Source organism: Aplidium turbinatum, chromosome 9, assembly GCF_918807975.1.
Source record: "Aplidium turbinatum chromosome 9, kaAplTurb1.1, whole genome shotgun sequence".
NCBI lineage: Eukaryota > Metazoa > Chordata > Ascidiacea > Aplousobranchia > Polyclinidae > Aplidium > Aplidium turbinatum.
Genome location: NC_137480.1, coordinates 4,075,167 through 4,147,255, shown reverse-complemented (window position 1 = coordinate 4,147,255; position 72,089 = coordinate 4,075,167). Strand labels below are relative to the sequence as shown.

Here is a 72,089-nt window from a genome sequence, read left to right as displayed (position 1 = left end):
AACTTGCTACAAGTCGAAGACATATTTTTAATAGAAGTATGTAAGTTTGTTTATAAATGCAATAAAGGACATCTACCAGCAATTTTTTTTGAGTACTTTCGTCCTAGTAATGAAACTCATAACTATAACACCAGAGGTGCTAAGAAAGATTTACTTTTTAAACCAAGAATGCATACAAAGCTTGGCCAACGTTCAATTAAATTTCTTGGAACAAACACTTGGAACAAGTTACCGGAACAGCTAAGAAAAGCTCAAACAATTAGTATGTTTTCTAAAAAATTAAAACTGCACTTAATGTCTGGGAATAAGTAACTAATATAATACCATCAAACTGTTTCTGCGTATTGTCACCGTATTTCGCTAATTATTGTAGCCTATATTCGCTTTTGTCTTACCAGTATGCTGTGTTGTGTGTTGTATGTATATTGTATATGCCACTTTGTATTTCTACATCATTTCTGTACTCCTATTTTCATATTGTACTGTTAAATTTCGCATGTATATTGTTTTTTTTGTTTTTTTTATGTTGTAGCCTATACTTTAACTCCGACACCGTTCAATGTCAAATAAGCTAAAACACCACACGGGTGTGGCAGACTTGATGACCAGTCGGTCCTTCTGCCACTCCCATCATCATCAGCAAAATGCTTAGCACACATTATAATCCTGTATTTTTTTGTTTTTTTTTGTTTTTTTTTGCACATGTGCTGATGATGCAAAATAAAAGAACTTCTTCTTCTTCTTGCATAATGGAAAGCGGGAGTCAAAGTGGAAGATTGCATTTTCGACTCAAGTGCAAAGATATGCCTTTATCATTATTAAGTACACATATTGCGCGATTTGAAAAGAGACAAACGAGATGCTGCAATCTCTTACAACTCCATTATGGAGTTAAGCTTCCCAAAGCACGCCAATCAATTACATTAAATACCCATGGCAAGAAGTTTGATAAAAACCCACAATGCAATTACACCCAGATTGAAATTATGCATCACTTGCCAAAGACAAGCAAAAAAAGAGCTTGAGATTTTAGCCAAGGGCAACCGTCTGACACGGATGAGTGTGATGATGCATGCTAATCTTCAAGTACATCTGAAACTGACAGATCAGAATTTGCAATTACAGAATACAGATAACGAAGGTGCACTTGATGCATTTAATGAAAGTCTTTTAAATCAAAATCTGTCACCAATCAAATTGAACATTCACTATGACATCATGATGCATATGCTGTGTGATCATATATTTTTTATTAAAAAATCAATAATCAGCAGTGCCCTATTTATGGCATATGCATTTCGCTCTACTACTGTAGAGCATCATTAGTGCCTTCATTGTATGACCCTTTAAGTCTATTGATTGAAAACATTATGAATATACTGTAGCAATGAAAAATTCATGTCAATTGCAGAAGCTTGCAACAAAACGTATTTATCATACTTTTCTACATGAAGCAGGTAGCTTTTCGTGACAGTTTAGCATGCATTAGTTGGGGGAAAAAATCTTTTTGCAGATTTGAGATATGGGGCATTGAAATGGAGTACCCCAAAACTTTGTACAATAAAAAAAGTGTTTTCCTTGCTCTTTTCACAAATGTAATAACATATTTGAATTCCTTGCCCCAAAAACTATAAGAATACATATTTTTATTATTTCTGTATCATAAAAAATAAGAGTTCTAAGCTTTTTTTTTCGTAATGTGAAAAAGCGCCTCTAGTGGCAAAAATATAATCGTTGATATCTTGAAAACCGCTTGATGGATTTTGACAGTACAAATGCCAATCTTCATCTTTTCTTAATAGCTCTAACATATTAAAAAATGAAGAAATTCTGAGAGGATGGGTTACAAAATTTCGACTGTATTATAAAAGAATGACCCATACATACATATATTGTCTTTCATTGTGCTTTTGTGTTGTGCTTGTATTTGCATTACTGACGTTAAATCAGCGTTAATAATAGCAGATTATGCTTGACAAAAAATATTGTTTTTTTGTGTGCATTTGTACCGTTTCATTTAACACCTTTTATACCACTATGTGCTTTATTTAAATGTGTCATTCATTGTAAATCAAACATAGAATGCATAAGTTATAACTTATCAATTTAATTAAAAAAAAATTGATTATTATTTACTGATATGGTATCAATCGAGCAGGATTTAACAAAATGGGCAAACAAGCCTTGAAAAGTGTGTTTAGCAAGTTATGGACATGAGTTTTTGTTCGCCTCCAGCTGGACTCCAGCTCGCACGATTGCAAGGCCTGTATTAAGTAAGCCATGGGTAGGCTACATATATGCAGCCTCAGTTTATTTGTAGCTTGTTAAAAACAAAGGAAACGTCGTTCTCTAGTTTACAGAACGATAGTTTTTGTAATAATTACACATGAAATTAGAGGTTTGCTTCAGCTAGGCCTATCATATTTTCATCGCCTAAAAATAAGACACGTTTCACTAGCAAGTACGGTAGGCTAAAGTGTAGCCTAAGTAGAATTTTACGTTCGAAGAATCTTTTTGGATAGGCTTAAATATTGGCCTATGCAGGAAAAGTTACAGCAAAAAACATACAGAAGAAAACAGGCAAGTGTATTTGTCAGATTTCGCCCATAAATATTTTACAGTTTCTTTAATCATCGCTACTCAGAAATGCGACCTGATTTGTTACATTCTACAACGTTTTTTCAGATTTTTCCAACTTTTTGTAACTAAATGAAATTTTCAAAAATGATATAACATATTTTTTATTCCATTTCCCAAGTAGCACATTAAGTTTCAACAATAAAATGATTAGAAAAACGAAGACAAAGTGAACCAGAAAATTTCAGTCACACTGTTAGCCATTTGCTAATGGTCTGACTGAATATTTTTTAACTTACTTTTCTCAGTTTTTAGTCCTTCCCTAAGGCAACGAAAGCTTTTATGGTAGCTATTATTAGGAGTCAGAAAAAAGTGAAACAAATCTAATTTTTAGAAACTTTCAGTCAGACAGCAACTATCCCATAATTTTCTAAATCTGCCAAATCAAGCAACCGCTGTAGGTAGCCATGCCTTAACTTTTTTCAGTAAGAGATGGTCAACTTATATGAAATTATAAAATTACTTACAAGAAATAGGATTAAAATAATATAAAACCGTTAAGACGCTTAAAACGAACTTAACTGAACGAATATTTATTTCAATGTACAATGAGTAGCTGCATCATGGATAAAATGCGTTTTTTGCATCTACATAAACTGTAACTAAGCTATCCAATCCATGCAACGATTTATTTTGCAGTAGGTTTGGAGTTATGCACTTTGGACATTCTTTTTCGATTCGTTTCACATAGGCTACGGTAACCTACCCAACCAGCCAAACTGTTAAGTTGATAATCAACAACGTCTACAAGCGTTGAATCAATATGAAACATATTTGAGGATAAGAGTAACTTTTTTGTGTAGCCTAAGTGTGAGGACTTGAAAATATGAATAGGCTACGATAAACTCTTTACATTTTGGTGTATTTAGGTCGTATTTTCCAATGTCTTATTTCCTCGTGATTTGCTTATTGTTTGATTTCTCAGTTTTGCGAATTTCATCACAATTTTCCTTTTTTATAAATTTGTTGTTCAGATTATCTCTAATGAGTAAATTTCCTCACAAGTTGGAGCTCTGGTCGCACTCGATCACCACTGCCCGCCATTACTTTTGTAACAACTGCAAAACAATGGCGTTCAAATGAACGTACAGTACAACAACAGTTCCACACGCAAATTTTTTGCAGAATCCATGAATGTGCATGTTACATTAGTTCAGAAAGTTTTTAGCAATCAAATAGCCTACAAGCCGTCGCCAACAAGCCATCAAACAATAAAATCCTGATGAGAATACAAGCAAGAAAACTCAAAATGGCAAAAAAGAAGACATTTGAGCAGTGTTGTACGTCGACCGCGTCAACTTTTTGTTGACGCTGAGGCTAGCGCCGTTACTTTATCTTTGATGGAAGTTTATTTATTAGTTGACGGAAGTGATAGCGCCTTCAACTATTTTGCCGATTTTATGCGTCACGCGTTATGCGTCATTTTTCGTTTTCATTGAAAATCTCGTTTCACAATGAGAGTAAATTTTGTTTGACGTTTTGATTTTCAGAGTGATAGCAATGAACAATCTTTTTCTGTGGCAGCTGTTCGTCTATCCAATTATGCAGTTTCAAGTTTGTTTATCGTATCCTGTGTTAATCTGAATCGAGAAAAGACGAAATCGTCTTTCGCAGCTCGAAACAGTCTCAAAAACCAATCTCGTTAGAAGTCGAGTACACAAGAATGGCGCACTAACGATAAAGAACATTTGTCTATGCCAGCAGTTGATGGTCTATCCCAGAGGTCGGGAACGTATGACTCGCGAGCCATGCATGGCTCTTTTGATGATGACATCTGGCTCGTGATAATGGTTTTCTCTTGGAAAGCACATTATGCGTCCCAAACGCAGCAGAATGTCAAATAAACATTCTAACAGAAGATAAAAATGGAAAAGATACCTTCGTTATGGTTAAACGCTTGAATTTGCGAATAAAACAACTGCGAAATCAAGCGGCGCTGGTTCGATTCTCAGGGTGCGCGCTTAAACAACGCATTAAAGACGGCTCTCCATTAAGGGAACCTGGTAGATGGAATAATTCACAGACAACAACAGTTCAACAATAGAAAACTTCACTCTGTCAAACCGAAACTGTAAAGATTGAGCTCTCAAAGAAGCTTTCTCACTGTGAGAATAAAGATTCAATCCATCAAATAACCTTGGAAAACATTTGCTATCGGCAGAATGATTTTGATGAAACCGATTTTTTCGACAAAGATTTAACCCGTCTTTCAAAGAAGGCGAGTGCAGTTTGAATTGAAGGAGACATTGGACATTCGACATATCTGTATTTTTGAATTTTTGCAAGTAGACGAAACATTAAGTCAGCGTGGTCCAACTACAGGCCCGCGGGCCGCATGCGGCCCGCGGATAGAATTTTTGCGCTCGTGAGCTTTCACAGTATTGATTTAATTTGTATTTATGTTACAGAAAGTAATTTCAATTAGAACAAGTAGCCTATAGCATTTGGATAAAAGGTGTCAAAAATTTAATTCAAAGTTGTAGACAGCAGGGCCTATACTGTTTTAACCTATCAGGTCTAGTCAGTGCAACTGGGCTTCTTAAAAGCTGATTATGTACCTAGTGTTCCCGACGTTTTTCTTTCCTTTAAATATTCATTTCTTTGGTCTTCGGAAGGAAATACTATCATTTCTTCAAACAGAACAATTGGGTGAAACACAAAATGTACCAAACTCAGTTATGCGACAAAAACTTCCTGGGCAATCTTGCTTTCCTTACAGACATGACAACATAGTAAAAAGATGCTAAAGTCATAGAAAGGATCAGGCACTAAGGCACTTCCTCTATGAGCGATCACAAATCTAAACTTCAACGAATCAATAAATGACATAAACTCTAAAGTTTTTGCTCGAAGTCAATCTTTATACCATCGACGACTAGCTATCTCCCACACAGCATTACGATTTCATATTACAATTTACAATTTATTTGTTGCAGATATATAAACAAATAAATTGTAATATGAAATCGTAATGCTGTGTAGGAGATAGCTAGTCGTCGATGGTATAAAGATTGACTTCGAGCAAAAACTTTAGAGTTTATGTCAGACATGACAATGCACTTAAATGTGTTAAATCTAAATTTGCAAGGGCAAAAGTAAACTATTTCAATAATTTCACATTTAGTTGGACACATTGAAGCTTTCCAGAGGAAACTGCGCCTTTTTGCTATAGGCCTAGGTCTATGCTTGAAAAATAACGATCTTTCACACTTTGATTCTTTGCATGCTTTTGTGGTAGATGATTATGAAGTGGAATGCTCCCGTTTTGTGACAGATGGATTTATCTTGTGAATTTGAGAATATATTTAAAGTTTTTGACAGATTAACCTGTTAGGCTAAGTGCGTATGACGACAATTGTCGTCCGAGACAGTCGCTCTTGCTGTGCGTAAGACGACAATTGTCGTTTTCGTGATCGCAGCTATTCATGGCACTTTTAATTTCGCTTTAATCTATTCGCTTTGTCTAGAAGGCGCAATTATGACGTGTGAAGAAACATAGATGCATTGTTTGCTCTACAATAACGATTGCAGCCTGACAGAAATCATTAATCCCTAAATCACTCTATTACAATATTAGGTAGCTTCTGCACTCACCTACAATATAAACACAATTGCAAGAATAAAAACATTTCATCTTAAATGGTTTCTTTTTCTGAAATGGCTTCCTTCCGGTGTAGGCTATAAAATTCGAACCACATCATGCGCGTTTAGTCAGTGTGAAGTCATTTTGATGTAGCCTAATGTTGCAAGCAGTTTCAGAAATTTTTTGTTGTGTTCGAAAACATATTTTGTAACATATAGCCTAGTCCAGTGGCGGCTCGTCCATAGAAACTGCAAAACTGCAGCACCCCCTGCACATTTCAGTATTTTATTTTTTTTATTAATTTAACGTTTTTTTTCGTGTTCTCTATAGATCCTACCGACTGGAAGTTTCATAATTTCTGGGTTTTAAAAAATATGATAATTTTTTAAGTTTTGTATTTGGCAGCTCTGAACTGCAAGCCCTGCAGTTGCGATCTTATAAAAGAAGAACAAAGAGAAATTGTGACGTCATATTTTGGCTGAGGTTGCTTCAAATCCCACAATTTCGAACTGCAAATTTTGCAGTTGCTGGTCACGTGGTCAGGCTAGCTACTGTTGCAAATACTGTTGTTTTCAAGCACGATATTAGGTGGCTGCGACTGATGCTGTTACATGGTTAGACTAATGTGCTTTGCTTTCTACACAAAAAGATAAAGCTTAGACAAGGTTTTCATTAGTGTTGTTAAATTAAATTTAAGAAAAGCTCTACCAATAAATTTTTGTAGTTACCAAACCTGGTGGATTTTTTATAAACTAAATGTAACCTAGGTTCATTGTTAACTTACGATAATAAGTTAAGGCCAAAGGTCACATGCTAAAACAGCCTATTTAAACTTGATGAACATCAGGAAATTAAGTGCTCAAATAGCCTCAGAATTCATAAAATACCACTAAAATAAGGTAAAATTTTATGGGGGTCATGTCCCTAGACCCCTTGGCATCGCGCCTTTGGCGCTCGCTCTTTCACGTATAGGCTACTTCCGGTTGCAGCACCCCTTGCTATAAATACCACGAGCCGCCACTGCTAGTCAACAAAACAATAGGGTTTTGTGTTGCTGCTAATGTTAGAACAAGCGTCAGAAAATGATACAGTTTAAATATTTCCCAACTAAACTTACGTGCACTTTGTTTAGTGTCCCATAAATGCTTAGAAATTATTCTGTTTTGTGGACTGATTTATTTTTTTCTTCATAATAAACAACTAGTTGAATAATTTCACAATGGTGAAAGGTATAATCACTTGAGAGTAGGCTAATGCTATTACACCAGAAACAATAGTCCAGCCGGAGACTTCTCCGCAATAGACGATGAAAAGGTAAAGCAATAGACGTAAAAGGAAATTGAACAAAAGCGTAATTTGCTGCGTCATGGGGGTTCCCCAATATCCTAGCAAGCAATCAGGCGCGGATTTATGGGGGGGGGGGGCCAGGGGGCTCTGCCCCCCTCGAAATTTTGTGAGGAATTGTTGAAATTGTATGTTTCCGCATCAAATGGTTTGATATGCTTCTATACAGCTGATGTTAGTCCCACGGCGGACTTAACTTATCCCGGGGAGGGAATAGTTTTTTGTTGTTATGGTTGAAATTATCCATCGATCAGACTCCGTTATTTTCTTTCATACAACTTCAAATACATTTTAATAGCAAAATTTGTTGGAGCTGAAACCAACGCTGAACCAAATGGCGTCAGTTGAAACAGTCTGAAAGATTGAATGGCTCAGTGGCGTTGCCAGGGGGGTTTGGGGCTTACAACCCCCCCCTTTGGCACGCGTGTGACGTCACCATTTTGAGAATGATGCTTTCAGTCTCTTTATGTCTCTAAAACAAAGTTTACTTAACTTTAAACAAAACTGCATTAAAAAAGCGAGTTTTTCCAATACCAAACATTCAAATATCTCAGCCAGGAATTAGCAACAAGAAAACATAGAGACTTAGCTTTATTTCCGAAAAATGCCAAAGAAAACAAGATCTCATCTTTTTGCTATGCCACCGGACAGCACCATTTTATAGGAATATTTATACCCACATTTTTGTTGAAAATGCTCTCAGAACGCACCAAATTCAAAGTAAATTTTCAAAATTTTCTGGGGGAGGCCCCCAGACCCCCCGCCGCTAAGTGTCGTCTTAGGCGAACACGCCGGTGGGCTTCGCCAGCCGGACGTCAAAAAAAAACCCTTTCAAAATTTCTGGCTACGCCACTGGAATGGCTGTTTTATAGTTTTTAGTCTTCGTTATAATTTCAATCAATTACCGAATTTACCGTATATGCCTGCAAACATAAAATAACTTATATCCAATTGGTCATGGATAGGCATGCAGGGTTTTAAACCAGATTTCAAGTTTACTTTGCATGCTTAGCAATTTTTATTGAAGCAAAATTTATTTTTTAAACATTCACAATTGGTGAAAATGGCTGTTTTAATGTCTATTTTATATCATATCTAGGCTATATGTCGTAGTATCATTGTTCATATGTGTTTTATCTTTTTTTTTCTTTTTAATTGATTTTCAAATTTTCTGACCCCCCCCCCCCGAAAAAAACTCCTAGATCCGCGCCTGCAAGCAATAATGCGACGAAAAATACTGCGAGTGATCAAATTAAATACGCACAGTAAGGAGAGTTTCGAAAATTTAATTACGCAGTTAACGGGTTAAAACCTAATCTCCATTTATATAACAGTATAGCTTTGGTAGAGAGATACTTTTTGAATACCATAGACAGATAACACAGGCAAAACAAAAAAATTTTTTTTTAAAAGGCACGATATGTTAGAGTCATTTTAAGGTATTTCGAGGCCCCTGATTCCGAAAATGCACTTGTTTTTTTCGTATTGGCTCTAGTTTTTGAGATACAGCAAAAACATTTTTTTCGCAATTTTGAGCCCCTATAGATTTAACGTCGTGTCGTTTATTACATAAACAAAACTGAAAGTAATCTCAGGTACATTTTTCAGTTGTATAAACGCTATTTGGAACCAATCACGTTGATTACAACCCAAACAAACAGCTATTTAACGTTTACTGGTCCAGTAACAATCAAAATACGACGTGCAGCAAGCCTGAAGATAGGCTACAAGATGTAGAATATAATTTATAACTTGTGTTTTGCGTTAATATATTTGTTGACTTCAGCAGTATCAGACATACTAACTAAGCTACTATTAAGTACAAACAAAATGTATATTGATTTCCATTAAGGATAGGCTAGGGGATCTCCTGACTAAGAAGCAGCAGGCCAGCGATTCTCCATCAAGTATCAATCAATCATTTTTTATTACAAAAATACATAGAAAATCAGCAGAACCCTATTGGCATATGCATTTTGCTCTAACTATAGAGCATCATTAGTGCCTAAAAAGCAAACATAAGAAAGCATTACCTAAAAACTGTCACTAAATAAATAAATGAATCTGCAGTAGCCTAAGATACTGGCCAAGACTAACTGGTAGAACTAGAATACTGCGTAAATAATTACAGGCTGCGTAAAACATTTATAGGCAAATTTAAACTAAATAACTAAACTACACGAACCTAACTACTATGACAAAATAATGATGACAATGCGCAAAAGCAAACCAAGGTTGATGAGAGTCGAATGGCTGAAGCAATACGTACAAAATGAAACTGTGTGAAGATAGCATGTCAAAATAAAACTAAGTGACAGAACATGGCAAAAACAATGGGTCCATGACCTAAGTGTTACGGGCAAATCAATAAGATAGCGCAGCGATAAATTTACAATGAAATGAAGCTGAAAAAGCAGGACCAGCGAACCGAAACCTCTACTTAACAAGAGGCAAAATAATTCTCTTGATGTTAATCGAAGATTTGATGAGTGAAGCCCATTTATCTTCGCACATGTCCAAATCTGCAACAGGTGGCTTTTCAACAAATGTTACTGTGAAACAGTCTGCAATAGATGGTTTTTGTGTTTATGTACAAAGAGTGGCGAGAGGCGTAATGTTTGAGTAATGCCGCCTTATCACCTCCAGGACTGGTGTCAAAAGTGTTCCATGCAGACCTATGGCCGGACCACCTGGTAGAAAACCGATTGGAGGTTTGGCCAACATATTGTTCCGAGCAAAGTTTGCAGGAGGCAACATATCGACGGTCGAAAACAAAAAAGTCGTAAGTGACATTTTTGAGAAATTCGCTTTTTTGCATTTTCAAAACCTATGCATTTAGGGCTATCTACTGCTATTTTCAGCTTGTTTCTATCGTGTTTGTATAACGAGATATCCCAAGCCATTCATGAAAAATTTGAAAACAAAAAAGACGTATGTAACACATTAACATAACGTAACACAAGTGATTAAATTGCTCTTAATGCCTTTTATTTAAAAATTTCATCGAAAAAGAAATGTGGCAATCAGTAAAGTATAGAAACGTGCTTCATTTAATAGTTACAGATATTAATGCTCAAAATAACAAAATTTAAAAAAGAAAATTTTTTTTTGTTTTTTTGCCTTTTACTCCAAAGTATAAAACTGCACTTACGACTTTTTTGTTTTCGACCGTCGATATATCCCGTAGTCGCTACAATTAAGGTCTTGCCGTAGTTTGATTACACTATCCCTAGATTGTATTACCCGGGTCCAAGGAACCATATTTTTATTGTGGTTCCGGAAATTACCGCACAAAGCACAATGTCCACATGGTTTAGAATAACCGAGTGTGTTTTCAAAATTGTCCGAAAGTGCAATGGAACGGTAGTTGGTCAGAGTGTTGCCAAGAGTGAGAGGTCTTTTATAAACAATGCATGCTGTCGGTTGTAGGGCCTTTTCTTTGGCAGTAAGTTTCATCGTAGTGGAAAATGAAGAAGTCCAAATTGTGCGTTTATTGGTGGTTTTGTGATTCTTGGGGCCAAACCGTTTCTTTCAATTTTTTGCTAATGTAGTGATGCGTTCTACCATGTCCTGTTTAAAACCAGAAAAATTACATTTATTCTGTAGTCTTAGTAAAGAGTTGAAAAAATCTTCATCCAGCTCGTTGAGACGTCTTAAACGTACACATTCACTAAAAACAATAGACTGAAAAATATGTGGGGGTGAAAAGATGAGCCGTGGAGGAAGGGTCTGTGTTTGGCTGTGGGTTTTCGAAAGTCTCTCGTGGTAAGTCCTATTGGGTCAGATTGATCAGTAATATGAAGTACATCCAGGAATTCAACCTCTTGATCCTTTAAAGCTGTATTAATGCAGCGAAATTTGAGCGAGAGGCCATATTGTGTAAAAGCTTCTGTGAGCGTCTGTTGGATATTGCGTGTATATTCGGCTCCTTCCGAAATCCACATTATGTCGTCGATAAATCTAACAAACAATACAGTATTTTTCAGTTGTTGGGCTAAGGACTTGATTATGTAGTGGACTGCAATGTTGGCAATAGAAACCGAATGGTTGTCACCTGTGACAATACCGTTTTGCTGTTTGAAAAACGTCTCGCGATACTGAGTGATAACGTTGTCCAAACAAAACATAACTAACTCAATCAACTTCGTTGAACTTTTATCGTTGAAACCGGAGTGCAATTTTATAGCTTCTCGCAATGACTGTTCGATTAGATGTCTAGGGATGCTTGGGTAAAGAGCAGCAACGTCAGCGGCAACCAAAAAGAAAATAGGTTTCTCACCAGGTGGTGAGGAGCAATTACCGTTCAACCAACCTTCCTTCCAATTAACCAATTTCATGACATAGTCCCGGCTGTCTTTGCAGTATTCATTAACCATGTTTTTGCAGTAATCAATACTAACGGGGTTGAGAATGGATTCCAACAGAGCTGTCACTCTGGAAGTGGTAATATTTCCAGCAGATTGTAAAGTTCGAACAGGAATATCAAAAACTGAAATGGTGTTTAATACTTCAGGAGGTAGTTTGTGGGTTTTAAACAGTGGATAAGTATAGGCTGGTGAACGGTTGGAGAAATATTTGGCTGAAGATCCAGTAACCGCTGATATGCATTATGTTTAAATGTAAGTCCAGCAGTGTGATAGAGTTGTACTTCATTTATTACCCCTGTATCATGGAGAGTTTTGAGGTAAGAATCACATTGAGATCTAACATTTTTAAGGTATTTTTCGACACTTTTTTTATTATTACTCAAGTCGGTTTGCTGGAAGTTAGATGAAAGTTCTCTGCGCATAATGGAATCGTAATCCACAAAATCAAGAACAACGATCTTACCATCTTTGTCCGACTTGCAAATTACAATAGCGTGATTATTGACCAAGGACTTCAGCTGCGTTAGACTTTTTTTGGGATCAAGGCTAAGGTTATTCTTGTGTGAGAATAGGTATCTTGCATCTTCTTCCAGGTTCCTCATTTTTGATTTGATTGATTCTGTGTAAGCAATCATTTTCTTGTCAAGTAGCGCTACATCTGGTCTAGAATATTTTGGGATTTTAAGTTTCTTAGGTAGGCTACTTGCGGTAGTGGGGGTTGTGTGGAATCCTTGAAAATACATTCCCACTCGACCCTTCTGATGTGTTCTTGTGTGTTATGCCATTCATTAGTTTCCACTTGTTTGGACCACCGAGGTGTAGGGACAAAATTGAGGCCTTTCATGAGCAGAAGTTTGTCTGAATCAGTAAGTTGTGTTTTTGATTTATTCAATATCATGCTTTCCGCTATTATAAGTTGGTTTTTTATCTTTTTAAAAGATACCCGACTTCTGTACCTAATTCTATCCTTTTTGTTTTTTGAAATAAAAGTGGTAGGTTGCTCATTGGAAAGGCAGTTAGGTTTACGTGATTTATGTTTGTTCTTTAACCAAAGCAGTTTGTCATGGTAGGAAGAATTGATTCGTTTCTGGAACTGAATACTGCCCTCATCAACAGTATAGTTAGTAGGCAATTTGTCTTCCAAACATTTAATCTGGCGTGACAAATCTTCGAGTTGAGGCCTAATTTCTCTTGTTTGTTGGACAAGCAAAAGGTCAGTGTCAATAACCTTCCTGTAAAAACTCCTAAGAAGAACTTTCCTCCTGAGGCATAGCTTTAAGAATAATAGTTTTGCTTTCAAAGTAGTTTGCTTTTTCCAGATCTTAATCACTGCATTCATTCTTGACAGGGATCTCTCCTTTCAAATCGACAATACATATATTGATTTCCATTAAGGATAGGCTAGGGGATCTCCTGACTAAGAAGCAGCAGGCCAGCGATCCTCCATCAAGTATCAATTAATCATTTTTTATTACAAAAATTTCTCCACGGCTCATCTTTTCACCCCCACATATTTTTCAGTAGGTTTAGTGAATGTGTACGTTTAAGACGTCTCAACGAGCTGGATGAAGATTTTTTCAACTCTTTACTAAGACTACAGAATAAATGTAATTTTTCTGGTTTTAAACGGGACATGGTAGAACGCATCACTACATTAGCAAAAAATTGGAAGAAACGGTTTGGCCCCAAGAATCACAAAACTACCAATAAACGCACAATTTGGGGTTCTTCATTTTCCACTACGATGAACTTACTGCCAAAGAAAAGGCTCTACAACCGACAGCATGCATTGTTTATAAAAGACCTCTCACTCTTGGCAACACCCTGACCAACTACCGTTCCATTGCACTTTCGGACAATCTTGAAAACACACTCGGCTATTCTAAACCATGTGGACATTGTGCTTTGTGCGGTAATTTCCGGAACCACAATAAAAATATGGTTCCTTGGACCCGGGTAATACAATCTAGGGATAGTGTAATCAAACTACGGCAAGACCTTAATTGTAGCGACTACGGGATATATGTTGCCTCCTGCAAACTTTGCTCGGAACAATATGTTGGCCAAACCTCCAATCGGTTTTCTACCAGGTGGTCCGGCCATAGGTCTGCATGGAACACTTTTGACACCAGTCCTGGAGGTGATAAGGCGGCATTACTCAAACATTACGCCTCCCGCCACTCTTTGTACATAAACACAAAAACCATCTATTGCAGACTGTTTCACAGTAACATTTGTTGAAAAGCCACCTGTTGCAGATTTGAACATGTGCGAAGATAAATGGGCTTCACTCATCAAATCTTCGATTAACATCAAGAAAATGATTTTGCCTCTTGTTAAGTAGAGGTTTCGGTTCGCTGGTCCTGCTTTTTCAGCTTCATTTCATTGTAAATTTATCGCTGCGCTATCTTATTGATTTGCCCTTAACACTTAGGTCATGGACCCATTGTTTTTGCCATGTTCTGTCACTTAGTTTTATTTTGACATGCTATTTTCACACAGTTTCATTTTGTACGTATTGCTTCAGCCATTCGACTCTCATCAACCTTGGTTTGCTTTTGCGCATTGTCATCATTATTTTGTCATAGTAGTTAGGTTCGTGTAGTTTAGTTTAAATTTAGTTTAAATTTGCCTATAAATATTTTACGTAGCCTGTAATTATTTACGCAGTATTCTAGTTCTACCAGTTAGTCTTGGCAGTTAGTCTTGGCCAGTATCTTAGGCTACTGCAGATTCATTTATTTATTTAGTGACAGTTTTTAGGTAATGTTTTCTTATGTTTGCTTTTTAGGCACTAATGATGCTCTATAGCAGTGGTTCCCAACCTGGGGGTAAATTACCCCCGGGCGGTAATTTGCCTGTTTTCGGGGGGTAACGAGACCCGATTTAAAAACAGCGAAGCAAGTGAAGGTTGTGATCTTTATAAAAGCGAAGGAATTGAACAACCGTCTTTTCAAGAAACTGTGCAAGAAGATAGGAGAAAGATACGAAGCATTACTGTACCACACAGAAGTACGATGGCTGTCTTGTGGCAAAGTGATAACCCGCCTGGTCGAACTTCATGAGGCTGTCCATGTTTTTCTGATAGAAAAGAAGTCCGACTTGGCTGAGTACTTCTCTAACCAACAGTGGATTTCCCAGCTGTGCTATCTGGCTGATATCTTTGGTGAATTGAACAAAGGCAATCTTTTAATTCAAGGCAAGAATATAAGTATGATCGACACCAAAGTAGTTGTAGCAGCATTTATCGTAAAGGTTAAATTGTAGAACAAGCGAGTTGGAAGAGGCACAGTGGCGCAGTTTCAGACGCTTGACATGTACCTCGAAGTCAATGGACTTGAGTTGGCAGCGGCGTTGAAGGAGGACATAGCTGACCACTTATAGGCCAGCTAGCCAAGAAGATGGACAACTACTTTCCGAATTTGAAACGGCTAGTCTCCAATGGAGCACTAAGCCCTTCACATGTGATGACAGCCAGGTGGAGGATGACGACTTTCCGATCAAAGAAGAATATATCACTCTCCGAATCAACAAAGTGTTGAAAATTGATTTCAAGGGGAAAAGTAGGAACCCTTCTGGTTTAGCAGACACCAGGACGCACCAACATTAATTAGCAACACGTGCATTAAATATCCTGACATCTTTTTCAACCACGCATTGCTGTGAACAAGGATTTTCAACTGTCTTAGAAATAAAGACAAAGAAGCGCAATCGCCTGGATGTTAAAAGCGACGCAAGAATCGCCTCAGTACCACAAAGCCCAGGATCACAAAGCTGGCGGCTGAAGTCCAGGCCCAACCTTCGCATTGAATGTTTACCACGCATTTTTATCTTGTATTCAATATTGTATTACATTTTAATTGTCATAGTTAGCGCTTTGAAATACATAGCAATAAACGCTTTTGTTTTTGAAAATTGATCGTGGGGGCAATTCGCTCACTTCAGGGTGGAGATTAGGGTAACAGCCAAAAAAAGGTTGGGAACCACTGCTCTAATTAGAGCGAAATGCATATGCCAATAGGGCTCTGCTGATTTTCCATGTATTTTTGTAATAAAAAATGATTAATTACAAACAAACTGCATACATTGTTTTGCTTAACAAACTAGAAAAATAAGCAAAACAAAGCTATCGATGAACAAACGCAACTCTTTATTATGGTAGGCCTAAGCCTACTGAACAACACCCATCAAGATATGAAGGCCATTTTATGTAATTACCAGAGATGTACGTATACGCCGCAAATTCTACGCTGCAGACTTGCGGCGTAGACTTTTTGTTTACGCTAACGCTTGCGGCCACATTTTTTTGGATAGTTTGCTCTTGAGGCTACGCCGTAAAGTTTTCGCGGTTTTTTAGCGCATAGCGTCAACGCATACTTTTTAATGTTTTTTTTTCGCTACAGCACGCCAATACCTTCCAGCGCTGCAGTTGAAAGAATGTTTTCAATGGGCAAAGACATATTGGAATCAAAACACAGCAAAATGTCAGATGAACACTTTCAGATGCTTGTGTTTCTTCGTGGAAATTCAAAATAAAACTTGTTTGTTTCGAGTGGTTTATACCGTGTGAATGTTTGGCACCTAGCAAGCAAAATTAGTTTACGCTAGTGTATGCGCTGACGCCGCCAACTTTTTTTACAAGTTGCGTTGACGCATACGGTGTATGGTTTTTCAAACGTTTGCGTTAACGCTGACGGCGTCAATATTTTTTGTATGCGCGTACATCACTGGTAATTACAGAATACAAAGTTATGTTCTTCAGTAAAGTAGCTGCTTAGAACTTTGTCCTTATAACGGAAGAACGTGATCTTGGCCTCGGAGTCAAGAATGCCACATTGATCAAGATGAGGAGCCAAGATTCCAGCTGCCACTTTTGATAATTAAATCTCTAACTACAATAGGTGATAGAAATGGTTTTGTGAAAAAACCTTGACCTTGCTCCAAAACATTGCTGAAGGTATTGAAATTACTCTCGGTCATTCCCGTTTTACTATTGTTTCAAGCAAATCACCACTTCAAACAAGAGAGGCAAAGAAAAAACATAAATGGCAACGTCCATGCAATGGCTGCCTTGCACACTCCATGATCTTGCACACTCCATAAACATGATTTTCCAACTTCCTTTGTGACGACTTCATTCGAACATATTCACCGTACAGAAGTATCAATAAGGTGATTCCACGGCTTTCTTTGCGCCATGGCACTCTGAACTTCTTCTTAGCCTTGAGCCCAGAAACGGGTTTGAGTGCAATGTTTGCATACTTCAGGAGGAACCCAGAACTTATCTTGATCAACCAGTTTCATGTCAAAGTAATAATAATAATGCTTGTTTTTATATAGCGCTGTATCCATCGCAGAATGCGTTGCTCCTCAGCGCTTTACCAAGCAGACAGTGTCAATGCAGCCGTATGGAGGACAGCATCCTACTCGCCAAAGGCATACTTTATTAGTCTATGCCATTTATTAGCCTATAGATCAAAAAAAACTTCCTGCAGCAAAGTCTTGGCCTTAGCAAAGGCATGGCCACCTGGAGATGCGGCCTGATTTGTCACATTTTACAGATTTTGATTACAGCTTGACTGTGCTTGACTGACATTTTTTTAGATGTTTTTACTTTTTGCGGTTTCCTAATGACATAAAACTTTTTTGTTGCCTTGTGGAAGCAGTAGCAAATGAGAAAAAGTAAGTTGAAAAACGCAAAATCAGACTGTTATTGAAAATTAACAGTCTGACTAAAATCTTCGAAATCAAATTTTCTTTGTTTTTCAACATGTGAGAATGTTAAAACCTATTGTGTCATCTGGGGAAAAGAATAAAGAAAGCGTAAAAATCTAATTTTTAGAAAAAATTATTTAAACGTTCGCCCAAAGTTAGAAAAACCTGGAAATTTCTGCAAAATGTGACAAATCAGGCCGTATCTTTAGGTGGCCATGGCAGAGGTTTAGAATAAAATTTCATTTGTACAAGTATCCATTTCAGTAGGCCTACCTTTTCAATATAAAGCTGCATTGATAAACACATGACTCTCGGGCTATTTTTTTTGTGAGGTACTGATTCACAACTGTTTTCATTGAATATTCATGTCTCCCTTACATTAATCACAGTTCATTTCAACCCTTGCTTGCGGTTTGAAGTTTCGTACAATATCAATCAATTGAACTAGACAAGTGCAATTATGACATCACAATGGTAAGCAGGGCTAAAAATAAGTATTGAAAGCGTTGAGTAACGATTTCAAAAATATTTTCATTGTCGAATATCTCAAAAACTAGTGCCAATTCGAAAAAACTAAGTGCATTTTTGGAATCAGGGGCCATGAAATACTCTAAAACGACTCTCACCTTAGCTACATAAAATACATAAAAATAGCTACATAACTTCAAACGTTTTCGGCAAAACTTTATGCCCTCGTCAGGAAAATACCTTAATTCATCTAAACAAAAACAAATATTCGTGAAATGTTAATAATACATGACTGAAAATAAATAAAACTGCACTGACCTGCCTACAAGCAACAACTGACGAACAAACACAAAAGGTGGTAACAATCTGTCATAAACTATGCGGGAGTGTAGTCATGAGACAAGATAGTGAGCGGAACAACATAAAGGCAATCAAGGAAAAATCACTAAGCAACATAAAACAAACGTAATCTAATACAAATTCAACAGAAAAGATGCCCCTCCAGCGAATAATTGTTTGTTGAGCCTGGGGTTGTGCTGCTTTATTTGGAGTGCCTCATGAACTGTAGTTTCAAACTCTGATTGACAGTTGCGAATTATTTTGAATGAATCTAATGTAAATTTGATGTTGGAACAAATACTGCAGTCATAGATGTGGTCTTTAATTGCAGAGGTGGGCAGTACCGAGTACAATTGCACAGCGGTAATTTTTGTGTACCGGTATCGGTACCGCGGTACTTTTTGAAATTTGTACCGGTTGCTTAAATACCCAGTACTTTTTTGGTCAAAACACCCGGTACTTTTATCGGTACTTTTTTTTCAACAATGTTAACTCATATTGTTAACAATATCGTTGGTGATAATATCAACAATGTTAACAATATCGTTGGTAAAAGTAATTTGCGTTCTTCTGGTGACTATTTACTAGGTTACCTCCTGATGTTAAAGATGATAACTAGCTTTTGTATTTCCGACGTTTCGTCAGTCAGCACGACTGACTTTATCAAGGTGGCTAAAACAGGTTAACACAACCTGTTCAGCAACGATGGCACAACGTCGGCACACTGACGAAACGTCGGAAATACAAAAGCTAGTTATCATCTTTAACATCAGGAGGTAACCTAGTAAATAGTCACCAGAAGAACGCAAATTACTTTTATTATAAAATGCCTGGTGAACAGTCTCTCTCTGTTTTTAATATCGTTGGTGTTTGCTTGCTGTTAGTGACAGTTTTGATGGAAGCCATCCAAACGAGATTTCATCACGCAGCTACTCCACAGCACTGATCATCAACTCGCCATGGCGTTGCATCCACATTTTCAGCTCTCGTTGATCCCACAATCGAACATGGATAAACGATATTCATTTCTTTCGGAAAGCAGCGAAAAGCATCAAGACTCAGTTGATCAGCAAGCTTGAATCTTTGCTTGAACAAGAAGGTCAGAATGAAGCTGAAAGCAGCGGCGACGACTTAGGAGAAGTTGCTCAGCAAGAGGAGTTTTTCGTTTTTTTGTTTGAGCAACCGAGAAGCCGACGACAAAGTGCATCTAAACTGGTTGATGAATTTCTCAAAATGAGTCCTCAGAGATGCATCACAGATGCATGCTTTAAGCATCCGACGATCGAAAGATTGTTTATTGAAACAAACACTGCAATCCCTTCAAGTGCTGCTATTGAAAGAGTTTTTTCCACCGCTAGAGACATTTTGAGGCCGAAACGAGTTGGATTAAGTGACACTCATTTTGAGATGCTAATACTGTTTTTGAAAGCGAATGCCTAGAACAGGCTTGCCCCAAATTTTTACTAAACACCCAATTAGTTATAAAGTAATAGGCCTATAACTTTAGAGTCTTATCAAATTTTTTTGTAAAGTGTTGGGGACTGTACTGCAATTCCTAAAATTTTTTAGTACTTTCTTTGCTTTGAATTGTGTGTGTTAAATTAGGAGTCCAATGAGGATTCGTTGTTTTGCGGTTTGCTCCGTATGTGGCATAATTACTTCTTTTCAAATGTTATGGGCCCCTGTTTAATCTTTAGAGATAAATGTTGAACAGAGGTGTAAAAAGTAGTCCATTTGAATAGTCAAGTAAAAGTACAGTTACTGAAGGTCAATTCTAATTCGTTACAATTACAAGTAGAAAGTACCAGAGCACATTATCACTCAAGTAGAAGTAAAAAAGTACTAATCTTTAAAATTACTCAAGTAGAATTAGTAAATTTTGCAGTCAAAAAACAAACATTTTTGACAAATTTCATCAAGTTTTGAAAAAATATTTTAAAATCCCAATATTTTTAGTCATAAAATATCTCACTTAATAGTTTAATGTTTAATGGATCATTTAGGTCTTAGGAATATAAACTTTTCGTTTTAACAATTCTTTTTAAGAAAACTTTTCATTTTTAACAATTTCTCTTTAAAATATTTTTTTATCTTAGAAATGAAACCTTTTTAACAGATTTTTATCAAAGTTACAACTTTGTACTTGACAAAATATAAAATTACTCGAGTAACGTTACTTTGGCATAAAACTAAACAAGTGAAAGTAGAAAGTAATGAAAAATAAAACTACTCAAAAACTACTAGTTACTGAACATTGCTACTTAACATAAAAGTAAAAAGGAATTATAGTGTCACTGTCTTTTATTTTTTGCAAGTTGCTTTTATGTTTATGCTAATTTTTATGCTAATTGCAAGCCAGTCCATTTTAGATGGATACCAGTTATTTTTGTTTTATTGCTACTTAAGTAACACTACTTTCATTACTTTACACCTCTGATGTTGAATGGCCTTTACTTCCAATAGCTTTCTATACGAGTATACGGCATGTTGGGTTGGCCTTTAACTATAAGTCTATAAGCTAACAAGTATTAATATGCCTACCTTAAATTTATGCGTTTATACTGAGCAAAATGAAGAGACTTGTGACTTTATTTTCCGATCTGTTCCATTCAGCTTTGCGTGCCTACCAAAGGGCTGGTTGAGCACTTGAGCAGTCTTTGTGTAGAATATGAACATTGTCATGGCGCGTTGCTGTTACTTGTTAATATAATCGGGATGGAGATGAATCGCATTTGTGGTTTTAAATGTAAGATTATTTCAATCACAATCACAAAAAAAATTCATCATTCTAAGTCTTGCAACTTGTATTTAAAAAAGTACCGTACCGAGTACCGTACCGGTACCGCGGTACTTTTTGAAAATAGTACCGGTACCGGTACCGCGGGGCTATTTTTGACCAGTACCGAGTACCGGTACCGCGATACTTTTAAATTGTACCGTGCCCACCTCTGTAATTAATTGCACTGTGTTTGTTGATGTCTGTTAAATTTAGGTGTTCTGTTGCTCTAGTAACCAAGTGTCTTGTGGACATACCTATGTATGTCATGTTCGTGTCGCACGAACAAGTGAATTTGTAGACAATGTTGGAACGAAGAGACTGCGAAACGGGAGATTTCAGCGAAAAATATCCACTTATTTTAAAATTTTTGTACAGAGAAACAATGTCGATATCAAATTTACACTTAAAGAGTTTAGACAGTTTTTTAGCGTATACGAGTGATTCCTTTCCTAGGAAAGGCATGGCTATAGAGTTCTAGAAATACATTGATTAACGAAAGTACTTTTGACACATGGGTTTGGCGAAAACCTAGTAACACTGGATTACTATTAAATTTCAATGCAGTGTGTCCTATGAAATGGAAATTTGGGTTGGTTTTAGGTTTGCTTAATCGTGCTCGTTCTATCTGCTCAGACAATTACCACTACATGAATGAAATCGCCAAAATTAAATCTATGTTATGTGCTAATGGATATTCCGGGCAGTTTTTTGATAAGGCTTTCAATTCAGTATCTTCACCGAATACTGACGTCATAAATTTCCAGAACTCTATAGCCATACCCTTCCTAGGAAAGGAATCTCTCGTATACGCTAAAAAACTATCTAAACTCTTTAACTCTTTGAAGGTTGGGGGGGGGCTGTCAATTCAACTTTTTTGCATCAACAGTTGTATCTCTAAAACCACTGAGGCTGCGAATACGAGATTTCTTGACTTTTCCTAACTTTCATTCACCTCTATTGAGCTGAAATTTTGAGCCAATAAAGGTTATAAATTGAGAGATATAAGGCATTTCTCAGCACATCCTCTGAAATATTTCATATTCTATTGTTCAAAATTTTCCCACCAGCTGGATGAAAGTAATTAATTTGGCCCATGTCTCGTTAATCCTAACTGCTTCACAGCGTGAAGGAAATTGGCAGTATGCGTGGACCTTTTGTTCTCACCACGGCTTATAAGCGACGTCGATACAAGAAAAGCTTCAACTTTGATACTATGAGTTACCGTCGCTTGCGGTTGAAATTGCGTAAAATTAAACATAAGACTTGGTGCCAATGCATCTAGATTTAATATTCTTATTTAATAAATTCTTATTTAATAATTCTTATTTAATAAATAACACTAAGAGGTTAGATTGTTGTGCAAATGCCAGCATTTGATGAATGCAAAATAGCAGTACCATCTAGAGCGGTGGTTCTTAAGCTTTTTGAGACACGCCTCCCTTTTACAATTCTAACAAAATTCACGCCCCACTTTGTTTCTAAATCAAAAAACATTAAGCAGAACAGCAATTCATTTCGAGGAAAGTTGCATTAATGCGAAGGATGTAACTTTTTCGTGGATACCTAATGTTTAATTTGAGGATTAGTAGCAGATAATGCACATCTCAGATCGGCTTCACATCCAAGTTTGTTTCTAGATTTTGTATTTATGTTCACGAGAGTAGAAAAACCATTTTCGCACAAGTAAGTTGTTGAAAATGGAAGAAGTGTGCGTACAGCCACAGACCCACACTCTTGTTAATGTGCACATATTTCTCCCAGAACTCTGTTAGTGGCATTGCATCAAGGTTGTCCCTTGCAGTAGGCCTAGAAGTTCATTTTAGCTTCAAGAATTCCTCTTGTAAATTGTCGGGAACGGGAAGAATTTTCTCATTCTGGAAGTTCGGTATCACCCAAGTCTGGAAAATAACGTTCAAATTCTTGTTTCCAAAGCTGAAGGTGGCATTCCACTACGAACTTAAGCTCGCCTTTCAGTTCAATTTGTTTTTTCTCAAGGACAATATCGAGGTTGGAAAATGAAGCTGCATTTCCTTTTTGAACTTGACGATGCCACAGCCCCAATTTTGCTATGAAAGCCTGGATGGCATCATAGTCTTTGATGCGATTAGTATTCTTGTCTTGCAGGAGCAGATTTAATTTATTAAAGGCTTCGAAAATGTCCACGAGGTAGGCCAACTCGACGATGCCAAATTCCGAAAGACGCTTCTACAACTTCCGCCGACGACGATTGGCGAAAGCACTCGCTACTTGCAATCTTCATTTTTTTAAGAGTCTTTTTTGCTTTGGAAAAACGCTAAAAGTTTACTTTGGTGGGCAAGGTGTTTTTTTTTTAGTTGGTCTCAAACCGTCGTTGTTCAGATTTTAAAGACATATGAGTATGACGCATTGTGGTACAACTTGGTCATTTACAGTTATGTGACATCTATAAAGCCAAACTTCAGATAATTTTTGTCATACTTTCTGTCTTTCCCCGCTCATTTTATGTCAATAGAACTGATTAATTAAAAATAAACCTAATTAAATCAATGCTAAACTTTAAAAAATAGTTTACACATGGTACTATTGTAGAATTGGGGATACTGTTGTACTTCTAGCCTCTGTCACTTGTTGGTCAGTCGTTGCCATTATTATTACAACTAAAGCTCGAGGTTGTTGTGTCAGACAACCGTTGTGTTACGGAAGTTAAGGTGTCGCGCAAACATTTAGCAACGTCTAAAACATCACAAAGAATGCGAAATGTGACAACAACACGATCTACAAACACTGTGCCACTGTAACACAAAGTTTCATCTTCAACAATCGACTGTCCAGCGTAGTTGTGAAGATATGTTAAGTCATAATTCATGCAGAGCTTTTCAATTTCTTGCGCCCCCCTTGTGAGCCTCACACGCCCCCCAAGGGGGGCGCGCCCCCCAGTTTAAGAACCACTGATCTAGAGCGAGAATTGTTTTTCGCAGACAGTGATGTCCTTTCAATCAAACAAAGCATAGGCTACAACGTTATTGCAATGACTCAGCGTCATTTGGAGTAGATTTGATGTAAAATGTGAGATAAGTATTGAAAGTGATCGACTTGTTTTGTTTCACTCTCATTTCTCGTGACATATTCAACGTTGTGGACTGTTTTTAGATTGTTCTGTTTGGGCCACAACGCTGTTTTGAATAATTAGAAAGTTACCTACTTGGTTTCAAATCTTTCCTTTTGTCCGACACACTATCAAAAGCAGAAAAGGCGTCGATGTTCCCAAAGCTTCTCACATATACTTGTAAACATTTATTTCCAAGTCGACATGTAAAGATTTGAAATGCAATACGCTTCTCATTTGTGTAGGATAAACCAGAACATCACGCTTTTGTGAAAAGGACAATAGTTCCACCACGTTTATACGTGATGCGGCTTAGTTGAATCAATATATTTGAGACTTCTTGTACCAGGTTCACTGTCACTGATAAACTAAACCGCAATGCAGTACCTCGCAAAGCAATTGCAGCGTAACATGTGCTATAACTCGTCATAAATTGTGAAAACTTGTGTATTTATTTGTCAAGTTGTCTCATGTGAAATATAAGTTTACATAGCAATGTCACAATGAAATCTTATCTCCGTTTACCAAACTAAAGATATGAACTTATGCGACGTCTTGCAACGTTGAATCGACGGAAAGGCGGGTAACTGCCAACCTGAACTGAGAGTGCATGAAAGAAATCGTTTATTGTCGAATGGACGTGACGTCAGAAAACGATGAATCGACATAGGCTAGCGGCGAGAGATATTTTAGTTAGATAATGACACGCGGCAGCGCGTTTACATTGACTAAAAATACCTTTATTTTATCCATTTCTATTTCCATTCTTCCTAGTTTCGTCTCACAATAACAAACAGATGAAGTTACGCATATTTACTAAATTATTCAATAAACAATAATGCATCATCCAGCATTATGTCAGCGCTGATTGACTAGACATATTCACGAGTTGTGTGAGAATTGTATTCGATTAATCGCATTATTTATTGTAGGTAATACCTGCAAAAATTCAAGTAATTGCAGACTCTGCCTTCATAAGTGTAGTTTAGAAGTAGCCATCTCATATTGAGCCAATCGAATCAATGTAAAATAGAACGCTTTTACTTGATAGCGCGTGTGATATATAGGTTTTATCTAACAACTACTTTCAGTTAAATTGAAAGTGAATGAGTAAGCATTATGCAGTTTGTGACAAGGACTGGAAATGTATAATCAGAAAATATAATATCATAAAGTATATTGCGTTATGTACATCTAGTAATTTTTATGAACATGGTATCATTTTGCAGGCAGGCGTTTTTATAGGGAAACAAACTTATTCCATAGTTTGATTTATGGCACTTATCCAATTGTTTCATAATGCGAATAGCTGCTGTAGTTGAATTTAGAAAAAAATATAACTTATAACCGCAGACAGATGCAACTTTTTTCATGCTTTAGGCAATCGGCAGTACAATGAACTATAGTGGTACATAACATAACCCATATGCGGAGTAATCGCAAGGGTCAACCCAAGTAATGGAAAGGTTCTTTTTGAATTATGGTGATGGATTTCTTGTAACGCTATTGAACTTCATCTTGTTATGAAAAACTTATATTGTTTGCATTTGCAAGAAATATCAAACTTTTGGATTTTAGTCAGGAAAGTATTTGTTGATGTGACATATGAAGATATTCTAAGAGACCGAGTTATTTTGTAAATAATATTTGATTTTTGGACACCATCAAAATTTTCACACAATACACAAATGCGCATCGAGATATAGTGCTCATAGTTGGGAAAAGTTAGATTGTGATAATTACAACTTGCCTGAGTAGGCCTACAGCAAGGGACAATCAAAATAGATGAAACCGCATTCATGGTAATATAGACGTTTTGCAAACTGCTCTTTTTATTTTCAATATAATAACAAGAATAACAGCTTATTTTCACTAAACATATAAACAAATATCAAAAATTATGGATGAACAGCGCATCTATATTTTTCGGTTTACTGTAGGTTCAACAATGCATTCTAGCCGTCAAAATGATGGAATATTTGGTAATTTTGTTGAGACATACCATTGCCCAATCGTTGAATTTACATCAGAGATAATTTTATTAGATAAATTATCAGTTTCATGCACATGGTTTCATTCAGCGTTATAATGTTGTTTTTCAAGCCACGTGGCGTTCATGGTCATAACGCAACACTGCAGAAACAGCCAATATTGGTACCAGGTAGGCCTACTAATTATTATGCCGCTTTCGTCGAATCTACGTCGCTAAACGACAAAATTGTGCAAACGCCTGTTGGATTTCCCTTCTACGTGTAGTTTATCATAAACGTGAAGCATTGCTCAAGAAGCTAATTTGAATCACCATAGATAACCATAACATTCATATAGTTTCATCATCAGTAAATATGTAAAGTGCACTTCACAATTTTTGACAACGGTCTGACAATTTATTATATTGCAAAGTTTTGGTTTATTCTTGACTTTTATAATTCTGTGTAACAGTTTTTTTCTAGCTAGTTTTTATGTGACTAACAATTTGTTTCATTATACATTTTCTTTAGTATTTCAACGCCATTATTAAAAAAATTACGTCCTTTTCACTTTTAAATAAAACATGGCAAGGCAAGGATTCAGTGCTGAAGAAATATTGCAACATGTTTTACTGGATTCTGACGACGAAAGCCAGGCGGATGATTTGGAGGATTTATGGCACTCCGATTCAGATGAAGAAGCGGATTCTTCTCCGTTAACTTCCGCAACAGCGATTCTGATCGAGATTGACGACCAGTTACCTTCCATGGGCGATGTTCAACCGGAGTTTGCGCCACCACGACGGATTATAACATCGAAAAGACTGGTGAACAGCATAGATTCCTCTCTCGACATGAACAACTACGACGCTGTTGAGTTTCCCGACACACTGAAGTCTTATACAACTTTTGTAGAAAAGCCAAAGAACAGACAAGAGGGCGGCGTCAGCATTACTTGGTCTAATGCGAGACCGGTGCACAATGGGAGAAGGGGCCGGGCTAACATTATATCTGGCCGGACTGGTGTTAGAGGAGAAGCCAAAGAAGCCAAGACTCCTCGGCAAGCATGGGAACTATTTTTTTCTTTAAACATTTTGAACATTATTGTTCAAGAAACAAATAGAAAAATTGCCACACTCATTTCTCAATTGCCAGAGAGAATTTTAGATGACATCAGGTACTGCTATTTTGGCCCAACAAACAACGAGGAGATGCTGGCCTTTGTTGGATTGGGGTATCTTTGGGGGCTTTTAGGACAGGCTGGTCATTCCACGGATGTATTGTTCAATCAACTGTAAGGGCATCCCGTGTTTAGTGCAACAATGAGCAAGAACCGCTTTAAATTTTTATTTTCGAACATTTCGTTCGACGACCAAAATACTAGGCCGCAACGTTGGAAGAATGACCGGTTTGCCGCATTTCGAGTCGTTTTCGAAATGTTTAACGAAAACTGCGGCAAACATGTCATTCCAGGTGACTACTTGTCGTTGGACGAAACGCTATACCCCATGAGGACAAAAATTACCTTCAAGCAATATAATCCATACAAGCTTGCGAAATATGGCCTTCTGTTCAAGTCGGTAAACGCCGGCAGATTCCCATACACATTTACGGCATCGATCTATTCAGGTAAACCTAAGGAAGAGCCATTTCATTTTTACGTTCGTGGAACAGAAGAAGTGGTAAAAGGAATGGTGATGAGCCTGGAACAACACGGTGACCTTCAAGGTCGGAATATTTCGTATGACCGCTTGTACACCTCCATATCACTCGCGCAGTGGTTGCTTGACAGGGGTATAACGTCAGTGGGAACCCTCAACGCTATACGTAGAGGAATACCCCTGGAAGTGAAGCAAGTGAGTGGTAGGGAGGAATTTTCGTACGAAATTTATTGGCAGACGAGTGAGGCTGATCTCAGCCTACATTCTTATGTAGTAAAAATGAAGAGTTCTGGCATGCGGAATGTGTTGATGTTGACGACCATGCAACCTCTATTGGGGATTACCAAGGATGACGGCAAAAAGAAGCCAGGCTTGTATAAGCTTTACGACTTCACAAAGGGTGGCACCGATATCATCGACCAAAGGATGGGTTCATTCACGTGCAAAGCGAAGTCCCCACGGTGGACAACTACTGCGTTTGCTTATTTTTTGGATACTTGCCGCGTCAACGCATCTACAGTTTTAGCACTAAATGAAGGGACTGATCCACGCAAGCGAAAATCCTTCGACTTCGGTTGGGAACTGGCCATGGAACTCGTGAAGCCATTCATAAAGTCGCGATTTCTCCAGGGCCTGAACTATCACACCATACATAAGATTGAAGCAGTAATAGGCAAACAATCTTCAACAACAACTCCAAGCGGCAGAAGGGCCACTCTGCGACACGACGTAAATGCGACGTATGCAAACACGCTATTATGAGAGAAGGTGCCAAAGCCAGAAAAAATAAACTACCAAAAAACCGTGGCCAATGTCAGTGCTGTGAAAAGCCTTTATGTGTCCTGCACATTCCATACGAGTATGTCAAGCTTGTATTTGCGCAGAATAAATTATTTGAATGATTGCGGTTTTATAAACATTGGCTTCAACCACAGCCTAAATAAAACGCGGAGCTCAATGAAAGATTTTTCTTTTTTCCTTTCATTAGACAGATAGCTATTTTTACGTGGATTCAACATATCAAGACGTTGAATATTTGTAAACACGCGCGGTTTTAGATTGCTTATCAAAATCATCTATCCTTTTTTGTATAAAAAGTGGGTCATAAAACTAATCGTAATACTCGATGTAAAATTCAGCATTTTTATATGCTGAAACAGTATTGTATTCATATTTTATAAATCCATTTTCTATTTAGAAAATATCAATGTAATGAGGTTTGAACATAGCTGAATTTTAGCACGGATACAACGACTGATTTTATGACTTTTATACAAACAAGGACAGAAGAGAAGTAATCTAATTGCAAACCCGCGCATGTTTACATCGTCTTGCAATGTTGAATCCACGTCGAAATGATTGTATTAGCGTTGTATTCAATTCCTCGTATTATCGAACTGTAAATGTGCAGCCACTTGTAATTTCAATGTGCCTCATTGCATATTCCTAAATATTTCTGAACTTGTGTGTACATAACCTGACAGAACACAGGTTGCTTTACCATTGAATCAAGTTCAAACACGTTGCTGCAAGAGCCTTGTGCCAATTGCTGCAGTCCGGTATTACTGTAACCAAATCAAAATACTTATCAATATTTTGCTGCCAAACTGACATTTTTATCGCACAAACGCCCATTAGGCAACTAATTCTTTGTAAAGTATTTCTCCAGGTTCACAATGATTTGACGCATAATAAATACTACTTTGAATAAATCTAAATATTGTTTGGATTTTAGTGTGTGACGTATGAATCTTAGAGAGCTTATTGAATCCACAAGAAAATGACCCGAGGCATTACAGATTTTCCTTTTTGACGAAAAGCGTTGTGACCTTCTGTTAATTAATGAACCGTAACTGTTTTATTTTGAATTTCTTTCTGACATCTGTTTACGTAGACTCTACGTCGTAGAGCATCATCGACTTTATCGGGTAATCTTACTCCTAGTACTAGCCTTGTATGTAGCCGAGTTCACATTGAACTTACATTGAGAGACGCTGTTGCAACTACAATACATTGCATTTATACCGCGTTTTTTGTCGCATGATCTTCCATTCGTTTCGTGGATTACATAATAGTATTTGATAAACGCCACCCTGCTTCTTCAGCTGGTCTACATTTGTTAATAAAGCGTAGAAGTTGCTGTTCTTGGAACCGAGGTCACAAGATCATAATCCAAATTGGTGTGACACGCGTTCAGAAATCTCATTACTGCATGTAACTGATGAAGCATTGTTTTTTTAGTCAAGGGGCGACCTTATGTTTGAGCGTGGGAAAAGTTATTATTTTGCATGAAAAATATAGATTCAAATTGAGATTATGTAAAAAATTTTTAATCACAACATTGCAATGCATGTTCTTCATTACTCTACCAAAAATAATGGGTAAACTCACGCTACAATTGCTTTAATCGCAAAATAATCCAAAAGTCATAAGTCACCTCAACATTTCAACGTCTATGAGCAGTTCTAAAATTCACATAGTTTTAATTTTCGGATATGCTCAGCGTGAATAATTTTACAAAGTAAATCCCAAAGTTTGAAACCGTACCTTAAAAAATAACAAAGATATCACTCCTAAAGCATAAGAAGAATCGACAGCCCCCCCCCAAACTGAGCAAGACTCCAAGGAGCCCAACCTTGTAAGGGTTAAGTGTAAATTTGATATCGACATTGTTCCTCTGTACAAAACTTTTAAAATAAGTAGATATTTTTCGCTGAAATCTCCCGTTCCGCAGTCTCTTCGTTCCAACATTGTCTACAAATTCACTTGTTCGTGCGACACGAACATGACATAGCCTACATAGGTATGTCCACAAGACACTTGGTTACTAGAGCAACGGAACGCCTAAATTTAAACGACATCAACAAACACAGTGCAATTAAAGACCACATCTATGACTGCAGTATTTGTTCCAACATCAAATTTACATTAGATTCATTCAAAATAATTCGCAACTGTCAATCAGAGTTTGAAACTAAAATTCATGAGGCACTCCAAATAAAGCAGCACAACCCCAGGCTCAACAAACAATTATTTGCTGGAGGGGCATCTTTTCTGTTGAGTTTGTATTAGATTACGTTTGTTTTATGTTGCTTAGTGATTTTTCCTTGATTGCCTTTATGTTGTTCCGCTCACTATCTTGTCTCATGACCACACTCCCGCATAGTTTATGACAGATTGTTACCACCTTTTGTGTTTGTTCGTCAGTTGTTGCTTGTAGGCAGGTCAGTGCAGTTTTATTTATTTTCAGTCAGTCCAGTCGCTGTTTTGGTTATAAAAATTAATAAATTATTTTCAGTCATGTATTATTAACATTTCACGAATATTTGTTTTTGTTTAGATGAATTAAGGTATTTTCCTGACGAGGGCATAAAGTTTTGCCGAAAACGTTTGAAGTTATGTAGCTATTTTATTTTATGTATTATTTTTAAATTATCTAATTCAATCTTATAAACAGGGTTGCCATCGACATCGACCCCAAATAAGGACAACCTAAAAATTTAATTTTCATACGAAACGAAACATACGTTTTTGAACAAATCTTTGCACTTATACGAGCTATGATATATCAAAGGCAGTAGTTTTGCCAGAAACGATCTGTTCCAACAATTCCTTGTTCGTAGAAAATACTTCCTGCATCTCATGACAGCTCAAGCCTAGGCTTACCTTCACATGTAGCGGAGATTTAACTGTCATTTCATTAAGTCTGTTTCTTTTCTTGGTTCACTGAGCCGAAAAAAGAGAGAACACCTGCTCCACAAACGCATTTCTGACCGGAAGAGAGATGATGACGGTAACCAGCTTGCAGAGATGTACGTATACGCCGCAAATTCTACGCCGCATACTTGCGGCGTATACTTTTTGTTTACGCTAACTCTTACATTTTTTTGGATAGTTTGCGCTTGAGGCTACGCCGTAAAGTTTTCGCGGTTTTTTAGCGCATAGCGTCAACGCATACTTTTTATTGTATTTTTTTCGCTACAACACGCCAATACCTTCCAGCGCTGCAGTTGAAAGAATGTTTTCAATGGGCAAAGACATATTTGGAACTAAAACGCAGCAAAATGTCAGATGAACACTTTCAGATGCTTGTGTTTCTTCGTGGAAATTCAAAATAAAACTTGTTTGTTTCGAGTGGTTTATACCGTGTGAATGTTTGGCACCTAGCAAACAAAATAAGTTTACGCTAGTGTATGCGCTGACGCTGACGCCGCCAACTTTTTTTACAAGTTGCGTTGACGCATACGGCGTATGGTTTTTCGAACGTTTGCGTTAACGCTGACGGCGTCAATATTTTTTGTATGCGCGTACATCACTGCCAGCTTGGAAAGCAACAGAAAAAATTCGTCTCTAGTAAAGATCTTCATCCACTTGTCCTCAGGTTCATCCTTGCGGAACACAACATCTGGAGTCTTCTTGAGCAGAGCAATGACAGACCTCATCGAAGAACTCATGCTTTAATCAATGCCACTGGCAGATCAATTTGTTTCGCTAAATCCTTAACTTTCTAATACCGTACTCAATTGTTTGACCTCTTAGCAGGGTCCAGATGATGTGTGTTGGATTGTTGGATGCTCCTCAAATTGATATCCCTTATTGATATATTCCCCCAAAAAAAGATAGAAGATTTGTAATTGTTAAAAATAAGACAAAATAAGGACTGAAGTAAAAAACAAGGACATTTCTTAGAAATAAGGACAATTAATTTTTCTAAGATATTGCCCCTTAAAATAAGGACAAATCTTAGAAATAAGGACGGTATGGCAACCCTTCTTATAAAGCTGTTATCGATTTCCTGTCTATTTATATAACAAACCTATGGATGTTAATGTGGAAACACAGCTACCAGAACTTCAGCTCGAACTCTGCGAGCTTCAGAGCAACCAATTCTTGCTGTCAAGGAAAAATGAAACCTCAGAGGGCTTCTTGAAATTAGTCAGCAAGGATAGATTTCCCAAACTGAAAAACTTTGCATTAAAAATGCACTCAATGTTCGGAAGCACATACATGTGTGAGAGTAGGCTACATTTTCTAGAATGAAGCAAGTCAAGTCTAAAAACAGAAATCGAATGATAGACTCCGACTTGCTACCACTATCATTGAAATTGATGTAGAAACGATAGTATCAGAGAAACCTCGACCACAGGCATCTCACTGATAGAGATTTGCGATAAATTTCTATTTGCTATTGTTTAACAATTTCGATTACGCACTCACTATCATTTTATTGGAAATGGCCCGCAAGTTGTCACGTTTTTGTAAAGTGACCCGGAAGTCAAAAATAGTTGGACCACGCTGCATTAAGTAATCCAGTTCTATAGTTAGAAAAAGATTTTTTTTGCTGTATTATTGCATAAACGGTATGTTTTACAGTTTTTCGTTTTAAGTGAAACTATGAGGTATCCACCAAAGCTTAAACGTCTGGTGGCATGTATCGTAATATTTATAGTTGGAAGTAATATTCTTCATATTATCAAAGCACATTTCAAGGCTTATGATGCCATTGCTACAAAACGGAGACTTGATTTAACAGAGAAGCACATTTTGCTACTTAATAATCCCTTTGAACCAAAGTGTTCTTTATGGAAATTTTTGGAAACTTGGAAAACTACAGCTGAACCATTGATTCAGTTAGATCCAGAAAACTTTCTTTATCCTGGAATTATGTGGGGGCCTAACAATCAAATTCTTGGACTTCAGCAATCCATTTACTTGGCAATAAGACTTAACAGGTGATTGTACTTTTCTCAGCAACTGTTAGCCTCGAATTTCAAAGTCACGCATGCACGTTTTCATTCTTTAAACAAAAAATATTCGACTTTTAAAAGCAACGTTAAAACGCAATGAAAACTGCTAAATTGGCACTAAGCACGTCCATGCTTGGTGAATAACATGTCCAAGATCTTTGTAGTTTTAGATCTGATTGTGTTAAGTAAGCTGATACGTAAACTACTTATAATTTGATGGAAACAAACAACTGTTTTGCAGTGGTTTTTTGGGTTGTTTGAGACCTGCTATAGTTGCTTTCGTGATATTTGAGTTAGCGATAATGACGAAAATGTAACTATTTTTGCTTGCATTCCATTTTCATCTATCAGTTATTGTAGTATTGGAATTTTCTTTACTGGTATTATTGTTGAAACTGTTAAGGTCAACAAGTGGGAGAGTAGATTCCTTCTCTCTACTGCTGAGTCGGGCTTATCCCCTTTATTATCAAGACCCACTAAAGCTTCACGGGCATTACCACAACTTTCTTGAGCACAAAATACGGAAATAATTTTTGTCCTGTGATCGAGATTTTGCCACAGAGCTCTTTTGTCAGTCAATTGAACTCTTACTCTTGTAGAAAGAAAACAACCTATCCAGGAAAAGTCTTTATAGCTAACGTGGAGGCTACACCGGTAGGCCTATAGTTAGCGAAAAGCAATGCTCGCTGTCGCATAGTGAGTATCGCTTCTTCTAAACTGGGCCATATTACATTGCATTTTTAGAATTATCTGCCGCCATAAACAAAGGCAGCGCGGGTCGTTTTTTGGACACCTCTGATTTAAGCGGCTTCACAGAGCAATTCCGGGTATGGTCGTAACCTCATACATCCGTCTCCTCCATATCCATCATATTCATACGTACCTTCAGTCCTTTCCTCATATTCCTCACATAAACTGCTTGAATCATTAGGACGTTATAGCTCTTCTTCATCACTTTGTTCATCCCATCATCGTCAGAGTTCTCCTGCAGCATGCAGTAGAAGCAACAGCGTATAAAACCTTCATCGGTAATGGAACACTTTCAGTTTACCCCTTCGTGATGCAAGTTATCTCCCACCTACTTTGACAAGTGTTTACCTAATTGTCAAGAAGTTGAACGTTCGCAATTCACATATTTTGTGAAGTGCCTGTCTAAATTTCTCTGCTTGTAGAATGCTTTGTAGTAAAAAATTACTCTAAATCTTTCTATCTACAATTCATCTTAGAGCAGGAACCAGGTCGATTTATTTGACTGTCTGGGTCAGTAAGGTTTGAAAAGTGTTTCTAGACTGCAATTTTGTGTAGATTTCAAAAATAAACTTCTTACTTGCACCAGCCTGACCGTTTTCTCAGTAAAGACCTTTCGTTATAGCCTAAGCCCTACTCTTATCAAGAAAAATGCTTATTTCATTGTGATATGATTAACGCGCGGTGAAACTTCATTGATCTTCGAAATTAAATTCTAACTTGAATTAGTCTTTGTGTTACTCGATAGATCCAAGCCAGCAAATAAGTCACTTTTTACATTGATTTAACGTCTGCATACATTGACTCAATGTAAAGACGACCAATTTTGCTGGCTGGCATCTATCTGGAGACATGGCCACTGCTGCTCGACATAGTGCATAGCTCACGGTCGGTGGTTGCGAGCGCAGTGATTGAAAATATATCACAACCGGATAGACTACGCACAGCCCCACTAATGAGACCTGAAAGGTCGAAACGGTTGTGTGGAGATTTAGTATGAAGTTTATGATATGAATATTGAATATTCATTCCCATGTGGTCCGAACGTAACCTCGACTTTCTTTTCACTGAGTTTACAGTCTCGTGAAGTTTCACATTCACGAGACTGTGTATCTCTTGCCTTAAGCAGTTTGAAAGAAGAGACAAGGCGTGGATGATAGCTTGTAGCTTTGTTGACAATACTCCCATGTGGTATGGGTGGAATTCTCTGGTTACTAAAGATGACTTGCCAAGTCAAAAATCGACATACATGGAGCCAGTTGGAAAGCCACCAACAAGGCTTGATGTTGTGCAGCACACCATGAATACTGCAATTCAAGTTGCTGATGCATGCCATGATTCATACTAACCTGTGACCTATGACTTAGCCATTGCAAATCCTGCATTACAGATTCAGTCCTATAAATCACCAATATTTGACAGACTATTTGTATGTTCGGAACCTTCCGCATCAAGTTAGCATATTTCAAGTGCTTAAGATACATCTTTTCTGGTTCGGGTGGTGACCACGTTCTAATGGAAAGCTCAATACTTGCATTAGGCTCACTAAATGGTCTTTTGAAAGAAACATTTTACAATCGAGCAAAGAGACTTCATCTCCTCCTTGCAGTCGCTTTCAGAATAAAGTATCTGGAAATGTTCCTCCTTCAAGCGGACATATCCATTGTTCCAGTGATGAAGCTTCTTCAGCTACTTCTCAACAACCCTTCACCAGGCCTGATGAATGAAACCGAGAGTCATGAACAATACATAAACTTTCTCTCAGCCAATGAGAAATTCACAGATGGTATACTGAATGGCAGACATGGAGCTACAGCTCAGTTTTGGATGCAGTATTGCAAGCTGGTGGAGCTCTCCAAATGTTTACAAGAGCTGTGAGGATAAGAAACTTAACTTTGTTCGCTTATTCTCTGAATGAATTCCCCTGTAGTTCTTTGCAACTGGCCACCACAACTATGCCAGATGCATGACCCTGAACATTCACCCTGGTTTGAAAGATCAGTTGCAAAATGGGTCAGCATCAAACGAACATCAAAAGCATTCAGTCGATGTGGTGTTCATCTCACGTTGGAACAGACCGTAAATACAGATGAGCGCATCAAGACTGACAGGGATATCATCGATGACACAAAATTTTGGTGCATGCAAGAGGTGGAATATTCTTAGAGCAACAAGAAGCTCTGTTTTTGAAAGCTTGATCATGAAATCTCAACTTGAAGAACCTGCTCAAGAACTGAAACCATCAAGAGTCAAGAGAGATACATCAGATTTGAAAAAATCTTCAGTTTGTGGACACAACTACGAAGCCATTTGCAGATCCTGTTGAGAATGATGTTTTGTATTCCATTGGATGTAGAAAATCTGCATCTGGGGAAGTCACAAGTGAGCTTCTGCAAGTGCAGAGGATTGGCGAGAAGATGTACTCTGAGTTCAAGACAGATTGCTTGATATCCACCTCCAGGTTTGAGTCATCAATCCACAGGAAAGTAGTCAGAAATTTGTCTTATGATGCTGTAAAAGCAAATGTGGTGAACAAGGAAAGAAAGAAAATAATAGAAGTGAAAGGGACAAGAGGCCTGTTTGGACGACTACTTTTTCATGCTGTGACAACTCATATTGAGTTACCAATTGCCTCAAGTATCCCTTAACTCCTGTCCCTTTGTGCCTTGGAAATGTCAATGGTTGAATGAGTTCTTCTGCAAAGTTTACACTTCTGCACAAATTGTAAGGAAAGGTAGAAAGTTCAGCACCTAAATCTGTGGATGTCTTAATTATTATTGATGCCATGCTTGTTGTCAGATGTTTGAGCAACCTACCTATCATGTTCGAAGAAGTAGCAACATGTATATTAACAAATGTATGTAGAACATCTGCTACAGAAGTTCCTTTTGTCAGTGACACATACACAGGAACATTAATGGGCTAGAGCAGGGGTTCCCAAACTGGGGTACATGTACCCCCAGGGGTACATTTCGACTTTTCAAGGGGTACATTAGATTAAGTATAAGGATATTCTTTCCATAACTTCTAATCTGCCTTAGAATATTGCGAAGTTGCTTACCTTAGCAATTCTTTCACCGCAAACGCTCAGACACTGCAGGCTGGGACAGGGATGCAAGAGGAACTGATTGAACTCCAACATGATGGCTTTGCACGCGATGTGTACTCTGAGAGAAATTTAAGTGATTTTTGGTTTACGATGTGCAAGTCGTACAAAAAGATTGCGGAACCTGCTATTCATGCATTGTTGTTTCCATCAACATGGTTGACTGGTTGTGTGAGTCAACATTTTCAGTGCTGCTTGGAATCAAATCAAGAAACAGATCACAGCTCAAAACACCTGAACATGATCTTCGTTGTGCTGTTGCAAATGTTTCACCTCGTATTAATGAGCTTGTTGCTAAAAAGCAGGCTCATCCATCACATTAGCTAGGATTGCTGGGCTTATTCAGCCGATATGTTGTTAGGGTTAAGCAAACAACATTACTTTTTACAAGGAGTGTTTTTTATGGCCATTTTTCACGCTGATCACGAATCCGTTGAAATTTTTTACTTAGGATGATGTCTTAGGTTGGTAAAATGCAAAAATTCAAAATGGCCGCCAAATTCACGCACTTTTCAGATAAAATTTGATAATTATGTCTTACTAGGTCATGTAATATGTCATTTTTTATGTTTTCAGGGTTACTGATATCGAATATGAGGTCAAAACAGTGATACATAATGGCTTTATACAGTTATAGCTAAAACTGTGTATTTTTTATTGAAAAATACTTAATTTTTAATTTCAGACCATTTTTGAGTTGATTGATCAACTACTGTATATCCTTTGTTTTTGATGTTGTGGCCTACGTTTTTCGCGTCGTTACAGATAATAATCAACAGTGATGTCTGAAACTAGCTATACACTTAATACACGAAGTGATTTTGTGAAAAAAACGTTGTATGGGATAGTTTACCATGAGGAACCTTAAATAAAGACGTTGAATAAATTACCCGATGGAAGATACATCCTCGGTCGCATGTTAAATGTATGCAAAACAAAGAAAAACAGGAACAACTGACACTAGTAGATAGCAGCAAAATAGTTGCAACTGAACTTTGCAAAGATTGGATGGAAAAGAATGTATACCCAGAGCATGAAAGCGTGGTATTCAAAAAACTCAAAAATGACTATAAACTTCTGAGAAATTTGTGCAAACAAGATAACAATGCAAGGTACAAGAAAACGGATGCGTGGATTAGTAAAGTAATGAGTTTTTATGAGAGAATGACTAAAAATGCATACGATGATTGAAAAAAAACAGCGACTATCAAGCGAACTTAGAGAATCAGTTTGGAGTAAAAATGACTCCAGAAGATGAAGAATTCTACCGCGATAACTGCTTTGGAAGTTATAAAGCTATTTGTCTATCTACTGTTTCAAGTTCCTGGCGAAAACAAAAGCACCGACAAGATACACGCCAATTATCAGCTGAGAAGAAAAGAGAAGACATGAAATTTTCTACAATGCGAAAAATGGAAGGTAGGAAGTTGCAGTATGAGGAATCATTGTCTCTGGCTGATGGCGATAATCAATCAATCATGATCAGCGATGAGCAGAAACAAGATGTGGATTTTTCAATGGATAATCTGAACTTTCGTATGTCTTCATCTTCTTCCATCACTACCCGTAGTAAGAAATCGTCCAGTTTACCTGATACTCTGGACAGTGTCAATGACTTCTACAGTGATCGTTTCCCAAAAGTCAAGGTCAGAGAAAGTCGCAATAAACTTAACGAAAAATAGTGCGATGTACAGTGTAATGTTTCTCGGATTACAAAGTGAGTGCTGCAGATTTAGCTGGTATAATAGTACAAACTGCTAACTTGATATTTGATCAAAACTGGGAGTTGAGCACTGAAGAAAATGAAGAAGGTGATGATGAATCGGATTCTGAAAGCCAAGAAAGGCAGCAGTGGCCGAGTGGTTAGCGCGTTGGGCTCGCAGTCGAGAGCCTGCATGTTCGACTCCAGCCACCCGCAATTGCTGTTGTTTCTCTGGGCAAGAAACTTTACGATAAATGCTTCTACCTAGTGATCGATTTCGAGTAATGGGTAGTACCAAATTTAAGTCATAAATAGAGTAGACAACCGGAAACAGGCATTGCCGTCGGCTGCAGCGTGGGTCAGGTGTACGTCGGAAGGCGTACACCGATGCATAGCGCTCAAGTCCGCTTTCCCGCAATGCAGGATAAAGATAAACAAACAAACAAAACTAATCTCTTCGCATCCAAGCGGAAGCTCCGAAGCCGAGACACCTGCACAACTACCGAATAATATTTACCGAATGCTTGGTGATGAGCTGATTATGTCTCTGATGGGACTGCTTGGTATTGATAAACGTGAAGATGACACGGTCGTGAGAGAACTTCGGAAGGTGTCAGGTCGTTTTTCGATAAGAAAATACCAGAAATTAGATCCAAGCAAGAGGAGTGCATCAGCGCGGAGATGGGTCAAGTCTGATTGTATGGTGCTGTGCTGAATGAAGTTCTATATGCAATGGACAGACAGTTGTCCGAGATGAACTTTTTTGCAGGTCAAGTAGTGACGACGTCAAATTAAAACATGCACCATTGACAAATTTAGGATGCGAATCCGAATTCGCCAAACTTGATAACCGTATAACTTTCAGTGGTGGATCGACGTCAGTGAGAACTCATTGAAGGAAGAATGTAGTTTCAACGGATCAATTTCTCATGGATTCGTCGTTTACAGATCTCAGTGAAGATGAGAAGTTGAAGAAAAGGAAATGGGCAAGGTGCTCAGAAGAAGTTACCCAGGCGAAAAAGCTTGAACAAGACTTTATTGTTAAGTTAAAAACAAGTCAACAACTTGCGCTTCTGAAGAAGCAAGAAGTGAGGAAGAAGAAAATGTCCAAAGTGCTACTGGTAGTCCTACTTGAGGAGTGTAAGAAGCGTGAAAATCCGGCGACTCCAAATACCGTTGACTCTCTTGATAGACTTAATGAATCACAACTGCTCAAGGAAATTGGTTACCTTAGATCGACAGTGGCGCCCGATATATGCCAAAAGCGTAGAGTTAAATGTGCCGACGGCAGAGATGTACGTATACGCCGCAATTTCTACGCCGTAGACTTGCGGCGTAGACTTTTTGTTTACGCTAACTCTTACATTTTTTTGGATAGTTGTCGCTTGAGGCTACGCCGTAAAGTTTTCGCGGTTTTTTAGCGTATAGCGTCAACGCATACTTTTTAATGTCTTTTTTTTCGCTACAGCACGCCAATACCTTCCAGCGCTGCAGTTGAAAGAATGTTTTCAATGGGCAAAGACATATTGGAACCAAAACGCAGCAAAATGTCAGATGAACAGTTTCAGATGCTTGTGTTTCTTCGTGGAAATTCAAAATAAAACTTGTTTGTTTCGAGTGGTTTATACCGTGTGAATGTTTGGCACCTAGCAAACAAAATAAGTTTACTCTAGTGTATGCGCTGACGCTGACGCCGCCAACTTTTTTTACAAGTTACGTTGACGCATACGGCGTATGGATTTTCGAACGTTTGCGTTTACGCTGACGGCGTCAATATTTTTTGTATGCGCGTACATCACTGGCCGACGGTATAAAAACATTCACGTTTGAGAAGTTCAGTGTAGACGAACTGAAAACATCCATCAGAAATGCTTTCAAGCCAGAGAACAATGTTTCTGTTGATGTCGATATCTTGCTGAAAAAATTCCTTTGAAATTCAAAGGACTCTTGTAGAAGCAAAGTTGTTGAGATGCTGGTACCCAGATGTTGAAGTGAAAATTAAAGTAGCTTATGGAAATTTATATCTTAATTTTTTCCTTTGAAATTATGGTTTTGCTCACATTTCTGTGCAGATTTTATTGCAATATGTATCTGGAGTGGTCCAGTTGACCTGTGCGAGTTTAAAAACATGATTATCGATATCAGTGACCCTGAAAACAGAAGAAATGACATATTACATGACCTAGTAAGACATAACTATCAAATTTTAGGTGAAAAAATGTGTAAATTTGGCGGCCATTTTGAATTTTTGCATTTTACCAACCCAAAACATCATCATAGATCAAAAATTTCAACGGATTCGTGATCAGCGTGAAAAATGGCCATAAAAAACACTTCTTTTAATGGGACAACAAAGAAAAAGTCTATGTGTGCCCAACCCTAATATTGTTTGTTTGATTGTAGTGTTTGTTTAACCTTGGATTACATGGTTATGAATAACTTTGTGTGCTTTGATTGGTACAAAATATCGTGTATGCAGTCTTCTAATACAGCTCTACTGTTAATTTGTTGCACTATCTCAACTTTCTAAACCCAAAAATCAGAGAAAATTTTGGGGGTACACGAGCGAATCTATAAATTGATCAAAGGGTACCGATGAACAGTAAGTGTGGGAACCCCTGGGCTAGAGCAAGGCATGCGTGCCAGAGGCTTCAGTAATTGTGTTTCAATGCCTGGTTTTAACATCACCGGTGGTGAGCAGACTAGGCCAGGGAACTTTTCTGCAGCCTTGTACTCCTCTTCCTTTAAAACATCCCTTTTTCGCTTCCTTGCTCAACAGTGGTGTGATAATCAGTTTTGTGATGTACTGGGCAATAAGAAACTATTCTATGCTGTTGATGACAAGTGCTTCGTGTATTCTGTTGAGGATGGACACATGACAAGGAAAGAGTACAAGCCACTTGTGAGTTCTCACATCGAAGCTGATACAAGGATGATGCAGCATGAGAGGCATATTCCCATCCTCAACCCCAACCACGTCATCACTGTAAGAGCAAATGACACTGATGTGCTGGTAATTTTGTTGTATCATGCCAGTTGTAACAATTCCCTCACAACAGGGCCTGATTAAGGCTCACGGGGGCCCGAGGCACAGCTAAGTTTAGGGGCCCCTATTGGCAATCGCTTTCGATGCAGAGCAGGAGTGCTCAACTGTTACTGCAAAATCGTTACACAATTTGAAACTGTTAGTCAAAAATAACAAGTGCGCACACACTGGCACAACAACTTTCACTACCTACGCCTACGGTAGGGGAAAGTGCTATAAAGTGGACCGGCTGATAATTTGGACCACTGATGTTTTTTCAATGACTGAAGTAAATAATTTCATGGTTTGTGAACAGCTTGAATTAACCTTTCTTACTTACCTAGTTTTTACTATTTCAGATTCAAAGGATTGAGCTGGTTCTTTGTTGTTACTAGAGGTTTTGGGGGTCTGCGATGTTATTTTGCTGGTCTAAACTATTCAGAATTTTTCAAATATTGCTACAGTTACAAAAGATTATACAAAAGTAATCTGTAAGAGAGGCTTTACTAATGACTATCTGCCAAAATCTTGAAGAAATGTCCACTGTTTAATTCTAAATGACACCAAGCAACATGAGATTATGATTACTGTAATATGGACCAGTGGTCCAGGTTATGGTCAATTGGTAGAAATGTGTTTCTCAGTAATGAAGACAGGCATAGAAATGAAGTTCCATGAGATTTATGCATTTTTTTCAAACTTTCTAGAGTGCATCATAAAATGTATTTGTAACTTGCTTTCTTATAGTGATAAAAGCTACTACCAGTAATTTGCATAATCACTTTGATATTATAAACAATTTGATTAAGTTCTGACGACATGTCTAAGCATGGAATTTGGAGTTAAAATGGATTTAAAAAAGCAGGAATTTACCCCTTTAATCTTCTTGTATTTGATGAGAGTGATTTTCACTCAGCTGAAGTTACTGACAAGCCTCATGAAGTAGACACCTCTCCAAACAATGTATCACCGCTGATAATTGATGATCAAGATATGTCTACTCAAGATGCAATTTCTCGAAACATTTCACGTTTGTCACAAGATGTGGTAAACATTGAGAAAGTGGCAAAAAATTCTATCATGTCAACAGAATTAAATGCTGGAACTTTAGCTGATGCACCGTATGAAGCAATCTCACAAGCACCAGGACCATCGTCATTGAGTGTTAAGAACTTACAACCTTGTTCAGTTAGCATTTCATGCAGGGTATCTGTCGGGGACATAAGCCCACTTCCAAAACAAGTTACGAAGGGAAGAAAACATAGAAAAACTATAAAGGCTACTGTGCTGACAGGTACGCCACACAGACATAAAATCAAGTTCACAGAAAAAGCTAAACCAGCAAAACAAGTGAGAAAAAGCTTTAACCTTTAACTAAGTCTTCAAAAAAGAGAGTTATTCCATGCAATGCTGCTTCTGCATGCACTTGTCTTGTGTGTGACGAGTCCACTGATGAGGATTGGATTCAGTGTTATCAGTGCAAGAAATTGGCCCATGAAAGTTGTGCTGATATATCAAATGCTCATTTTTACCATTGTGACAACTGTGCCAACGATCAATGATTTGAAACTTGTTTGAGATAACTATCATGAACGTTTCAGACTATTTTTATTTATTGAGTGTTTGTGTTCTATTTCATGCCTTTGAAGTTTGACTTCCTTGATATATTTACTTTCACATGACAACGGTTCATATTACAGTATGGTGGTCCATATTATGAAACAGGGTGGTCCATTTTAGAAACTGAGTTAATAATATGGACCACTATATAAAAAAAATAATAATGTAGTTTTCTTTGTTTGTGCTATGTTTTTTTGATTGGAATTGTTTTTGCAAACCAACTAGCCTGTAACTAATCAAATAAAGTTAGTTGCACCCCAATGTTGTGGATATTTTTAAAAATATTAATATTTTTCATTAGCTGGTCCAAATTATAGTACTTTTCCTACTAATGTAAAAAAAAATGGGGGCCCCCAAAATCAGGGGGCCTGAGGCCTGTGCCTCGTGTGCCTCATGGTTAATCGGGCCCTGCCTCACAATATACATGGATGTAGGAAATTCAAACAGCAACAATCGCAGGTACATTGACGTAACATTGCTGGCAGACACTTTGGGAAAAGAACTTTGTGAAGCATTACCAGCTTTGCAAGTGTTCACTGACTGCGACTACTCTCCTTCATTTAAGGCCAAAGGAAAGTACGTTCATTGAATAGTGTAGAGAATTCTCCAAGGTTCAAAAAAACGTTTGGAAAACTTGGCTCTTCAACAATGGCTGAAGACAGCTACATTGTGCTGGAAGAGTTTGTGTGTGTTTTGTATGTACAAAACAAGGTTAAAGACGTTAACATTGCTCGCTTAAGCCTCTTCAATGTGAAATATCAATCTAAAGACTTTAACAATCCTTTGAAAAATACCAAAGAAATGAAGCCACCCATGCTTCCTCCATCAAGTAACATTTCCTTCGAGCAAACTTTATTGCCAAAATGTTGAAGTCAGCAGATGAAAGCGGCATTCATCAGCTTGATCCACATGGTAACGGATGAAGAAAAAGGGAATGTACATGCTGAATTGGTTCACAGGTCCTATGGCTATGGTTCCTGATTGTCTCAGCGATCAAATTGAAGAAGTTCCTGATGAAGGAGGTGATATTGAAAGAAAAGCAGAGGAAACTGGTGACTCAGATGAAGAAGATTAGTTGTTTATTTGAGCAATTTGAGATGTAAGTCCGAATTCAAATGTATGTCCCTGATTTAGCTTCTGTTCAGCTTTGGCATAAGTTGCAGTCCTAAGTAGACTACAGCACCAATGAAAAACCTTCTGTATGAATATTGTGTTATTCCTTCGAACTTTTGAAATGCATCGCTTGTAAACTTAAATCGATTTTCGTTTAAAGCTGTATTTTGTAAGTAATTGTCGTAAAAGAGGCTACGGTGCTTAAGGTCTGCGATAGGCTTACATTTGCTTCAGCTCTTGGAACTTTGTTAACATTAACATGTCTATGTTCATATTATGTTCTATCTAAGATATACAATCTAAACTTTCTATTTACCTTTCATAGTTACTGAATGTACCAGAAACCGGTATAGAAATAACAAAGATTTTTGTCTGGTGATTGAAACTTTTACATGTTACCATGTTGCGAATAATCACACAAAAAGTGTTCATTTTGAACATAATATCAAGTCATGTTGTTCTTATATCTTCAATTTAGAATTTACTTTTCATTAAAATCCTCTTTTATTGCTTCTTACTGTTTCCTGTGATATATAGGCTACCAGTAGCGTAGCCAGGAATTTTGAAAGGGGGGGTTTTGACCACCCAGCGGCGGGGGGTCTGGGGGGCCTCCCCCAGAAAATTTTGAAAAATTACTTTGAATTTGGTGCATTCTGAGAGCATTTTCAACAAAAATGTGGGTACGAATATTCCTGTAAAATAGTGCTGTCCGGTAGCATAGCAAAAGGATAACATCATGTTTTCTTCAGCATTTTTCGGAAATAAAGCTAAGTTCCTGGCTGAGATGTTTGGTATTGGCAAAACTCGCTCTTTTAATGCAATTTTGTTTAAAATTAGGCAATTTTTTTTTAGACTGAAAGCATCATTCTCAATATCGTGACGTCACACGCGTGCCAAAGGGGGGGGGGGGTTGTTGTCTAAAACGTTTTCTGCCTAGACTGGATAAAGTGCAGGCCTTACTTATTAGAAGAAATGGTGTATTGAAAACGACAATAATAAAACAAAACAAACAGTTGCTTACCGAATTCTTACATATTCCCTAGTCACTCCAAATCTCCAGTTCTCCAGATTTATAAAACAATGACCACTCCAGTCCATGCCAAAACGTAAAAAGAAAGATCAACTAGCAAAAATTGTTAATGCATGGCCGGGTCACTCAAGCATGAAAATAGAATGGAGCAGAGATACAATAATATTAAATGGGCGGGGAATCGTTTCTAACATACCCACCCCCAAAACCAGAGTTTAACAAATGAGGGTTTTACCAATGTAAAACGATTAAAACGAAGCAAAACACAAACCAATTAATTGCCACAAGGTGGCCACATAAACGACAATTAACATGAATTATGCAAATGTCGACCAGAATCAAAAATATTCGCGGTTAGCAAGGATCACAATTGCAACACAAAGGCTGGCTTGCATTACACACAAACTTAATAGAACATGCATAACAGTAGCCTACAGAAGGACATCGAAGACACGCCCAAGAGGAGTTAAAAAATCCTTTTGACCAACATGCTTAGCGATTGCTAAAATTAAGCACAAAAACATAAGTCTACCGACAACTGGAAGTCAGCATAAACGGATACACGAAAAACAAATGATAGCATACATGGTACCAGTGGCAGAAGTGGGGATATGGCATAAACAAAAGCACACATACAACCTAATACTGCGCAATGCTATGACCAGCGCAAGTGACATTAACGTCAGAGCAAAAGTAGGCTACCAGAAAAAACACGCGACTGTTAAGTCGAGTCGTGATAGTTAAGCAATGAATTGACAAAACACAAAAAATAATATCGCACATAGCAAAAGCTTTAGTAGTGAGACAGGTGTGTGAAATAGTCAGACCAAAAACAGAGCTAGACTGCTACAGTGTAAATAACTGCAGGATGCAAATAGAAACAACACTATTGATGGGAGTCAATAACACAGTTATGGCAGAACTGCTGGATGCAAATGCATCGACGACACCGCGCTAGCTGCGGTAGTGAGGAGCACAAGAATAATAATAGTAAAATAAACACAAACACGCAATACAATTCAAATATGAAACCTAAGCAGCATGAGCAATGTCAGTTGTGCAATCGTGCCAACCAGCCAGCCTAGAAAACAAAATTGTCATTTTAAGAGTCCATACTGCCCTCTAGCAGGCAGATCTTTCTGATGTCGCGAACAAACTCAGTACCGTCAGCAACTTTTACTCGCACGCGTCTGACAAGTTTATTAGTGTCCGGCATAACTTCTTTTACAATAGCCTTGGGCCAGTGCCCACGTTTAGTTGCCTCGTCCGCTACCAGTACCAAATCGCCTGGTTTCAAGCTTGGAGATGTGCCAAACCACTTTTGTCGGGGCTGCAGCAGAGGGAGATATTGCAACAGCCATTGTTCCCAAAACTTGTCTGTGAGGTATTGGGTCTTTCTCCAAGAGCGTCGATAACCGTCAGCCTTCATAAAAACATCTGGCGGTAGGGTGTCACAAGCTGAACCGGTGAGTATCATACTTGGAGTCAGGGCTTGCAGGTCATCTGGTGACGATGGGAGCGAAGTGATGGGACGATCGTTTAAAATTCTTTCAATCTCTGCTACCAGCGTTAGAAGGTCGAACTCATCCAACGTAGCGTTTCCTACCAGCGACCGCATCAATTTTCTTAATAAACGAAAAAATGTTTCGTAGAAGCCGCCTTGATGTGAAGCACGCGGAGGGTTGAAGTGCCAGTTCGTTTCATGCCGAAGTAAGGCATCGCTGACTTTCTTTTGATGGAGGTTGTTGAGTCCTTGCCGAAGTTCGCGGTCTGCAGCAACAAATTTTCCTCCGTTGTCACTGTACAGATCAGTAGGACAAACCTTTCCACGGCTGCAGAATCTTCGGTAGGCTTGAATGAATGCACTTGCCTCCAGGGATTGCACGACCTCAAAGTGCACAGCACGGGTCGCCAAACAATTAAAAATACAAACATATCGCTTAACACTGCTGCGTCCGCTCTTTACCATCAGTGGACCAAGAAGGTCGGTGCCAGCAGCTTGAAAAGGAATGGATTTGTTTACGCGTGGAGCAGGTAAGTTGCCCATCTGCTGTTTTCCGGCAGTAGCTTTCCAAAAACGACAGTTCATACAGGAATGCAAGACCCTTTTGACAGCTGACCGCCCTTTGACAATCCAATAACGGGAAGCAATGGCGGTAAGGACTTGTGAGCATCCCATGTGTCCTTCTCGTTCGTGATACCTCATGATCACTAGATCGGTGATTGGGTGCTGATATGGGAGAATGATCGGATGCCTTCTTCCGCTTGACAGAGAAGATTGTTGCAATCGCCCACCAACTCTTAACGTTTCGTTAACAACATAGGGGTTTAGGGACTGTAGCTCCTTCAAATCCACATGCTTCTTCAACTGCAGGTCGGACACGAGTTCCACCGGGGCGTCAAATGCTGGGTGGTTATGGAGAACTGCGAACACCGTCGGGTATGCTTGATGCTGGGCGGCTGTGACAATGGCAAGTTCAGCTTCGTCCATCTCCTCGACACTGAGCGAATCTGTCTTAACAGTCAAGGAGTCATCTCGGCATTTCCTTTTCAGGTACAATTTGAAGCGAAGCAACCATGCAACCGTTCTTTGCAGATCGTGGAAATGCGAGTAGCGGGTAAACAACCGACATAGAGAGTCTGAGTCTGTAATCGTGTGTTGCTGAGCTGAGCAACGTTCAATGTTTTTAACCTCTGGATCGTCTGACGAAATTCCGCCAACAAAGTCGGGCTGGTTTGGCCAATTGCTCGTGACATCATGCAAAAACTTAGGACCATTAAACCAAAGCTTAGCGGTATTAACTTTATCAGGCCAAACTCCCCGAGACGCGAGGTCAGCGGGGTTTAAGGTAGTCGGTACATAATGCCATTGATTGACACTGGTAAGCATGTGAATAGTGCTCAGCCTATTAGCCACAAAGGTGTGGAAACGAGTCGAAGTATTATTAATGTAACGCAGCACAACAGTTGAGTCTGTCCATAAGACAACACAATTGAATTTAAAATCACACTCCGTCAGGATAAAATTGCAGACTTTGGCAGCGAGCACAGCAGCAGTGAGCTCCAGGCGAGGTACGCTAACAGGCTTTAATGGAGCCACTCGAGCCTTGCCAAATAGAAAATTACAAATTACTACAGAATCATCATAAAACACTTTAACATAAAACACGACCCCATAGCCACTGGTACTGGCATCACAAAAACCATGCAATTCAAAGCGGATAGCACATTTACCAAAAAGAGTCAGGCTTCTAGCGATGGAAACACATTCAAGCTCTGGCAGGGCCTTTAACCAAGCTTCCCAATTAATGTTTACTGGCCCAAGGCCATTAAGGGGTTCATCCCAATCAAGTTGAGCGTCACAGGCCTGCTGCAGGAGTTGCCTAGCAGGTAAAATGAAGGGTTGTATTAGACCTAGTGGGTCGTATGTTTGCGAAATCATGGAGAGAACGCCTCTCCGGGTGTTAGGCTTTTGTTGGATACTCACCCTCACCTCCATGCAATCGCTCGCAGCATTCCACACAACACCAAGGGTTTTCTGCGTTGGAAGCTGGCACTGCGGCAGATCGACTTTCGACGCCAAGTCTTCCTGCAACACAGAACTCAAGACCTTTGCACTGTTAGACAGGAATTTAGTTAAATGGAAGCCGCCACTTTGTAATAGTTCACGTAGTTGTTGTATTAGTTCGATAGCCTGATCCGGCGATTCACATGAATGACAAATATCGTCAACATAAACATTTTTTAAAACTGTGTTAACAGTGTTTTGATCAGCACCTGTTTCATTGTCTTTGGCAGTCATCCGAAGCGCGAAGGCAGCACAGCATGGCGACGACTTTGCTCCAAACACATGAGTTTGCATACGGTAGTCGACAGGTTCCTGCTTGAGATCGTCGTCCGGATACCATAAGAATCGAAAGGCATCCCTGTCCCCTTCGTCTACGCGTACTTGGGAAAACATGGCCTTAATATCGCCCACAACAGCGATCGGATGTTGCCTGAAGCGAAACAATGTTCCTACAAGGTTATTGGTGAGATCTGGGCCATGAAGCAGCTTGTCATTTAATGACACGCCTTTAAACTTCGCGCTGCAGTCGAAAACGACTCTAAACTTGGCCGCATTGGTCGTGCAGTGATGGGGCACATAGCACGTCTTCCCTGGTGTGTCTACCACACCAGTTTTAAGTGGCACAGCATAGCCACAATTAACATATTCCTGCATTTTACCACGATACTTATTGAATAACACCAGGTCAGTAATAAATCGGCGCTTCATTCCCTCTAAGCGATTGAGTGCCATAGAGCGATTATTGCACAAGTCCGGGTCTTCATCCTTCCACAACAGCCCTACAGCATAGTGTCCATCCACCTTCCTCACCGTGTCCTGCATGATCTGCAGCGCACGTTTATCCTCAATTGAAGGACAGGGGGCCTGTGGCTCATCGATGTCATTAAAATCCTGCAACAATACATTTAACATTCTATCGCAAGACTCCTTTACGCTAAGAAAGTTTACCATTACTGGTGAGTTGAGCTGCCTATCGCCACCATCTTTCCCATATATGGTCCAACCCAGAAGGGTGTGCAGTCCGCATGGTTCTCCTGGTGCGCCAGTACGAACTTCCTGCAAAAGATAAGCCTGGTGAAGATCGCTACCCAATAACAACTCAACCTTCCTATCTTTTAGTTCAGGGAACTTTAAGTCCTCCAAATGACTATATGCACTACTAAGTGCTTCGGTGGGGATACTGTGGCTGACATCCACAATCTGGTCCATCACCAGAGCATCTGCAACGGAAAACACAGCTTGCTCTTCCATTCCCTGCACAGCCAAAAAATCAATTTTCTTGTCATGAAAGGAGACAGCATTGGTGGTCAGCAACTCCACATTGCTTTTCGTCGCAGCAACCCCTAAGCGAGATACGAGGCTTGAGGAGCATAGACTGACGCTAGAACCTTCATCGATAAAAGCATAAGTATAGGTATAGTTGGAGGGGTCCCCAGCCCATACCTTAACTGGCAAAACCTTAAAAATTGTTGTCCCAGATGTTGCTGGCACAGTTGCGGACGTTGTTGCTGAGATGCCCTTCTTCAGAGCAGAGGGGCTTTCCTCTTCCACACGGTTTACATGCAGAAGTGAATTATGCCTCGATCCACACGTTGCACAAGATTTCTTAAATCTGCAATCAACCACTCTGTGGCCTGCTCTCAAGCAACAAAAACACAGTCTATGCTTTTGCACCAGGGTTCTTCTTTCTGCAACAGGCTTTTGTTTAAACATCTCACACTTCCATAGGGCATGCGACTCTGCACACAAACAACAGGACTCTTGCTTATGGTTAGCAGATTGGGAAATCTGCTCTTGGGTTGTGCAAACCGAAGCACGCTTGTAGCCACCTTGCGGATTAGATCGAGCCATCGTTGGTTGTAGAGCTCTCTTAACATCTTTGCCTGGTTGCATAAGATGGCCATATTGGCTGTCGGCTCGAGAGGCTGCATCCTCGACCAAGACTCTTAAATCACCAAACGTGGCACAGTCCGATCCTAAGTGATTAACATGAACAAACTGCTCCTTTAACTTATAAGGAAGTCGCAGGAACAGCCGTTGAAGCACCTCGTCACTGTTTAAAAGGTGAGACTTACCCCAGCCATCGAAACTGACTTCACACTTATACATCTTGTCGCAAAGCTTTGTGAGGCCCGGCGCATCCCACTCTGAAATAGGGGGTCCTTGCAGCAAATCTTCCTTCACTTTGGCCATGAGTTTTCCAGGGTTGCCAAACCTTTTTCTCAATCTATCCCATGCCATTCCATATGCTCTTTCACTATTTTGCAAGCAACTCAGGCCAGAAATTACTTCCAAGGCCTGGCCTACACAATTGTCCTCCAAAAAGGCGATGCGATCTTCAAAGCTTAGATAGTTTGACTCAATGTATCGTTCAAAACGCCTTTTAAAGTTAAAGAACTTTAACACATTGCCGTCAAACTTCTCCAGCGACAACCGAGGACCATGAACATTTTGAAACCCTGCACTGAGCTGGGGTTGAGGCACGACGATGGGAAATTCACTACTATTATTAGCTTCAGTGCGAAAGGGAGATGTGTAAGGATTAAGAATATTACTAGCACTACTGCTGCCCTGAAGGATACCCTGTTCTGCTTTTACAGGTGGTATCTTTACACCACTCTCACGGGGTGTCACGTGACTGCTAGACTCAGCAGCTTTGCCTGTGTCACTGCCTGCATCCATAACTACCGATGATGTTTGATGTGACACTTGCTTGGATTGCTCTCGACAGCTTCGAATGAGGGTAGAGCATGCTTCAAGCAAACCATAAATGCTTTCCCCCATACGGTTCATCCTAGATTCTATTGAGCCTGATTGCTGTGGTTTGCATTTGAGTAAATCTAAACGTTTAAGGGAGAGCTTCCTTTGAAGTTCGAGGCATCTTTTCTTTACCTCCAAAACTTCAGAAGAACTCAGGAAATCATCACTTGAGCATAGCTCCATGTCGATGGAAGTTATGCCAAGCTCGATTTCAACCAGCTCTTGTTCTAACACAACGAGACCTGGCAGCTCTTCGCTAATGTCATGTTGACCACTAATATTAGAGGCGGCCTCATGCTGCTCTGTTGAGCCACTAGCATAACCATTTGGCTTACTCCGTCTTGGGGTTTGCTTGGGCTTTTTACGAGCCATAATTAACACACAGCAATATACAAGCTACAAAAAACAAAATCTGTACGGTACTTACCTTAGGTGAGGTGACAATTGACCTTCACGATATTACGGAGAATGTCAGTAAGCAACCTACTAAAATTACAGGGTTTAACGGTAACCAGTTCTACCTGACTAGAACAATGGCCTGACAGAGTACAGGCTTAGAAGCTTCAATCTTTGGCAGACCTGACAAGACTGCCCAAAGTGAAGATCTATTTACAAAATTTAAACAAAGTTTACAACGTGGCGGGCTCAAAGGCACAAACCAAAAAATGAATCCTTGGCAGACCTGAAAAGACTACCCTAGGATAACAAACAACTAGTTACAAAGTTCAAAGAAACTTTACAGCATGGCAGGCTCAAAGGCACACACCAACAAAAATGAATCCTAGGCAGACCTGAAAAGACTACCCTAGGATAACAAACAAATTACAAAATTCAAACAAACTTTACAGCATGGCAGGCTCAAAGGCACAAACCAAAAATGAATCCTTGGCAGACCTGACAAGACTACCCTAGGATAACAAAACAAATTACACAACTAGCTAAAGTGAGCTAGACAAAGGCACATACCATAAATGAATCCTTGGCAGACCTGAAAAGACTACCCTAGGATAACAAAACAGATTACACAACTAGCTAGAGTTAACTAGACAGGCATAACCTTGCACCAAGCAAAGGTATGTTTTATAAATGATGTCTAAAACGTTTTCTGCCTAGACTGGATAAAGTGCAGGCCTTACTTATTAGAAGAAATGGTGTATTGAAAACGACAATAATAAAACAAAACAAACAGTTGCTTACCGAATTCTTACATATTCCCTAGTCACTCCAAATCTCCAGTTCTCCAGATTTATAAAACAATGACCACTCCAGTCCATGCCAAAACGTAAAAAGAAAGATCAACTAGCAAAAATTGTTAATGCATGGCCGGGTCACTCAAGCATGAAAATAGAATGGAGCAGAGATACAATAATATTAAATGGGCGGGGAATCGTTTCTAACAGTTGTAACCCCCAACCCCCCCTCCTGGCTACGCCACTGTAGGCTACCATCTCGATAAGCATTCAGTCACATAACAGACGGATATAGCGATATTGTCAGGTAGGCTATCATCTCGGAAAATGCTTAATATAACAAAAACGGTCAGACCAGTGCAAGTAAGAAGTTTATTTTTGAAATCTACGTAAAATTTCAGTCTAGTAACACCTGTCAAACCTTACTGACCCAGACAGTCAAATAAATCGACCTGGCCACTGGTCTATCTGTTGTTATTAAATCAATCAATCATTTTATTTTTCGTCATTAACGCGTCCGGGACGAAAAAGATACTAACTACAAAAATCGATATAAACCTACCAGCACGTTAACGAACGGGAAAAGATGGCAAAACCTTGAAAGGTTTAAAACGTGCCTGAATGAAAAATTATGTAGTAGGCTATATATCAGTAGTTAGCACGGCCACAAAACCCAAAAAACAAATAGCAAAAAATAAAACAAAAACAGAGAAGCACACATGTAGTATTGCATGTAGTATTTTTTTGATCTCATTAAAACCACAATCTGAGTACCGGTATCAGTAATGTTACCAAAACGCAGCTGGTGTCGATTTCGACATCCCGTTGTTAGAGGTACATCCTCTGATAAAAAATTATTATTATCACACTGTTTATAAACACAGTTTAAAACTTTAAGCTAGTGCAGCCAATTACATGAAGCTGTAGCGCTCGAGAGCTTTCTCTCTGACGTAACGCGCTTCGCTTCACTGGCGTCGAGTCGGATTCTGGAATATTCTCTTCATTTAACAAATACCGCGAGCTGCGGCTCTCGGGATTCAATCCAGTGTTGCCGTTTGGTACTCTGGAGTACCAAAAAGTTAAAAATTTTGTACTATTTTGGTTGTATTGGTACCCTAAAAAATGATTTGGTACTCTGCAAAAATTTGGTACTATTTGGTACCATTTGTAATTTTTAGTTTTTTTTATTCGTATTGTACTTTTTTTCAATATCGGAAAAGTTTGACTACCTGACAATGAGCAAAGCGCTAGGTTGACATTGGGTCTTTTGTTTGTCTTTGGTCTTTATTTTGTCTTTGGTATTGCCTGGTAATGGTAAGGGCGGACGTGTTTTTATTTCGTCTCGTAAAAAAATTTTTTTGTAAAAAATAGCTGCCAGATGAAGGGTTTTAAAGGAAAGAATGGGTGCTGATTGGTAATTTGACAGCGAAGTTTGCAGGGAAGCACGGATTTGCTGAAGAGAAGGTAGGCCTACATGTTAATACTGAAGTTGGTTAGAGTGGAAGGTTTTTGCTGTGGAGAAGGTGAAAGGGGTACCTATTGACGTGTTGGTAGCCTGTTGAAGTAGGTGACTGGATTGGCTGTGACGGTTGAACGTTTCCGCTGAAGAAGAGCTTTGCAGCAGATTAATATCTAATGAACTGCAGGTGAAGTTAGATTCAGCTGAATAAAAGAAAGCCGGCTGAAAGAACTGAACTTTAAAGTAGCCTAATTTTCTTTGTTCAATCAATCCATCAATTTATTTATTTATCACATTTTTGTCACATCACGCATTTGTTCTGATTAATTATAATCTACGATTTTAAATAAACTGTACGGTATGCCTACATGTTTAAAACTTGGGCCATGGCAGTTGCAAACTTTAAAACTGACTGTTTTGAACCGATAACATCGATACTTGAGTATCGGTACATCACTAATTTGTAGACCTACTGCGCCAGTATCTAAATAAATAGTGTAGCCAACTAGCTTAAAACAGAAATAATTTTAATGTAGTTGCAGTAATAGCCTTTTTCAGAAAACATTGGCTAGACCTGCTATATTAACGATTAATAATTAACGATTGTATTAAACTGCTTATTTCTGTGCACCAATGGGTGACTCTGCCACCATTGCAGTGTTACTTCTAATTTGATTTGCTGCATGGTAGGCTATATGGCAAAAGCAACCAAATGCTATCATAAAAATAGCATTTGAAACATGGGAAGTTGAATTCACTTGGTCGTGCAGCCCACCTGAATCTAGCCTGGTAAATAACAAAGATAAAAAGATTTCAGCTACCGGTACTGTAAAGTTTGTAACTTTCTTGTCAATCCACATCGATCTAACGTGGTTTGACACGATAAAAGCAAATTGCACAAAAAAAGATCATAATTTGATAATGATCATAATTTTGTTCTGCGCTAATAAAGTTGATAAAAGTTTTGCTTTTTTTAAAGGTGAAAAAAAAATTTGGTACTCTGTTTATCAATTTGGTACCCATTTAGAAAAAAATTGGTACCCATTCATTAAGTGTGGTTGGCAACACTGATTCAATCTAGCAATCAATTTTGTATGATGCCTAAACCGCATTCCTACTGTAGGCTACTTCATCGACACGTAGATCTACCATTGTGTTGCGTTATGTGGTCGCGTGTAGATCTTGTAATGCTTGTGGCTGCGCCTTCCCAATCAAAACCAGAACTCTCTTTAAGAAACTTAAACCATGATTCCTAACGCAAATGCAGTTCTAAAATTCCGAGGTTAAGTGTGCACACTCGGATGGCAATTCTATTTTTTGAGAACTTAAGATAATAATGTAGAACGACAGTATGCTGAACTAAGTTTTGGTTGTGGAGTTATTAGTCGTTCGGGTGCTTTCATTTTTGGTGTTATTGGATTCTGTTCTTCGAAAGTTAAAGGTTGAGTCAATAAACAACGCAGCTGTGAAGGATTCTACTTGTGATCAAGCGCTAACCAGTGAAGTTCAGTTGATAAATAAGGCCGTAGTGAAGACAACTTCGTGTCCCGGTCATTCCTCGCCAATTATGCCCAGGAATGTCACCGTCTCACTGACGGCTGTATACATAGCCGTAGGAGATGGGGGGGCAGGGGGGGCGGTCGCTCCCCCGCTGAAAAAAAAACGCCGCGAATTTGGGCAAAAATCTGCACTTATTTGGGCAAATCAATCTTATCGTGATGTTTTGACATTTTTCCAGTTTAGAAAGTTTACGTAATTGTTATAATTTATGAGATATATACATTAATATTTCCAATCAATTATGTAAAATGCATTTTCATCTATTTTGAAAATTGCTGCATGTGATACGTATTGCAATTTGGGCAGAATGATAAGTTTCAATTCAACACCTGCAAAAAGTAAAGTGCAAAAGAACATAATTGGCAAGCAAAGTTAAGCTTATTAGTACTGATATTCACCAGCATGTACGTAGGCTGTATTTTTTCACAGGTGAGATTTGTAAGCTTGCTAGGTAGCCTACTAATAACCTACTAATAACCTTAAATGGTTTTTGCTTTTTACTTTATGTCTTACTAATGTAGTTATTTCTAAAATTATATTTGGGCAAAAATGTCCAGTTATTGGGAAAATCAATCTTACCATGAGTTTTCAAAATTTTTCTAGTTTAGAAATTTGTTTATAATGTTGCATTTTGTATGAAATACATTAACATTTTTCTTTAAATGTTAAATGTAGTGTCATCAAATTTGGAACTTTTGTATTTGGTACAGTATATTGCAATTTGGGCAGAATGTTAAGCTTTGATTCAGTACATATCTGCAAAATGTAAATGTAAGAAAATGCAATTAGCAAGCAGAGGTACCGGTAAGCTTATTACTGATGTTCACTAGGATATACACTACATTTCTTCATTGGTGGAATTTTGAAACCTTGCTGGGTAGCCTACTGGTATTCTTATGAGGTTTTTTGCTTCTTTCTCTATATTCTACTATTGTATTTATTTGTAAAAATATTTGGGCAAAAATGTCCAGTTATTGGGAAAATCAATCTTACCATGAGTTTTCAAAATCTTTCTAGTTTAGAAACTTGTTTATAGTGTTGCATTTTGTATGAAATACATTAACATTTTTTCTTTAAATGTTAAATGTAGTGTCATCAGTTTTGGAACTTTTGTATTTGGTGTATTGCAATTTGGGCAGAATGTTAAGCTTCCATTCAGTATATACCTGCAAAATCAATCTTAGGCAACTATGAGTTTTCAACATCTTACCAGTTTAAAAACTTTGTATATTTGTTATAGTGTAGCCCAATATTTTGTATGAAATACATTAAGATTTTCCTATGAATGTAAACTGTGCCATCTTCAATTTTGGAAACTACTGTTTTGGAAACTATTTGTACTACAAACATTTGTAGAGAATGTTACGCTTCGTTTTAGTATCTGTGAATTTTCCAGTGTTTGATTTCATGTTTTTGTGAACTGAACTTGTGGGCTACACTACAGTTGAAATGTTTTCTATACGATATACATAAAAATTATTTTTTCTATTAACTGCTGTTTGTCTTTGCCAGTCCTAGGGTTGATATGCTCAGCTATTTACCATATATGACACAGTACATATTATAGTAATCAATGATCAAAACAACATATAGGCAAGTGTTAATGTTATGTTGCTTTGGCATCCAATTCATGCAGTTGATATCAGGCAATGTAGACACTAGACAGTATTGATGATGTTGTCTGTATTTTCTGGCAAGGATTAAGTTTGAAGTTATTACCTATATGAGTTATTTTGGTTCAGTGCCTGCGATTTCAGTAGTTGCTTCATCATGAACTTAGAATATCTTGGTACAGTAATGATGTTAATGAAAAAACATTGGCTATAACTTCACTGTAATATGAAATCAATATTCATACTAATAGCAACTTAGTTTTGTTCAAAGGTGCAAAATTTGATGTGCATAGTATGATAAACTGTAGAATTCTTTTCTGGTTGTAAGGTTTTAAGTAGCATGGATTAAGTAATGTTACTAGTTTGATAAGTAAATAGGTTGTCATTTGAGATTTTTTCAATGCAAATTTACGAATCTTGACTCTTGATTTTTTGAACTACACTATCTTTGTAATGAAAAGATTCAGCTACTTTTGGTTTGGCTTTTTATTGCAATTGAGCTAGAGATTTTGAAATGATCTGACGACTTGGATATTTAGCCACTGTTGTCCAGTTATTGTTGAATTCTCGGTTTAAATTGTTGTTGAATCCAGGTAGGCCTAATATGTATACATATTTTTGTGCCACAAGAAAATTATTTCAATTTGATGGTTTATTTAGTTTAAAGTTAATTCAACCTTGTTTTGCTAAGTTGAACGTTTTGCTGCCTGTGTTTTTGTACACCGCCAAGTTGATAATTATGGAGTTCTTAGACTGCACTATCTCAGAGGTTGTGAGTAATTTTATGTTTTTGAAAATATATACGCAAAGACACAATTTGGGCAAAATTTGGAAAATTTGGGCAAATTTTGTTCGCCCCCCCAAAATGTTTTACTCTCCTACGGCTATGGCTGCATATGAGCACGCATGCTGACTAGCAGCGTCCGCTACAAAGCTTTTGAAACTCTCATGGCGATATGAAAACAAATAAATGCAGAATTCAGATTCAAAAAAATAGAAAGTGTCGATTTTGACACCTCCGTCGTTCCAGTGAAAGCATTTCTACGTCTTTGACCTAATCACTGGTAAAAACAAGAGTGCCATATGCCGCTGATTAGAAATGTGATGAAACAAGCAAAGCGAGCAAAACATTTTCCAAAAACACATTATCCTTCGTGTTTTTTTATTCTCCAGTTTCTTGGGTGGGCCACGTGACCAAGTGACTCTCTGGTTTGTCTACTTGTAAAGCACTGCTTGCATAAGATGATATGATATTTTTTTCGTTTATAATTAATGACTTAGCTGAATTACTCTCAAAGTTGACAGGGGAAAGCTAGGAAAACATCACATTGTAGACCTACATGTTTGATAATTAATTCCTTTGAACAAACAGGACTTTGGTGATCCCTCTCTTTACAACACACTACACCAAAGGTGGACAGGTTCTTTCACCGCATCAAGTTATTGATGTTGACCGTTTGTGTCGATTTGTTTCCTGCATTTCAATCTCAAACCTAAGAAAGAAGTGTGATGGCGCATTTGACGTTGCTTTGCAGGTAAAAGAAAAGTTAATTTCAAATGATTACTATTTGCAATTGATAATAACAAGTCCGCCCCGATAGCAGGTAAACACCCAACTTTGTGCATAACAAAACCGCAACATCAAGTATCGCTGGTTCGGCGCTCGGGGGTGCTCTTGAGAAAGTTATTTTAAAAATTGCTTTCTATTCAGCGCCATCCAGTGGATGGAATAATTCACAGTCAACAAGCAGAAATTTTATTTTTTCAATCTAAATGACCGCGGCTTGCGTCAGTAGATTAAAGCTCAACAAGTATGCTTAACTGTCAAAACTAAGCTCTCAAGAAAGCTTTCTCAGTCCAAAGATAAAAATTCACAAAATCAAGTAGTTAGAGTCAGGAATTTTACAGTAATTAATACAGTGTAACGACGTTGCCATATACCCCATCAGTGTTGTACGTTGACGGCGTCACCTTTTTGTTGACGCTGAGGCTAGCGCCGTCAGTTTATTTTTTAGTTGACGGAAGTGATAGCGCCGTCAAGTATTTTGCCGATTTTAAGCGTCACGCGCTATGCGTCATTTTTTGTTTTCATGGAGAATTTCGTTTCACAATGAGAATTTCACAATGTATTCTGGCCAGCGCGACATCCAAATTACCGGTTTTCGCTTTGGTTGGAATGGCTACCTGGAATACAAGCGGAAGAAGTTCGTCAAATGGTGATCACTCATATCATGACCAGTGTAGAGAACGAGGTATCAGGGAGAGTTCAAGCGAAAAATCAATGAAGGTCATCGCGGAGGTTGAAGATACTTTATTTCAAGAGCTCTATGCCCCCGAAAAGAGCAATGTTGGTGCATTGGACCTCGCTAAAAGATTTATATATGCTAAACCAGGGGTTTCCAGCCTGGCGGCCATGGCCCCCTAGTGGGCCATGAGCCTTTTTCAAGGGGGCCATGGAAAAATTTGAACAATAATAATTTTTTAATTTATCATCTCTAAGTCCACTCCAACACTATATAACAAAAGAAATCAATTAAAATTTAATAAAAATGCTATTACCGGTTACTGTATAAACAAGCTTTTTAATTAAAATAACACTTCTTAATTTTTTCAATAGGTTGAAAAAAATAGAGGGGCCATTGATTTTTCAAAAGGGGCCACAGTGTAAAAAAGGTTGGGAACCCCTGTGCTAAACCATCACAGCACGCTTAGAACAGTGATACCTTTCCGAGTAAACGTTTTCAAGGCTTGTTTGTATACAACACACCAATACCATCCAGCGCGGCTGTGGAACGCTTGTTTTCACTTGGAAAGGACATTATGCGTCCCAAACACAGCAGATTGTCAGACAAACGTTTTAAAATGCTTGTGTTTCTACAAGGAAATAACTAATGGGCTAAGCAGCTACTTACAATACAGTCTCAAAACATAACACCTGCTCTTTATTTATAGCTATTGTAAGCCTAAACTTGGTTGAAATACTTCCGTTTTGTGAGACACTAGCTAAAATAGCGCTGACGCCGTCAATTTCTTTAAGAGCTTACGCAGTACTTTACGCCGTGAAGTTTTTAGGCAATTCGCGCTGACGCCGTCAATTTATTTCATTGACGCGTACAACACTGATCCCATTGTCCTGTTTTGGTATCAAGCACGGTATAACGTTTGCGTTTTATCGCTTCTCTCTGTTTCTAGACGTCTGCGATGTTTGGTATACATTGTTATTTGTTGTGATGGCCAGAAATAAAAACCAACAGTGGCGGCTCGTGCCATGGGGCTGCAGGGCTGCAGCCCCCCCTGAAAGAAAGAGAAAAAAGGGAAGATATGTTTTCCTCTGTGTTTGTCCGACCCGATTACTTTTTTCACTTATGGATTGCGGATTGAAAATTAAAATATTTAAAAATTTGTTTGGAAACATGGCTTTGGGACAACATTCTTTGGTAGCCACTTTAACAAGTCGAAATTCTGCCACTGAAATTGATTAGAATGAAACCGCCAACCAATCAGAAGCTACGGTTTAAGTGACGTAAAAAATGGCGAAAAGAAGATGATAGAAAGCAAATTAAGTGATGGAATTTTTGTCAGCTGGTTAGCTTAAGGGTTAGGGTTAAGGCTAGAAAGTAGTCATTTCATTGACGCGGGTTCGATTCCCACTACTGCTATTGCTCTTTTTCTTCTTTAATTACCAAATAAAGTTCAAAACAAGCATTAACTCTCTGGATGAGTGCTAGAATGATCACAATTGGACGGCAGCCTCTTATAACATGTTCTGATTGGTTGGCGGTTGCATTGTAGTCAATTTCAGTGGCAGAATTTCGACTTGTTAAAGTGGCTACCACATTCTTTGCAGCCCCAGATTTTGGATTTCAAGTGCTCTGATTGGCTAAAAAATATCCTTGAAGCTCCACCTCTTTTGGTATTTTACAGAATACATAACAGCAATTTTTGAATCTGTTGGGGCTGCATGGAAAACAGCCCCCCCCCCTAACCGAATAATTCTACAGACTTTTTAAAGTTAAGTTTTGTTTCGCAGAGTAGCGATGAGACATGACTGTAAATGTGATAGCTGTAGGATTAGGGTATTCAACAGGTTATAGGGTGTACCGGTACTAGGGCAAGAAAACAACAGTGCTAGGACAAGAAACAATAGTGCTAGGACAAGAAACAATAACTTACACTGGATCTCGAACCTCAATCGTCTTAGGCTACTGTGTGACTGTGATGTGCAGTCTGACCATAAAAAGAGCTCAACACCTGCTCTCCTGGGCCACATCGAAACCTGCTTTTGCCTGAGGATGGGTTTCTTTTATGTCTGGTTTTCTTTATCCATCTTATTATTGTTATTACAAAGTGGCTATTTTTACACACTTGTTGCCATAGTTACAATCAGGTGTTGCCAGAGTTAGGATTAAAGTTAGGTAGGGTTAATTAAGGTAAGGGTTAGAGTTAGGAATAAGGTTAGGGTTTTGATCTTTGCCCAGTTTTGATCTTTGCATGTGACTCCATGCTGCTGAGGGTTGGTATAGTATTTTCTAGGGCAAGGAACGATAATTGTTTCCACTCAGTGATCCGTCAGGAGTGATAGATAGTTAAGTTAGGTGCTTCACTAGTGTCTGCCCTCTAGGTCTAGTACCGGTATGCTGCAGAAGTGCATCTACATGAATGATTTATCTTCTGAATTAAACGGTCTTTCTGTTGGCTGCTGCATTGGCAACTCCTGTCTTCAATCATTTCATGTATGCTGAAGGCTTGTGTTGTTTTGCATCAAGTGTCAAGGGACTCCAGAAACTCATCAATGTTTGTCAAATGTATGTAGTTTCTCATGACATTATATTTAATTGCAACAAAACTGTTGGTGTTTTATATAAAGCCTAGATGCTGAAATTTGGCTATAATCCGATCATATATAATACGGTATTTAAATAAAAATCGTATCTGCTTTGAGACCCTTGAAATATATTGGAGTAATAATTAACGCTTCTACCTGATGATAAAGACATGAAACGACAATTACGGTCATTGTATTGTTCTGAAAACATGTTAAAAGCAAGGTTTTCCAAACGTTTGATTGCTGTTAAAAATGTGTTGTTTCGTTCCTATTGTATGCCTTTATATGCCTGTCAACTATGGTGTAACTATCTTCTATCCAGTAGTAATCGCTTACGTGTTGGATACAATAATTGTTACAGAATGTTGTTTAATCTGCAGAGACGATGCAGCATCACCTCTGCATTCGTTGATAACAATATCACCATTTTTCAAGCTTTCATTTGTAAAAAATTATATCAGTTTGTAACCCGCTGTAACTTGTCTTCCAACCAATGGATATATGAACTAATGCGAACAGACTGTTACACTCAATCTTTGTATTTGGTACATTACGACTCAGCTCTTCGGAGTTGAGTATCTGCTTTGTTTCTACTTTCATCTTGAGTCTGATGCAAATAAATAAAAAAAAAATATCATATATATATGGATACTCTTATTTTGACTCTGAATCTACCTTCATTTAAAAAAATTGACAATGATTTCATTTATCTTAACAGGTTTATGCTATAATAATTTACACTTTAATTGGAACATTTTGCAATTTATATACAATGGATAATTCTGTAATGTCATTGAAAAAAATTAGGTTTTCTCAGTTGTCTCTGCAAGAAAAACTTAGCATCAAAGCACAAGGAAGACCCACTCCAAACCTTGACATTTCCCAATCATCCACCAGTAGAGGTAACCCTTATGCAAGGAAGTTTAACAGAAATGTGTATGATGATCATGACTGGCTGTGTGGCTGCAACAGTGAAAATGCTTTCTTTTGCTTTCCCTGTTTACTGTTTGGTGGAGATCAAGAACATTCCTGGACCAAAGTAGGTGTGAAAGACCTGAAACATCTCAGTAGAAAGACAGAGAAGCATAGTAGATCAACTTTCCACATGAACAATACTTTGAGTCTTTCAGTGCTTGGCAGAGTTAATATTGCTACACTTATAGATTCTGGATATCAACTCTCCATTACTAAACATAATGAAGAAGTAACGAAGAACAGAACAGTATTGTCAAAGATTATAGATTGTATAAAATTTTGTGGCAGATTTGAATTGCCATTAAGGGGACATGATGAAAGTCAAGGCTCAAAAAATCCTGGTGTGTTCATGGGGTTAATTGATTTTGCTTCCAATCTTGACTCACGCTTCCAAAATCATTTTAATTCTGCAAAGGTATTCAAAGGTACATCCAAAACTATTCAAAATGAGCTTTTGGAAACGATTCTTGAGCTTTGCAAAAGCAAAATTAAAGAAGAAATATCACAGTCTGAATTTGTAGCAATCATGTGTGATGAAACTACTGACATCTCAGAGAAGACACAGATGGTGATTGTACTACGGTATGAAAGTCATGGGAAGCCTGTTGAAAGATTTTGGGTTTTTTTTAATCCTGCTAACCAGACAGCAGAAGCTCTGTCTTCAATCCTATTTCAGGAACTTAAAGTTTTGCTTGGGAGCAATACATCCAAACTTGTAGCACAAACTTATGATGGTGCTGCTGCTATGAGTGGTGCAAGAAATGGTGTGCAATCAAGAATCAAGCAAGTATATAGCAATGCACACTTTGTCCATTGTTATGCACACCAGCTAAACTTGGTTATACAAAAAGCCACTTCGCAGAATACCAGTGTCAGAGTCTTTTTTAACAGTCTTTCGGGAATCCCAAGTTTTTTCTCCAAATCTCCTCAAAGAATGGCTGCTTTGGACCAAGTTGCTCAAAGGCGTATTCCTCGCCCATCAGCAACACGATGGAATTTTAAAAGCAGGACGGTGAATGCTGTATCGGAGATAAAAGACGCACTTATAGAATGCTGCTCAACTTTGGAACAAAGCAACTCTTCGGTGACTGGCTTTGCTGCTGCTGGTATAAAACGAATGCTCATAGATCCAAAATTTGTGTTTTGGTTAGATTTCTTTTCGAAAATCATGCCTCATGTTGACATACTGTTTGCTCAGCTGCAGTCTGTGGAGCTTGAGTCATTCAAAGTGCAGTGCTCTCTGGATAATTTTCTGTCAGCAATACAAAGAATAAGGGAAGGCATTGCTGCAGACAATGAGTCACCTTCACCCACACGGAGAATGCCTGAATCCCAAATCATTGATGCTAAAGAAGTATGTGATGTTGTCTTAATGCAGTTTCAAGAAAGGTTCAAGTTCACCAATCATCTTGAAGCAAGCACTTTATTTAATTTGAAAAATGCTTCACAATATGCAAGACAGTTTCCAGAAAAAGCTTTAGAAAAATGTTGTGAAGCATACCCTATGTTAATCAAAGACAAGCTCAAACCGGAGCTGTCTGTTCTCTATTCTAGAAATGACATGCATTCAGTGAGTGGACTTGTGCAGCTGCTTTCGTTGCTAAACCTGGAAGGAATGCAATCAACTTTTTCTGAAGTAATAAAGCTAGCTAAAATTCTACTTACCACTCCAATGTCAACAGCAGAACCAGAACGTTGCTTTTCATCCCTGAAAAGGATTAAAACCTTTTCCCGCAGCACCATGTGTACTGAAAGACTTTCTGCATTAGCCATGGTGTCAATAGAAAATCGCTTAATAACTGAAACCAAAGATTTCAACGAGAGGGTAATTGACCATTTTGCCATGGCAAAAAGTCGCCGAATGGAATTCATCTATAAATAAAGGTCCGCTGTCCTTTATATGTGATGCTCAGTAATGTGTAGCAAAGAGTAAATGTGGCACCTATGGCTTGAGCGAGATCAATGGTTATAATTACAATATGTGTGTGTGTATTTGTTTGTTTTTGTAATGTTAGGTTCAGTCGTGTTCTCATTGCTTTAAGAATTGGCGCTCCAATTGTTTCTGGAATGAGGAGGCGACTGATTCTTAACTAATTCATCTACTTGTTTTAAAGTGTCAGGTTTGGTGGCCGTGCTTAACTATATTTATCGATGCATATACCGCAATATTAGATCCTTTCATGCACGTCTTAAACCATTAAGGTTTTGCCACCTTTTCCTTTTGTTGGTTTTGTTACTGTATTTCTTTTTTACAATATCATTTCTTTTGCATTCTGTCAAAGAAAAATAATTTGAATTGAACTGAATTATACTTGCCATCCAGTGGGCATTTATACTTGTGATAGAATTGAGATTTTGTCTTTGTCCTTCTGTATTGTGATACATGCAGGGTTGCTAGCTGGCTTCAGCTGGCAAAAGATAATTTTTGTAGGAAAGAATAAAAAATGTTAACTTCCAAGCATTTTTAGTTCTGGAGCAGTGGGTGCATACATGCAGGGTGCTCCAAAAAAGATGTAGCTACGGTTATACTACATGTATACTGCAATATACTGTGTGTGTGCGAAGATTATGTACTTTGTAATGAGATCGTTTTTAACTGCAAAAAGTCGTTTGCTATGTATTTTCTAACTAATCACTTAAAGTTAAATTTAAATCCAATTTCACGGCTCAACGGAAGTCAAATCAAATCTGTAGATAGCGTCAGATACTTGGGTGTATTTCTTGACACGGCAATGTGTGATGACAAGGATATAAACCGACAAGTACGATCATTATACTGTTTTACCAATAAATTAAAATTTTACAAGAGCTCCAGTGAAGTTAAAAATGTTCTCTTCCGTTCATATTGTACCCCAATGTATGCATGTCACCATGGGAAAATTATCACCAACGTGAATTAATCGCTTGCGTGTTGCATTCATTAATGCATTTAGAATTATTCACCATTTGCCCAAACATTATAGCGTAGGCTACGTGAACATCAAGTCTTGTGTAACATTGTATGTCATATAACATTTGATGCATTACAACGGAAAAGGGCCTTTTTTTTGTTGGGTAATGTGAATCATCGTCAAACTCTATTGTTGATTCCCTGATAAGGTATGACTGCTATCGTAACTCAAACTACCTCCTTCATTATAATACCACTATGTAGGCTATGCCGTTACCTAGCCTTGATGGCTGCTATGGCACAGCAGTGATATCAACATTCATCGATTGATAAAGTTTAAATTTCTTTTTATAGTTGGGTGTTTGAACAGATTAAGTATGATATTTCATTTTGAATATTGATTTTTGTTTCGCATGTTTAATTTGTGTGATATGGATCGCATGATCTGAAATGGACGATTGATTAATAAATTTATTGCTTACTTCAGCGTCATTCCTGTGAATGTACTTCTGTTTGTCTTTTGTTTCTGTGTATTTTTTGTGTGGATCGTATGTGGACAATCGTGTCCGATGCCGGCGATCGACAATAAATATTTGCAGACAACAAACTGAGCGAACTATTGAGAAAACGACGAAGTGCATAGAACATAGTTTGATTTGTATTTAGCACTGATTTTGAATATAAAAATTTGAAATATTAGTATTTTTCAAGCTCTACAGCAGCATTTTTGACTGTTATTCCACTCCCAAATTTCTTTTGAAAATGCTCTCAAAATGCACCAAATTAAATGTAATTGTAAAAAATTTTCTGGGGGAGGCCCCCCAGACCCCCCGCCGTGGGTGTCGCCTTCGGCGACACGCCCGCAAGGTTCGCCTGATATCGCCCTCCAACAATTCTTGGATATGCTGCCTTGCAGCCCCCCCAATTCAGGAGGCCACCAGCCGCCACTGAAAACCAACTGAACTGAACCACCTCATAGTCTAAGACAGAGGTGTGCAACCTACGACTTGCGAGCCAAATGCAGCACACAAGCGAAACAAGTAGCCCAAGGCAGGCTTTTGTTTGTGGTCAGCAGCACGATTACTTTGAAATGAAACATATCAAGTTTAGAGATTAAGCGGAAACAATGGAATAAGAAAATAGATGGCCTATCCAGGGGGGCAAATTCCCCCCATGCCCTCAATTTTCCTGTGGATGGGGGGCAGGGGGGCAATGGTGCCCTTTTAAGGTCATGTAAGCTACTGCACATTTTGCAATATAACAATTCCTGCTACTCGCTTTTAGCCAAATTATAATTTTTCGTTTTTGCCTCAAAATAATATTCACACAGAAAATTCTGTATCACAATATGTTACTACATCATTATAACATAGCATGATGCCCTTCCGAGCCATTGTTCTTTGTATATCGGACACTTGTATCATTACTCGATAATGAGCTGATAGTTGAGCATTATCGCTATATCTTATCTTAAAACTTAAGAAATGGCCTTTCAGTAATAAAAGTGCCCAGAATACAGAATTTTCATAATCCTGCCGCCCCCAGTCAAAAATCGTTCCGGCGCCCCTGGGCCTATCGTCGGCCTTACACTGCTAGACACCGTGCACAAGTCTTCAGGACTGAAGGCTGACTTGCGAGTTTGTGATGAAGAGAAATGTCACAATGAAATTAGTAGGCCTAGGCTATTTCTTTGCAAATTGTTGAGTAACATTCTTGCAAAGTGAAGGAATGTTTCCTATTTGGAAATTTGTTTCAATTTTGCAAGATACGTTTTGGGCTGCTTATATGGGGTGCTGCTGCTCGCATGGGATGCTCAATTGCTCATACGATGATGTTTTGGGTCTTGCCAAGTGGAGATAGATTTAGCCTATGTTTGGGAAATGCTCGGATGTTGAGCAAAAGCAATTAATAAGAAGAGCAGCGCAGTACGAATTAGCAGTGCAGCAAACCTATACCATCAACAATGTTGCGAAAAAATTAATGTAAACTGGATCAAAAAATAACGTTGTAGTGATGTAATTTTTATTGGAAAAGGACTAGAGAAATAAGTAGACTACTTTTGTAAAAAATGGCAAAAGACCGTTTTTCCACACATTCCCTCTACACTTTGTATGTAATTGACTTCAGCCTTTAGTGCTGAAGGCTTATGCACGGTGTCCAGGCCGCAAAATTTTTTTCTCACGAGCTTGCTGTCTCATTGATTCTAGTCACTCTAAAAGTAAGATTTTCTGAAAGTGTTTTGAGAGATTGGTTGATTCAGATTGCGAAATAACTATTTACCAATGAAATTCTGCAATGATAATAAAATATAAGCTTTCCCTAACCCTACTTTTTTTGATCGCTGGGATCCCTGCTCAGCACACCACGTCTCCATCGATTGCAAAACATCGCAAAGGACAAAACAGAATGGAGATCCTATCAACCTTGTTGAAAGACTGATCGAAGCCAGCGGATGCCAAACGATTTGGCTACACTGCCGGCGGAGTCAGTTACAATAATAATCCTTTTTTTAAAAAGCTCTTGTGCACCGCAAAAATTAATTTAAAGAAAAAAAAAGTTTGACTTCAACGGGCGTCGAACCCTCGTTCTTACGAACACTAGGTAGAGGATGAAACCACTGAACCAACCGTGCCAACGAGAAAATGTTGCATTCACACGGTTTTAATACAAACTTTTACCAAAATATGCAAATGAGACAGAAAGTAGGCTACGTGGGAAAAAAAATTTCGCGTCCAGGCCATATTTTGTCGGTCACTATAGCAGCTTATAGTCTACAATGGCCTAGTTAGGCTATAAACAGTTACCAAGAAAGTAGAGTTATTAAATCGAAACCACATAACATTAAAAGAAAAGTTGCGTTCAAACTAAAATTAATATCTCGGATGATTATGTTGAATATCGGAAACAAGGCCTGGGCTATTGATTTGTTTTTGATTGCATTTAGTAGATTTTTGAACTTTGCAGGCAAAACGTTAAAATTTTGACAAGGATTTGATTTGCCTAACCAAAAAGGTTTGCATTTATGTGTGGCAACCCTCAGTAAAGAAATATAAACTAACACTTTTGTTAGATTGCTTTATCGTAGTAGTAATTGACAAAGTGGGTTCCGCGGAACCTTGGGGTTTTAAAATTTTGTAATGGATTCCATTAGCTACAAACATATTTTTAATATAAGTTTTGTCTATATTTTAGGCTAATAAAGCGATTGTACAAAACATGAAACAAATTGAGAAACAAACAGGAATGGACATTATCAGAATCAATAAGAAGCTACCACCTACAAATGGGGCAACGTCTTTGCAGTTTTATTATCAAACTAAAAGGAATACTGCTGATATACCGTCACTTCCAAACAATGATTACAATATTACATTCAAACCGTGGCTACCTTCTAGCGTAGAAAGCATTCAAAAAGCTTACAACACATCTGCTCCTTGTGCAATTCATACTTCTGCATTGCATGCAATCATAGTTCACCCGAAGAATGGACTCGCTTCTCCTTTGGAAAACGGCATCACCGACATCACAAAAATACCTGACAATGTTGTTTATTCTGCCGTGACCGACGCAGTGAAACATTCTCCTTATATTGTTGAAGCAGCTAAAGCTTACATAAAAGCTGTGTTAGGAGATAAAGATTATGTTTCTGTACATTGGAGATACGACAGAAAGGACTGGCAGCCGATAATGTGTAACACAATTACTATCAAAGCAAAACCTGGTAGAAAACGATTATGCGAAAATGTTATGAATATTCAACCGATAAATTTAGCTCGAGGAATAGTTTCAAGTCTAGAAAAAGCTGGCAAGATTCCAACAAACGACATGTTCGTTTATGTCGCCACACCACCTTTAATAAATGAATTTAAAGAAAAACTTTACAAAGAGCTGCGGGTACTGAACCATCATTTAATAGAACCTGTTAAAACACTGGATAGCTTTCTTCACGAATACTATAAAGCTTGCTTAGCAGAACTGGATAAATCAAAGTTGTCTGCAATAACTTCTATGGTTGAAATGGAAGTAGTGGCAAACAGTTCATGGTTTTTCTATTCTGATGCATCAACTTGGTCATTTAACATTCTTCCATTTCGAAATGAACAACGCCTCAATGGTGCTGGTACGAGATCAAAGCATACAGTTCCAGCATTTGAAATCGCATTGCGTGAACTAAGTGATAGCCAACGAAACGAAACTTAAACCACTTCACCGAAAACACGCCCTCGTGTGCATTTAGAAGCACTTGCTGACAATTTCTTCATTTTGTTCAGGACTCTGGAGTCGGTAAAAAATATACGACTCCCACTCCTCGGTTTACAACTGGTCGACTCCGACTTCAGTGTTGCCAGATTTTGAAGGTTGCCAGATTTTTTGAATTACTACCTTTTTTCATTGATTTTATGTTTAATTTCACTCAAGGTGTGATCAAAATCGATACGACGACTTTTACAATAACTGACAAGAACAAAAATTTCTATTCTCTAAAAATTGAATGAGACTGTTCACCAGGCATTTAGTTAAGTAACATGATAACTTATGCGCTCTTCTGGTGCAAACTAAGCTTAACTATCACAAGATGTGTAAGGTGATAATCTGCTTTTATTCTGACAAAACGTCGGAATTACATAACTTACATACCTTACACATCTTGTGATAGTTCAGTTTAGTTTGCACCAGAAGAGCGCATATCATGTTACTTATATTTTCTGGTAAATTTTTAGCGCGTAATAGGCTACGTAGAAGAAAAAAAACAAACAATAAATGTAAAAAACTATTGCAAACAAAAATTATATTGTTCATTGTGTGGTATCAAGCCGGAGTCCGAGTCGATCTTGCTTCAACGATTTTGACTCCGACTCGGAACAAGCCAAAATGTTTCCTACACCATAGCCCTTATTTTGTTCACTATACTTTATTTGGTTAATTGCTTAACAGTTGAACATTTAACAGTTGAGATGAAATAAATTACACCCGATAGATTTATCCTTCTAACGCAAGTAAATGACGTTTATTCCATCATCATTTCTATTAACCTGTAGTATAGACAGCAAAAGTCGTCATTTTTGTATTGACATCAAAATAACTTGAAGCATTGTTTGTGTTTATTTATGTTTTTCTCACTTTCAGCAAAACCTTGTTGGTTTTTCCACATTTTGTTATTAGAGCCATAGTAAATCAAAAAAACAAAAAACAGAGCAAATTGGAGGGAGT

General features: G+C 38.2%; 2 protein-coding genes across 2 annotated transcripts; one reads left to right on the top strand and one right to left on the bottom strand.

Moving 5' to 3' along the window:
• Positions 1 to 47,140: 47,140 nt before the first annotated feature.
• Positions 47,141 to 52,738, bottom strand: LOC145777457 (uncharacterized). Its single transcript, XM_082588831.1, has 2 exons — positions 49,273 to 52,738; positions 47,141 to 49,011 (listed from the first exon to the last, which is right to left on the bottom strand). Exons 1-2 carry the CDS (start codon positions 52,736 to 52,738, stop codon positions 47,141 to 47,143), a joined length of 5,337 nt encoding a protein of 1,778 aa, XP_082444957.1.
• A 2,323-nt stretch (positions 52,739 to 55,061) lies between these two features.
• LOC145777288 (uncharacterized) lies at positions 55,062 to 71,385 on the top strand. The gene is made up of 3 exons (XM_082588638.1): positions 55,062 to 55,202; positions 59,561 to 59,723; positions 70,071 to 71,385. The coding sequence occupies exons 1-3, from the start codon at positions 55,192 to 55,194 to the stop codon at positions 71,076 to 71,078; spliced, it is 1,182 nt and encodes a 393-aa protein (XP_082444764.1). The 5' UTR covers positions 55,062 to 55,191; the 3' UTR covers positions 71,079 to 71,385.
• Positions 71,386 to 72,089: the final 704 nt, after the last annotated feature.

Bases quoted from the DNA above. Each gene is read 5' to 3' on its own strand.
- LOC145777457 (XM_082588831.1), bottom strand. From the start codon at position 52,738: ATGGCTCGTAAAAAGCCCAAGCAAACCCCAAGACGGAGTAAGCCAAAT. The intron at 49,012-49,272 runs GTAAATGTGCTA...TCTTATGGACAG, and splicing joins TAGAAGCCTGACTCTTTTTG to ACTCAACTGTTGTGCTGCGT.
- LOC145777288 (XM_082588638.1), top strand. The intron at 59,724-70,070 runs GTAAAAGAAAAG...TCTATATTTTAG, and splicing joins CATTTGACGTTGCTTTGCAG to GCTAATAAAGCGATTGTACA.